This window comes from Lactuca serriola, chromosome 3 (genome assembly GCF_051521515.1).
Source record: "Lactuca serriola cultivar US96UC23 chromosome 3, Lser_US96UC23_V15, whole genome shotgun sequence".
In the NCBI taxonomy this organism is placed as follows: domain Eukaryota; kingdom Viridiplantae; phylum Streptophyta; class Magnoliopsida; order Asterales; family Asteraceae; genus Lactuca; species Lactuca serriola.
In genome coordinates, this window is record NC_136410.1 from 193,559,436 (window position 1) to 193,631,524 (window position 72,089).

Genomic DNA, 72,089 nt, shown 5'->3' on the forward strand with positions numbered 1-72,089 from the left:
TTTTTTTTCTTTGGTTGGAACTATTTTGTTAGGTCTTTTTACCTTTGTTGGAACTATTTTTTGTTATTTTGTTACTTGGAATACGGTTCATCTAATGTTTTTGTGCTACTTGAAATATGGGCAATGTAATGTTTATTTGCTACTTGAAATATGGTTTATGTAATGTCTTTTTGCTACTTGAAATATGATTAATTTAATGTTTATTTTCTACTTGAAATATGGTTTATGTAATGTTTTTTGCTACTTGAAATATAATTAATGTAATGTTTTTTAAAGTTACACTTTGTTGATTTTAGGTTCATAATGGATCACGATCAAAAGTTATTTCTTGTAATTCTTATGTACCTGTACATCCGTTATTTTTGGAAGAGGGGTGTGAAACGATTGCGGGATAATGATTCGGAAATGACGGGACATGAATACACATTGGAGTTATTACATCGTAACCATTTACAATGTGTTGAAGTACTACGCATGTCCTGTGACTCTTTTGTACGACTGTGTGCTCATTTAAGAGCAAATTACTCATTAAAGGACAGCAAACATGTATCGGTTGAGGAAAAGATGACTATGTTTTTTATGATGATCGGCCATAATCAACGTTATGTGATTATCAAGCGGAGATTTCAACACTCGAAGCAAACAATTCATAAATTTTTTTATGAAGTGTTGGAAAAAATGATGCTTTTCGCACAAGATGTTATAGTACCAACTTCTTTTAAGCCGAATCCAAACATTCCGGGACATAATAGGAGGCTACGACGGGTTTCCAAAGGGACGGTTGGTGCACTTGATGGCACTTTGATACATGCTGTTGTCCCTGCTAAGAAACAAGACTTATATAGAAGTAGGGGAAAGGGAGATTGCTACCAAAACGTATTGGCAATTTGTGACTTCAATATGATTTTTACATTTGTTGTGACCGGGTGGGAAGAGGTAGCGCATGACTCTAGAATATTATCAGAAGCAGTAGCCGATCCACAAGCATCATTCCCGTTTCCACCACCAGGTAATTTTTGTTTTTTTAAATATGTTTATATTTGTTTGAAAATTGATAGTGTTTTGCATTTTTACAGACAAATATTATCTTTGCGATGCCATGTATGCACACACTCGAGGATTTATGGCCCCTTATCGTAATGTGAGGTATTGGATTGGAGATTTTCTTCAAAGACGTGCATTGACAAATAAAGAAAAATTTAACCATGGACATGCAAAACTTCGGAATGTCATTGAGCGTGCCTGTGGTGTTTTGAAAGCACGCTTCCCTATATTGAAGAGGATGGCACCATTCCCGTTTGTTACACAAAGAAACATTATTATGGCATGTTTTGCGCTTCATAATTTTATAAGGAGAGTCATGACATGTTTTGCGCTTCATAATTTTATAAGGAGAGAATGACTGAGTGATGAGTATTTCGCACGATACGATGAACCCAATGTCTCGTTTCGAAATAACAATGTGGCCGTTGATGATGATGAAGACGGGATTCCAACACATGGTATTGCAGCAGACTGTGAATATATGACTCGGTTACGAGATGAAATTGCTGAGCAGTTGATGCACAATATAGATTGAATTGTTTTAAATGAAATTGTTATTGTAAAACCATTTTTTTATTGTATGACTAATTTAGTTGCATAAATTTTATTTTCATTGTTGTATGACTATTATTATTAAAATTTTGGTGTTGAAAAATCATTTGAAGTTTGTAAAATAATTTTATTTAAAATTCAGTTTATTTTAGCAGTCTGTAGATGTTAGAAAAACAAACAATCTTCTTATTGCAGACTGCAGACGTTTGGTCCACTTTTTTTGCTGCAGAGGCTTGCAGATGTGGTCCGCAGATTGCAGACATTTTGGTTTCAGAAAAACAAACAACACCTAAGTGCAAGAAGATATGCCTTGTGCAAATGAAATTGAATGGTAATAATCATGACAAAGAAGATATTTCAACGAATATATATATATATATATATATATATATATATATATATATATATATATATATATATATATATTTACTATATTATTAAACATATTGCCTATTTCTTAAAATTTAAGAGGTATAACTATTACAACATGGTGTACAATCTTTTTAAGCTTACAATGTAACTCATCGTATCTTTACTCTATCTTAACCCTAACATCCTCGACAAAACATCAGACGCCGTCAAACCCACATCTATTCTATCTCTCTTCTTACTTGCTTCAGTTTCCGGTGGACCTTCAGTACCACCACCCTCTCCACTCTCCTTCCGCCGCCGCTGCAAGCTGTAGAAGGTAACCGGAGATCCCTTCATCCATTAAGTGTTATGTGCTCAATCAAATGCTCATCCTTCTACACTGGATGATCGACACCCTACAACTCTACTTTTCTCTACCTTTGTTTCTCCTCTCAAAACCATAATCGCACATGTGTCTGCTCAAGAAAACAATAATGAACATCCAGCTTTTAAAACCCTAATATAGCCACCGTTATCGTCACCCCCTCTATCGCTCATATTCTACCTTCTTTCAAGACGAGAAACCCTAATCCTATCATGTTATCACCATCAACACCAACGAATATGTTTCTACCTTCTGTCTCAGGCTGCACACCAGTTGAAGCTTAGTCATCTGAGAAGTTAACGAGATTAAAGAGATGTTTTTTGTTCTGAGGATACTTTTAAATTATAGGTACGATCTTGTTTCCTGATTATTGAACTATTTTCAGTGCATTGTTGGCTATACTCAAATATTTTCTTATTAATTGGAATTTTATTTCATTTTGCACGCCATGTGTTCGATGAAATGTTCGATTCCAAAACTACAGGAAGCGATGCTTAAACTTGATGTAACAAAAAGGGTAGTTGAGGTATGACTTTAATTCCCTCTTCCTTGATCATCCAAAACAATATCTAAGGTTAACAGTTTTCCCCAATGCTAATACATTTTTTGCTAATTTCTATATTATATTTTTCTATTTAAAAGCTTGCTATATGTTTTTTTATTCATTTCAATAGGGCTTGATTGTTTGATAATGCCCTTTATGAGTGATCATCAAACCCAAGTGAGGCTGAAATATTTGCTTATTAATTTAATAAATTTTAAAATTAATCGTGATGGCTGGATGAATATTGATCAACTTATTCAAAAGTTGTAAGTGTTGTTCAGCTATTTGATATATTGTCACTTGTGTATGTTTTTTTAATTGATTCATCTTTTTTGCATCCTGGTGTTGATATTTTCCCTGTTCTTGCTGGAGTTGCTGATGGAAGGAACATTTGGGCTAATGACATTGCTGAATCTGTTGGGATTCTAGAGTCTCTTCAGGATGTCGTTGGTAAAAATTTATGGTTTTCTGTAGGAGTCTGGTTTCGTTGGTAAAAATTTATGGTTTTCTTTAGGAGTCTGGTTATAATGTTTTGACAAATAAATGATCGGTTTTGCATATTGTCATAAGTTCTTGATCTTGAAAACTATCATTTTTTTTACAAGTCACTCTTGAAAACTATGGTATATTTTTATCATACTTGCAAGAATAATGATTAATTTGTAAGGAAGTTCCAAAAGTGAAAGAATGATTTGTGCAGACAACATTGTGGTGTCAACCTCCTGCTCCCTCCTCCACACAGTTCTTAATCTTGTAAACGAAACCAAAAACAGATACCCTTTAACATTTTCAAGGTACTCATACTCTGATTTCTTCTCTATGTTTCTAAAAGTCTGAGCAATTTATAGTGTTATGTTTTGATGGCCCATGCATTATGTTTTAGTTAATAATTAGTAAATTTAGGTATTCCAATTGTCTATTTTGGGTTGCAGGAGTAGGTGCAAAAGAATTTAGTATGCTTGTTCAATGCCAACAATTTTTGATATGGCCATAGAGGCAGAATCATACATATCGCCCTTTGACACCACAAGAGGAAACACAATCTATATGCTCTTATTTGTTATTTGTTTTTAATTTTAATTAATATTTGTAATGGAATTATAACACTTTGGGTGTGCTGGTTGGCCAGTTCAGGGAGGCTTCTAATAAAAACAACATTGCTGAATTGAAATTGCTCTTGGAGATAGAGATTGGATAGGTAATATTATCTTTAAAACTTTATAAATATCCATTCTAGCTTTTATTAGATTTTTCTGAAAATATTTTTTTTTCTTCAGAATTTGAAGCCTCTCCCAGCACCTAAAAAAACAGAAGATGAGATACTTCTTTTCTTCAAGCTTTACAAGCCTGAGAAGGAACAACTTTGGTTAATCAATTAAGAAATTCAACAATTTGCTTATTCCCGCTTTAAAAGGTGTTGGCCCAATCTTCATAAAGGTTCGAGTTGTCTGTTTCTGGTTTGATTGAAAATAACAGTTTGTGTTCAGATTAAAAAAAAAACCCTTCTAAATGCCCTTAACTATACAAATCATGTATTTTGTTGCTATGTATCTGATTTGTGAAATACAATCTGGTCAAGTGTGTGTTGCTCCGTAGCACCAAGTAAATTATTGAGGTTATCTTCATCTGTTACGAAAAAAAAGCGACATTGAATATGCTCAGAACCCAAAAACCAAAAATCAGAGGTTCTAACTACTGATCAGTAGCTTATAACAGTCTATGATCATGCCACGATAAAAGATAAAGTTAAACAATATAAAGCTTACTAAATGATAAGTCAAAAATATAAATTTATTTTTGTATTAAGATATCATTGATCTTATAATGAATCCTAATTATTAATATTATAAAATCGTATAAACCCCGACTTTTTTTTTTTTTTTTTTTTTTTTTTTTTTTTTTATAAATTCTAATGTATCGTTCTTTTACCCAGTTTCCTTTTTCTTTTTCTTTTGCTAGATTTATATACAAGATTTGGCATTTACTTGCAACCTTTACATTTTTTGTTAACATTAGCATATATGGGGTTTATAATCTGATGCCAACTAAGAAGTATAATGCAATAACTTTTTCAGTGCAAATTGCAGTCCTAATTTCTTTGTTAATTGACCTCATCAATTGTTTTTATTGGACCAGATTTGGACTTGCAGTATCTATGTGTAAATAATGTTAGTATGTTTTTAAGTATTTTGTTTTTTTGGATTTTCTGCACATCATTAAAAAAATGGCAATGTACTTTTGTTGCATTTACTATTCCAATTATTACATTCTAATTTTTAAAACTTTACCTATTACATATTCAATATTGCAGTTGATTGAACACCTCTCGGTTATGCTCCACTTGCAGATATTAAGCTTTACCTAAAGAGGACATTACAAAGGAGCATGAAATTGGAGCCTACCATAACATTCAACATTTCATTAATTTGGTTACTTTTCTTGTATTAATTGTTACACTTCTTGATTCAAATTTAGCTTCTATAAAATATGATGCACACCTTAAAATATTAATCATTATAACATGATTTTGATCAAATATTATGTATTTACTCATAGGTGGATGTTACTTAGTATAATGTGTTATTATTTATATTGAGTTATTTGTTACTTTTGACTTAAAAGTAACTTATGGTTGGAATGGGATTAAGTATTACATCACCCACTTAAAGGGACGATGTGGCCTTAATACTACTCCAAGTAAGCTTAAGTCAAACATTAATATTACAAAGTCTAAACCTTAATTTTTGGTCAACATTTCTTAATATATTATAAGAAAACGGCTTATAAATTTTATTTGTGAAAATCAACCTATAATTCTCGATTTTAAGTAACGAAATATCTATCAATGTTCGCATTTTTAATGCCAACTCCATATTTAGACTTGTGAGAGTTTTGTTGTAATGTTAATTACTATTTCGTTCTTATAGCTTTGTAAACTTTGAGCGTGGTCTATATTTTACATTTTTAACATTAATTGTATATTATTTTTTTTTAGTAATTTATTTCATATTTGAACCATTTATGTTGTGATGTTTGGTATAGTGCGGTTTCTATGCTTTGTGTGCTCGGTGAACCTACATATTACAATCTTTTTAGTGTGATATTGTCAAAAAAAATTTCATTTTGTTGAAACAATACCTTTAGAAAAAAGAAACCTATTGGCCTCGAATTAAAAAGAATCTAATTGTCATAACAGAATTATTTGTTGAAAAAAAAAAATTCATTCATCGTCCTTAGTACCTCTTTAATGTATTATATAGGTGTTTTAAATTGGTGGGTACATCAACATATTTTATTTTTAGTCCAAATAGAAAGTACTACTGTTTTTATCTCAAAGATAGTAGATTTTTATTTTTATCCCAAAGTAGTAGTATATTTATATTTTTAAACCAAAAGAGCATACGTATATTTGTTACCCTCGTCCCAAATCATAATCATCGAAAAGAAACTACTCGCCAAAAATAAACAATTCACCGCTTTGGCAGCACGATGTCACATTGCAAATTAACAGCATACTTTTCTTTTTATCACGAAACAACATGCCAAAAGAAAACTAATCGCCAAATAAACAATTCGCCATAGGGCTGAAGCGAACTATCGAACAACAGAATATAACTAACTGACACATAAAAACTATTTGGTGCCACTGCCACATAAACAGTAATAGACGAAAATTACTATTTGTTGTCCGTTTAGAGACAATTGATCGCCAGAATGAAACGAATCGCCAGAATGAAACAAAGCGAAAGGAAAAAATTTGATGACCGCCAAAATACTACTAACTTTCGTTCGGAAACTAATCACCGGAATAGAAACAAATTGTCGCCGCCGCATCGCGCGGGCACGCTACTAGTATATATATATATATATATATATATATATATATATATATATATATATATATATATATATATATATATATATATATATATATATATGATCTTAGAAAATATAAGTTCTAATGAGTGAAGAAATGATATTGTGGTAATGAATTTATGAGATATTTGTTACCAATTTTGAGTTTTGAAGTTAGTGGCAACAAATTTACTTAATAATATTTAAAAAAAAAATTATGAACCTCACTTTGATTTTCGCACAAGGCCTCCGACATGTTAAGGTCGGGCCTGATCATTGTGTGTTAGCCTAATTGCATGTGTTGTATAGATTGGCCCAACACTTGTACTTCATGTATTTATGTATTTTGGGGTGCAATACGAACACTAAAGTTACGAGGGCCAAAACATGAACTTCAAAACAAAATTATATATGCAAATTTAATTCGGTTCAAGGTTCTAACATATAAAAGAAATATTAACAGACGAATTAAAATGAAATATTTTGACATCACTGAAACTTGACGAAATATCACGTGAAGTTTTGCACAATTGTCATTGTATTAATCTTTTTGGTAATCTCACTTTCAAAGTAAAAAACATAAGTCATTGAAATACTAATTTAATCATTTTTATGTTGATGCATTAATATAACGACTAACAGTTAGCAAACAACAAAATAATATAACAATTAACAGTTTTAGTTTATATTGACAAACAATTGATTCTTAAGATTTTACTAAACTTGTTTTATAAATTTTTTATTACATTTTATTATAGTTATCAAATAACAGAATTAAGTAATATAAAATAGATATACCTAATCAAAATTTCCTAAGACTTTAGTCAAATTCCTAAAACTTTTGTAACATTCTTTTGTTTAACAGAATGAAACATAGATTGGCAAACAATAAATAATAGTAAATCTGTTGCTCAAACAATTTATAAAAAAATCGGCAGACTAAATCATGTGCAACATGTTAGTACTTTTAACATAATAAGTTTTCATAAGTTTTAGTTTAGGGATAAGAAAAAGAAAGAAAAAAAGGGAGAAAAAGGGCTAACAAAGATAGGTCACCCGGTTTGAGAGGGGATAAATCACAAGAACTCACTAATATTTTGGCAGAGATGAAGCACCGGCCACAAAGGTCGCCGGTCAGAAAAGTATTTCTACAAACGTTTTAGAGGAGAGACAAAGGGCATACAAATGTCAACAATGGTAGGAAGAAGAGTGGGAGTGGTGGGCGTCGGCCACAAAGGTCGTCGTTTGAGTTGTGTAATTGTGTTTCCGAAATTAGTTGTTTTTCTGATGAACAAATCTTTTTCAGACAGATGTTAGTTTAGAGTTTTATATTTTCCGGAAACAGTGTTGAGCCACTTCATTTCTTGCACCATACTCTCTCAATCTCTCTTGAGATCTTAGTCTCTCGTGATCGATTTCTCGCTCTCAATTGAAACATTGAAGCGTTGGAAGGATATGCAAGAGAATGATCTAAGCGTCGAAGTTACACTTGCAGGCTTTGCGAGTTATTCGCCAATCGGCTAAGATATACTTATACTTAACTGATTTTGAGTATATATTCATCAAGCTTCTAAATGGGGTGAGGCGTGGGCTTGGCGGCAATGTCAAATATTGAATCCCAATATGAAATGACATGTACGGAAAATCATGAATCAACCTATGAATTACAAGTAATATGGTCAAAGTTCTTGTATATAATTATGTGAGAATGGAACATACAAATAACCTTGACCAGATTACTTATTCATAGTTCAATTAATAATTCTGATTACAATTTCGCATATGTCATTCATATTAGGATACAACTAGTGGTATCAGAGTAGAAAATCTTTGATTTTAATTCAAATCGTTGAATTTTCGTGTGTTTCTCGGGTTTTTCGTTTGTCGTCTTTGATTTTTCTAGATCTCTTCCGCATTTATAATTATTTGCAATTTGATCTAGAAATCCTTTTCGAAAACTCGTTTTGATTTGAATTTCGTACTAGGCTCATTGATTTGATCTACTCTTCCTTTTCATTGAAATCATAGCAAAATAAGACTCAAATTGCCTAAGCCATGACGAGCCTTGGCATTTTTCAAGGCATGAGAACTTTATATACATTAAAAAGATAAGCCATATAATTATATAATTGTATCAAATATATCAAATTTGTAGAAGTGTTATATTATCATTTAATATAAAAAAAAGTTACAAAAACTTAATTGTTTAAGGATCGATAAGAAAAAAATCCCTCACACCTTGAAAAAAACTTGTGCCATAATGCGATAAGTCGCGCTTTGGCACGTTATTTGGGCGTCACACTTAACAAACCCGCCTTGCAGATTTTCATAAGTTCTACACCACGCCTCGCACCATGGCGCGCCTTTTAGAACCATGATATTCATAGTTGTTGTTATGAACCCAATAGGTATGACATTAGTCATCAGATCTAGTTATTATATTGAGCGTGCTACTTATAAGATCGATGTCTAAGATGGACATGTTGATCTGGTTGTTGGATTTCAGAAAGACTATATGCCGAAATGGTCATGTCACCCAACTTTCTTGACTGACCAATCTTTATTTGATAGCCAATTGGTATAAATGGGATTTATGAAGGATCTAGATATTAAGATTCTAGATTTCGTAGTTGTTAATCAATAACAATATTATAGGTTATTATGTGATTGGTGTGCCAACTTGCCAATGCAACAAGTTAGTTGTTCCAGTATTTTTCAACATAGTTACATTAACTTACTTATTATGTTACCTATGCGTGCTTATGGGTTATTTGTTCTTTATGTGATCAAGTGTATATATTATGAAAGAAACTAATTGACAATAACCTTTTTTGAATTAATTAGTGGTAATAAGGTTAGAGACAACCTTCGGAGTTAACCAAGAAGTAACTAAGCTAGCCTTTCAGAGTTGACTAGGCAGTGACTAAGACAATCCTTTGTGTAATCAGTCATATAGTATAAATACCAACAATATATGTTAAGGATTCATGTTATACGTATTTATCTGTTATGTGAATAGGATATGTATATAGTTAATATAACGGGTGAACTTTGTGTAGGATCACTAAGCGTTCTACTTATCTGTTGTTATTAAATGTTTTTTAGAATCACCAGAGAAGAACTCAGCTTGACTTCAACAACACCTGCATCACATTTTGAAAACTTGTTTGAAAATCTAAAGTCTTCTGCTATGTACTCCCAGCAATATATGTTAAGGATTTATATTATATGTATTTATTTGTTATGTGAATAGGATGTGTGTATGATTAATATAATGGGTGATTGTTGTGTAGGCTCACTAAGCATTTTGCTTACCCATTGTTATTAAATGTTTTTTCAGAATCATCAGAGAAGAGCTCAACTTAACTGCAACAACATCTGAATCACATTTTGGAAGCTTGTTTAAAAATATAAAGTCTTCCGCTATGTACTCTTAGTAATAATATATTTTATGAAACACCAGAAAAATGATTTCTATAAGTAATGTTTTATTATCCACTTTTAATTGGGACCAAAGAAATGTCTTATTTTTTTTTTTTTTATAATAGAAACAAGATTTTACAAGTTTGTATTAGAGTCGTAGTTTAAGGGATTTAGATATACATCACTGTGTCTGAATTTAAACCAACGTTAAATTTTTTTAAAGTTTCTTAAGTTTTCAAAAGTTTTTAAGAATAAGTTTTGAAAGAAAAGCAGTTAGGTTAGGAACGTGGACTTAATCCCATTGCATGTTCTTGTTTGATTTTTTTCCTAGGATTAGGAACAATTGATCTATAACCTAGTTTTAATTTTTAAAAAGGAAACAAATATGATATGAGTAGACACCTAGAGTTCAACATGGTTAACTCCCAGTTATCTATATATCAACAATATTTTATGCCATTAATGTGTTTGTTAAAAGACTGCTATGGAATTATACAATAGCATTTATCTGAAAGACAATTGTAGAATGAGACAATAGCAATTATATATATATATATATATATATATATATATATATATATATATATATATATATATGTCTAAGATTGTTGTAGAAGGAGACTGTAAGAAAATAATATAATGATTATGTGCCTGCTAAATGTAAATACATGCCAAAACTACCTGAAAGGGGTAAGTGCTTTATGTCTCATATGTTTTTAATATGTCATTAAAATTAGGAGCTTGCCTGATATAATGGAAAAGTAAAATCGACGTTGAGATTTTAAAGAACAAATGCCTTAAAGTTGTATATAACTAGAAACATATAGGCTCGAAAACATTGATTTAGGCTTTCTATATGTTTTTGTTTGATTCTCTCTTTAGGGTAGATTCAATTATTCGAGGGCATATTTGATTTAATGTTATATATTGTCATATCGTTGTAATGCCTTTTCTCGTCAATGGTGGAATGAAACACATCTATATAGAGCTTTAGGGCACTCCCAGGTAGTCTAAGAGTAGCAACAGTATATGTAAGATACATAAAATGCTACTAGATGGGAAAGTTCCTTTTAGTGCGAATAAATGGAAGCATGTTGTCACGGACCGTATCTAGCATTTTCCGGAGTACTCGAGAAGTTAATGGAGTATGATGGATAAACTCGGAGAAGACTGGAATGTCCTAGAATTCTCTAGGACACCGAGACTTAGCTAGTTCTTTATGAAAGTGTGTAGGAACGTAGATATCTAGATAGATTGATCTAGAATAATATTGTATAAAGAAAGAAGTAGTAGCATCTAGAATATTCTGATGAGGAGGTGTAATGACCCTATAAATAGGGGTGTTGTCATTTGTTCCAAATCATCGAGAAGTTCTCTTGTAAGAAGTTGTGTTGTATACAAAGAAGCTTTCTTTCTTACTTTAGAAGTATTCCCTATCGTTTCTCTTGCTTCCTTGAGCCGTTAGTACATCTAGAGTATTGAATTTAGCCTGACTTAGTCAAGAAACACTAAGTAGAACACAGTGATTGATTCGTCCTATGACACATGGTATTAGAGACAAAAGTTCGTACAAGCAAGAGATCGTAGCAATGTAAGGAGGAAGTGATGTAGCTAACATTCCCCCTGTTGTGGAGGAGAAAGGAACGTCCTAGAATTCTCTAGGACACCGAAGACTTAGCTAGTTCTTTATGAAAGTGTGTAGGAACGTAGATATCTAGATAGATTAATCTAGAATAATATTGTATAAAGAAAGAAGTAGTAGCATCTAGAATATTCTGATGAGGAGGTGTAATGACCCTATAAATAGGGGTGTTGTCATTTGTTCCAAATCATCGAGAAGTTCTCTTGTAAGAAGTTGTGTTGTATACAAAGAAGCTTTCTTTCTTACTTTAAAAGTATTCCCTATCGTTTCTCTTGCTTCCTTGAGTCGTTAGTACATCTAGAGTATTGAATTTAGCCTAACTTAGTCAAGAATCACTAAGTAGAACACGGTGATTGATTCTTCCTATGACACATGGTATTAGAGCCAAAAGTTCGTACAAGCAAGAGATCGTAGCAATGTAAGGAGGAAGTGATGTAGCTAACATTCCCCCTGTTGTGGAGGAGAAAGGAAGGAAGTCCAAGAAAAGGGACAAATTAGTAGATACCTTGGCGAGCTTAAAAAACAAGCTTACCAATGTTGAGATTAGCATCGGTGATATCCTTGAGTGGAAGGATGTCGTCGATCAGTCCATCAATGACATAAGAGATATGGATGATGAAATGAAGGAGTCCATCAGTGTCATCACAGAAGAAGTCCTTAAACTTGATCAACACATTGCGAAATGAATATCATGAGAAGGTAGTTGCATTAGAAGTTGAAGTACATGTGTAAAGCAACGATAGTCAGAGGAGGTGTTGTGAAGACATCACCACACACATAGGCACCTAAACTGTTGAAATATGGAGGTAAGCATGATACTAAACTACTTGAATAATTTTTATGGTCCCTATAATGCTATTTCAATGCTATCCGAGTAAAGGAGGATAATTCCAAGATAGATACGACCAGATTATACTTTAGTGAAAATGCCACACTATAGTGGAGGCGGAAGAATGGCGACATTGAGAAAGGACTATATATCATAGACACTTGGATGAGTTTAAGAGACAACTTAAGTAGAAGTTCTGCCCCCATAATACTGAAGACGTGGCCATGAAGAAACTTCGAGGACTAAAATATGTCGGGTCAATTAAAGACTATGTGGTAGAATTCACCGCTTTGATGCTCGAACTACATGACCTTCAAAAGAAGGACAAATTATCTTACTTCCAAGATAGAATGGAATCTTGGGCTTATAAGGAGATCAAGAGAAGGAACATCCAAGACGTCGATGAAGCGATAGAAGTGGTAGAGGATCTCATGGACTTTCATAGAGATGCTCCAGCCAGAAGGCCTACCATGGGAGATAAACCTGCAACAAGGCCATAAAGGGAGGATATGATAGCTGCTAGACCGTCACCTTTGAAGGGAAAGGAAGTTGAAGGAATGCCCCAAAGAGAAATCAGTTGTTACTTGTGTGATGACCCACACTTAATTCGAGACTGTCCAAAGAAGAAGACTTTTAATGCCTTGGTCTTTGAAGAATAAAAAGAAGAAAACGAAGGGGCACATATTAGCTCAGTGCGTATCCTTAACTCAGTGCGTATCCTTAACTCAGTGGCCAAAGAAGAGACCAAGACGCAAATGAGAGGAGGTCTCATGTTCGTGTAGACTAAAGTAAATGGAGATACCACTAAATTTCTACTCGATACAGGTGTGTCTCACAACCTTTTTGCTGAAAACGAAGCCAAAAAAATGAATGTTCAATATACCAAAGAGATAGGCTGGTTGAAGGCAGTAAATTCTCCATCCAAACCCATCCTTGGAGTTGCCTACAATGTGCCTCTCGAGATAGGAGGTTGGACAGACACCATAGACCTATGGAAGATTATCGCATGGTGATAGGGATGGAATTCCTAGATGAATCCTGCCTTTTTTCGTTTAAAGATCAAACCATGAGCCTCACCAAGGGTTCTACGTTTCACATCTTACTCTTAGAAAGAATCAAGACAGATTCCCGAATTATATCGGCCATGCGACTTAGAAAAGGTCTTTGAAAAGGTGAGATGAAATTCCTAGCCACATTAAAAGAAGAAGTCGACCTGTCGGAGATGGAAGTATAGAAGGAAATCAAGGAAGTACTTGAAGATTTCAAAGAGATAATGCCACCAGAATTGCCCAAGAAATTACCCCTACGAAGAGGGGTGGATCATGAGATAGAATTGGAACCAGGGGCAAGACCACCAGCGTTAGGGGCTTACCGAATGGCACCTCTAGAATTAGAGGAGCTAAGGAAACAGTTGAAAGAGTTACTAGATGATGGATTCATCAGACCTTCCAAAGCTTCGTTTAGCGCCCCAGTGTTGTTCCAAAGGAAACATAACGGTCGCCTAAGAATGTGTATTGACTATCGAGCTTTGAATAAGGTATGTGAAAAACAAGAACCCCATCCCCTTAGTATCCAATCTCTTCGACCGACTCACAAATGCTCGTTGGTTCACAAAGTTGGATCTACGGTCGGGGTATTGGTAAGTTCGCATAGCAGCAGGAGATGAGCCGAATATGACATGTGTGACCGGGTATGGATCATTTGAATTCTTGGTCATGCCCTTTGGACTCACGAATGCATCCAACCACATTTTTCACCCTCATAAACAAAATATTCCACCCATTCTTGGGTGTGTTGGTAGTGGTGTATCTAGACAACATCGTAGTCTACTCAGAAACATTGGAAGAGCACATAGAACATCTAAGATTGGTTTTCCAATCATTAAAGGAAAACCAATTTTATATGAAGATGGATAAGTGTTCTTTTTCCTAACATGACGTAATGTGACAACCTGAAAAATTATTACTTTAAAGACCAGTCAATCAACTCAACTGAGTGTCAAACTCATTGGAAATGAGTTCTAGCCCGGTTAAAGGTCATTCTAAGGAGTTTTGAGCCTAATATACTTAAGGAATAAGTGTTAGAAAGTACCTGCTAGAACCACAGTGTAGCAAATTGAACCATAACCTCATCTAAATGAGTTCACGGCCACAAGACCATGAGTTTATGGCCGTAAACTCATGTGGCCGTAAACTTAAGAGCATATATAAGGCATTTGGTCATTTCTAGTCATTTCTCTCATTCCTTGGCCGATTTCTTCAAATCCTCTCAAGTATCATCAAGACTTCCTTCCTAGATCTTCAAAAGATGTAAGTATTCTTCCTAGATTTGTTGATACACCTCTTAATCTAGTATCCTTACATGATTTCATCCATCGAAATCACTCTTTTCTTAGATCTTCAAGTTTCACCAAGAACACCAAGAACACACACTAGTGTTATTGGCCAATATCAACCATTTCAAGCTCCTAGATAGTAAGTACTCTTCCCTATACTTCTTATCTAGTTAGTATCCATGCTTAGAGACTTGAAAACATCAAGAACACAAGGACAAAAGGAGTTTACGGCCAAGCCATCTCCCAACGCCGCAAACCCCTTTAAGGTTGCCATGTTGGCCATAAACCCTCTTAGATGCAAAGCTAGTGACCCAAGACCCTTCATGGATGAGATTAGGACCTTAAACTACTCTCATAAACATAAGTGGCCATGAGTTTACGGTTGTAAACTCCTTTGGGCCGTAAACTCACCAAAAGCCTCAATGAAGGTGGTCTTTCTCATCCTAGTGTAGAACAAAAGTCCCTAAAGCTTCCCTAGCCTTCAAACTAGCACTTATACATGAGTGACCATGAGTTTATGGCCGTAAACTGCCTTGGGCCGTAAACCCATGGTAGTAAGCTCATTTTAGTGCCATTTCACATTCCTTGTTGAATCACATGTGATTCCAACACTTGGTCAAAGTGTTTCCTAGTCCCGGAAGGTGTTTCCTTTCATATAGTTGTTTATAAACACTATATTCATGTCAATATGTGTCCTTATATGTCATTTAGGACTTATTATGTCTTGGGACTTCATTCTTGGAACTTCTCATCCTTACGCGCATACCCGTTTGAATCACCCACATCAGGTGAGTTTATACCCCGTAATGAATCTTTTAACTATTTTAAATGCTTTTAAGGGGGGAATACAAGTTGAACACAATGATAATTATGTAATTGATTGTTATAAATATCTTTCAAAATGTTGCTTATGTCATTTATAAGAAATCTAAACATTTTAAAAACTCTTTTAAAGTTATGTTGCTTTATAGTTTAACAAAACTCCGTTTTTAAAGTACAAGCATAACTTGGTAGTAAAAAGAGTCTTTTCAATACCAGTTCAAGTAGAATACTAGTAAACTATAATGGGTATATTTTACGGGTTCAGTTCATACTATAACGAGAAGATACTAACATACTATAACAAGAAGCGATACTAAGATACTATAATAGAACGAACATACTAAGATGCTATAGCATGGAACACTTACAGGATCTAACTATATCAATAATCACTAACGCATTGTTCTAAACAAAAGGTGATGACTTATTGGGTATACATGATCATATAACATTAATGTGAATTTACACGACCTAGCAATTTGTTTGCGGAAGTCGCGTTTGGTCCCCAAAATCTCTTGCAGGGAGAGCGTATAGTATGGGTATTATTCATCACATTATGACCTTAATAAAACATACATGTTTTAAGATAATCAGTATGTCAGGATGTCAATTCAAAAGACAACTGGGTACTTACATTTTCCCATTACTTTCATATTGTGACAGTTCCACTTGATGCTGAAAAAGACCTACTGGAAATAGAGAGACTGCTGGAAGAAGCTGATTATGATGAGTTAATGAAGACCACTGAGCATCCTACTCGCCGAGTCCATTTGAAGAATCCCAAGAAATCGTGAATTCTGCATAGGACTCGACGAGTCCCTTAACTGGACACGACGTGTTCAGCATGCAGAATGCAAAAACTGAGCTCCAGGCACTACCAGATCACTTGGAGTACGCATTCCTTGAAGATGGTCAACAAAAACATGTTACAATAGCTTCTGACCTCTCCAAATCTGAAAAAGAAGAATTAGTTTAATTCTTGAAGAAGAGGAAGAGTACCATTGCATGGAACATCACTGATATCAAGGGAATAAGCCCCTCTTATTGCTCTCACAAGATCAACCTAGAAGAAGAAGCAAGGCCGGTAGTGCAACACCAAAGAAGATTGAACCCGAACATGCAAGAAGTGGTCAAGAAGGAAGTAGTCAAGCTTTTGGATGCGGGGATCATTTATTCTATTTCCGATAGTCCATGGGTGAGTCATGTTCAAGTGGTGCCCAAGAATGGAGGGATAACGGTCGTAACAAACGAGAAGAACGAGCTTATTCCGACCCGAAAGGTAACCGGTTGGCGAGTGTGCACCGATTATCGAAAGCTAAACGATGCCACTCGTAAAGACCATTTTCCTTTACCTTTTATTGATCAAATGCTTGAAAGATTGTCCGGCCATAGTTACTATTGTTTCTTAGACGGATTTTCGGGTTATTTCCAAATACCCATAGACCCAATGGACCAAGAAAAGACCACTTTCACTTGCCCGAATGGGACTTTTGCCTATCGCCGCATGCCCTTTGGGCTATGCAATGCACCTGCAACATTTCAAAGGTGCATGACAGCCATATTCCACGACATGGTGGAAAAATTCATGGAAGTATTTATGGACGATTTTTCTATTTTTGGATCATCCTTTCATAATTGTCTTGCTAACCTTGATTTAATGCTTGAAAGGTGTGAAAAAACCGATCTAGTCCTTAATTGGGAAAAATATCACTTTATGGTTAAAGAGTGTATAGTTTTGGGCCCCAAGGTATCCAAATCAGGAATTAAGGTGGATCGGGCGAAAATAGATACAATTGCTAAATTACCTCCACCGACTAATGTAAAGGGCATTAGGAGTTTTTTTTAGGACACGCGGGTTTTTACCGCCATTTCATAAAAGATTTTTCTAAAATAGCTAGACCTCTAACACAATTGCTTTTAAAAGATGCACCATTTAATTTCACTAAAGAGTGTCTAGAGGCCTTTGAGTTTTTGAAAGAAAAACTAACTAATGCCCCAATCATTATTGCTCCGAATTGGAACTTACCTTTTGAAATAATGTGTGATGCAAGTGACTTTGCATTAGGAGCTGTCCTTGGTCAAAGGGTTGATAAGCACTTTCGACCCATTTATTATGCAAGTAAGACTTTGAATCCGACCCAAGAAAATTACACCACAACTGAAAAAGAATTACTAGCAGTGGTGTATGCTTTTGACAAATTCCGCCCTTATCTTGTTTTATTTAAAACCACTGTTTTTACTGACCACTCTGTTATTAAGTACTTGTTTGCCAAGCAGGATGCAAATCCAAGATTAATACGTTGGGTTCTACTTCTACAAGAATTTGATATCGAGATACGCGATAAGAAAGGAATGGAGAATGTAGTAGCCGGCCACTTATCAAGGCTAGAAAACCCGCATTTGGAAGCATTGGAAGAAGAAAAAATTGGAGATGACTTTCCGGACGAGTACATTTTGGTGACCACGGGGCAAGAGCCATGGTTTACCGATATAGCTAATTACTTAGCTACCCAGTACATTCCAAAAGACCTTACCCGCCAACAAAAGAAGAAATTCTTTTTAGAAATAAAATAATACTTTTGGGATAAGCCATATCTTTTCTGAAGCTGTGCGGATGGGATCATAAGGAGATGTGTATTCGGGAATGAAAGACGATAAATTTTGGAGCATTGCCATAGCGGGCCCACCGGTGGACATCATGGAGCACATTATACGGCCAAGAAGATATTTGATATTGGGTTTTATTGGCCCACAATTTTTAAAGATGCTACCCAATATGTCAAGGAGTGTGATGCATGCCAAATAGTGGGAAACATATCATCCCGAAACGAGATGCCACAACATAGTATTAAAGCGTGTGAAGTGTTTGACGTGTGGGGGATCGATTTCATGGGACCATTTCCAATGTCAAAAGGAAACATATATATTTTGGTGGCGGTCGATTATGTATCCAAGTGAGCGGAGGCACAAGCTTTACCAACAAATGATGCTCGGGTGGTGGTGCGCTTTCGAAAAAAGTTATTCTCAAGATTTGGAGTTCCTAAAGCCTTTAGTAGTGACCGAGGCACTCACTTGGCCAATGATCAATTAGAAAAGGTGTTAAGGAAATATAGGGTAACCGATAAATTCTCTATATTACCATCCACAAACTAATGGGCAAACTGAAGTGACGAATAGAGCATTAAAAAGAATTTTGGAGAGATCGGTGGGTAGTAATCGAAAGGAATGGTCGGATAGGTTAGATGATGAACTTTGGGCCTTCCGAACAACTTTCAAAACACCTATTGGTACTACACCATATAGGCTAGTTTATGGGTAGCAAAGTTATTTACTGGTGGAAATAGAGCATAAAGCTTTTTGGGTTTTAAAAATGTGCAACTTTGATATAGCTGAACTTAGAAACAACCGGTTGATGCAAATGAATGCTCTTGAAGAACTTAGGAATGAGGCTTATACTAGCTCCTTGATTTATAAAGAAAAAACCAAGAGCTGGCATGACAAAAGACTCAAGGGTAATAAAGACTTTCATGAAGGGCAAAAAGTGTTACTTTTTAATTCAAAGCTCAAACTCTTTCCGGGCAAACTAAAGTCAAGATAGGATGGTCCATTTCTAGTGAAGAAGCATTTCTGGAGCAATTTCACAAAGATCTTCTCGAGGAAGTTGTTGCCTCCGCTTGGTGGAATACTATTGCAAACCGGGTTTATATTCCATCTTCTGCTCAGGAAGGCCATATCCGCTCTCCAATCCATCGCCTTATTCACCGCCTCATTGCTAGCACCATCAACACGAGGAAGGATGATGACAAAGCTCCTACTCTTGACATTTTCTACTTGTGGAGAATAATCACCCCGGAAGTTTTTTGCAACTTGACTTATTGTTTGGCCAAATATCTTGCAGATGGAGCGGTGAAGGAAAGTATTACCTCCAAAATCAATGGGGGTATGTTTGTTACAAGACTCGCAAGATCATATGGGATTTTGGATATGCAAGAGGCAAGGGCATTAACCGTCATTTCTCCTCCTCCATTTAGCATTACATTATTCCAGAGGGCAAGGATTGTAGAAAAGTTTGCGGATTCATTTGCAATTCCACATGAAGATGAGGTGATTCCTCCCGAGGCGCCGGGAAGAATAGTTAGGAAAAGGAGCGAATGGGTCCAAGAAGATCCACCGGTTATCCCGGTGGAAGACGAGAATGAAGGGTGGAATAATGTGGAGTATAGGAGGTATTTGGATGATATTGGAAGAGGTGTTAACTATAATAATGCGTCATTCAACTATCTCCTTCAACAATTTAACATTGCTCCAAGGCCCGGGCCCGGATATCCACACATCATGAGTTGGGAGGAGCGTATGCAAGGAAGAAACAACCAAGCAGGAGGAAGTGGAGCAGGAGGGGCAGACATGGAAGATGAAGTTTGAATTTGATTTTATTTGGATGTTTTTATGTTTTTATTTTGTTTGATGTTAAACTTTGTTGTACCTGAATTTTTAATTAGGACCTTGGTTTGTTTGCTTTCACTTGTGGTTATATGTTTTTCAGGTTTGAAGATTAGGATGCATTTAGGAGTCTCATTGCTCAAGGCTAAAGTGAGGATTGGTTTAGATAAGAATGTGAAATGTTATATTTAAGGTCAAGTCCGTTAGGAATAAGAGTGACAAAATGTGTTATTACTGAAGGAAATAGAAGAAGAGTCACTGAAGTATCCTCTTTTAGCACCTCAGTCAAGAATGAACAGAAGAAAAACTAATTTTCGACTCAACGTCCTACTCGCCGAGTGCATCTATGGTACTCGCTGAGTGCATGTGCAAATCCTCGATTTTCTGCTGGGGGCCGGTCTACTCGCCGAGTTCACGCTTGAATCTTCGAGTCCATCAACATTTCACACTCAAAATTTGTTTTGGGCACATTCACTGCAGTTCTTATCCATATTTTTCGTGGAGATTCATTCCTGGAAGATTTCTGAAAGCTTTCTCTTAAACATTTGGAGCTATTTAGATGTTTACCACACGCGGCATGACATCCAAGGCATGGACGAGCTGTTTCCATGTCTAAAGTCATTCGAAGTAAGAGCTTAATTGAAGATGATCAGCCTCGCAACTGCTACCCCAGGGGAGTTTGTTCCAATTCCCTCTACATTTCATATTTTTTACTTTTCATGCATAACATGCAATGGGGACATTGCATGAATTAAGTGTGGGGTAGGGGGTTGGTTACATTTTAGTTAACTTAGAATCCTAATTTAGGATTCCATATTAGAATTATGTTGATAATTGCATGAAGACCCAAATATTTAGTTGAGCCTATATACGTTCTAGTTCATTTGTGGCCTCCTTATTCTAGTGAAATCATGGGACAAAAACACGAATTTGCTTAGTCCGAAGGAAGCAATATGTTTAGCATCGTGTACCAGAAATGTATCCAGGAAAATTATTATTTTTAACCAATAAAGGTTGAAATTGAGCGCCCCTGCTGAAGCATGTAGGGTTTTGAGTAAAAAAAAGAGAAAGAAAAAAGAAAGAGGAAAAAAGGGAATTACAAGAAAAAGTTTGAAGAATTTTTGGAGCATCAAAGTCAAAGTATGAAGATCAAAACTCTGAAGATTCAAAAAAATTGAAGATACCCGAAAATCAAAGATCAAATTGTCAAAGAAGCGAGGATCCCAGAGAGCTCCATAGTGGTATCATAAATTGTAAGTTTCTACATTATGTATTCTTGGGTTGCTCAATCAAAAATACCTTGAGGTTAGGAGGTTTTATGCGGATGGATTCGGAGGGATGCATGAAATGAGCATTGTTCGGGATAAGTGGGCGAATGTTTATGAGGATTGTAAGTATTTGGAATATTAGGGGGTCATTAGGAAAATTTTAGACACAAATGCATGCGTTGCGGTTTTGGCATATTGGTTGGGTTCAATTGGAGTTGTCTTATGTGATTCTAATGTACTAAAATTCAGTTTTGCTTGGGGGTAAGCAAAAGTCAAGTGTGGGGTATTTTAATATGTGCATAATTAGCCATATGTTTAGTATAGATTTTTACCAATTATTAGCTAATTATTTGCATAATATGGACAAAAGGTACTTAATAAGGTCTAAATTATATTTTCAGTCCAGAAGACATGCTTGGAAGCAAAAAGGAAGAAGGAGAAGCAATCAGAAGTTGGAGAATGAAGAAAGAAGAGAAAACCTGGAGCTACTCGGCGAGTCCACGAAGTTACTCGGCGAGTTCCAAAGAATGCTCGCGAAGTAATTTCCAGAATCCTTACCGCACACGAATTTCTCAAAGGTACTCAGCGAGTTGGAGATCTACTCGCCGAGTTGCCCCTGTTTTGAGATAAGTATAAATAAAGGGTCTTGTTCCGAATTGGGGACTTTTCTGGCTCTTTGGGAGGATAACCTGCGAATGATGAAACCTTTGGAGACCTAAAGAACCCTAATCTTTGATCTTTTGAAGACTCAAGCCGAATTAGGTTAAATAGTCCACTTAATATTAGAAGTGAATCATGTTTAGATTAACTAAATTCGTTTTTGAGCTTGTTCCTACTGTAATCATGAGCTGAATTTTCGTAGTTTCTGTTTAGGAAAAACCAAGTTACTCCTATGGTTTGATTTATACTTTTATTGATTGATTATTGGTGATTTTATTAAATTAAGTTTGTTAAAGAACCTTATGCATTAACCATAACTATTTTCTGTTAATTAGAAGGCAATTAGGCTGCATGAACATCTCTTAATTGTTAACCTCATATGATTTATGTGAACACTTCATTATATGCATAGGATTAGTGAATATGAAACTAGGATTAACTAGAGAATGGATAAATTAATGTGTGAGCTTGTTTGAGAAACCAACAAACAAGAGGTTAGTTGAATTACTAATTTGATTAACCAATTACAAATCTTATTTAATCCAAATAATTGAACTAGGGAGTTAATTAGTTTAAACAATTAGCCACTGCTTGAATTGATTAATTTTCTAAGGGTTAGTAATAGTGAATGCGAATCTAACCACCATAGTTGGTAACCAATAACAATTAATTTATCACTTTATCATAAAATTAACCATAGGAGTGAATTGGTTGGACCTAAACAGAAACCATTTATTAAATTTGGTGAATTTTTACTTGTTTTAGTTGATTGGTTAATTACTTGTTAGGTGGTGTGTTTAAGTTTCTAGTCTTGTAAAACTAGAGAAAAACCCTTTACTTTTATTATTTGTCTAGTTAAAATTAGTTATTAGTTTAATTTCCGTTCCCTGAGTTCGACACCCTACTTATCCAACTATACCACTAAAAGACAGGTTCACTGCCTTTGTGTGCTAAATCTATATTTTTAAAGTAGGAATAAAACTATTGCATTTTACACACATCAGGGATAATAGTAGAAATAACATGCTCAAATAAATAAAATACTTAGTAGAGGACTGTTATGTTCTACCATAATGAACTACTATCATGTTGAAAGCTTCATAATCCTCACTTGATGATTCAGTTTAATATAGTAAATGTTAGCCGAACATGAAGTTTCCTTATTCTCGACACTTCACTAATAGGCTAAGTTAGTAGAGTAAGGATCATATACATGGTTATATTTGTTTCCTTATTCTTAACACTTCACTTACATGCTAAGTTGGTAGAGTGAGGAAAATCTATATGGTTAGATTAGTGGTGGCACGATTACCTAACGCAATAACATCAAAGTGTACCCAAAAGGAGAAGCGTGAAAGAATAGTCATTAGAACTACCAATCAAGCAAGATGGTATAGTAACCGGAGAATGCAATGAAAGTAAAAGAAAGATATAAATACTTTCCTTGTATTGATATGAGTAAGTGAAACAGAACCAATCATGACATAAATAAGGTAGAATTTGTCTTTAACATCATATTTTTCTGATAGAGGAAAAGATGCGGTAAGCCATGAATCTTATATGTAGATATGTAGAGGATTGGTAAGGAATGATGACTAATACTTAAGTACAAGATTGAAGACAAGGAAAAGAACAAGTTCTTCCAAAAGCAGTAGATGACAACAAGTCAGAATATAGAAATTTGCTAAGAAGTTCTTATGCATGAAACAAGAGTAAATAAATCAGCCAATGAGATCATTGACTGAAGTTTTAGAATAGTCATGGTTTAGCCCAGAACATGTCATCTCCGAGAAGATAAACTTAGTAGTATATGCAAAGTGTGACATCCCCATTTTCACGTTAAAAAAACCTTTTTATTCATGCTTATTTTAAAAGCAAAGTATTTTTTATATTGCGTAATTTTTCCCATAAATGTATTTTCGAGGAAATGTTTTTTATTGATTTATTAAAACTTTGGGATGTCATAACTGATACAAGAAACATAAGCATAAACGTAATCATCTCTTACATCACCTAATAGTCTACATTTCCTTTAATCTCTCATCAATTCTGAACCTCGTTATCTTTGTAATGCGCCTTGTGATGCAAAGAAACTGAGTGGATCAGGTTGGGAAACCTGGTGAGTACATAGGGTTTTCAACCCACAATAATGTAGTTAATATGTTTAATTATCAAACAACTAACACAACTACCCATCCCTATTTTCTTATTTATTTTTCCCTAAGGATCTATCCTAAGGGTCATCATAGTCATCGTTGCTGACAATATTGTTTCAGGGATTTCTCTGCAATACATGTCAGTAGGTTTCTTTCGATTTTCATTCATAAGGATATGTCCTAAGGATTATCTTTAATCATCGTTGTTGATAGTATTGTTTCAGGGATTTCTCTACAATACGTATCAGTATGAACTAGAGTACATCAAATGGGCACAAAGTCCATCACATACATGTTATAAACATGAATGTGTTCCACCGGACTGTCTTGAATAGTCTAGTGGTCGTCACATATACTCTGTTAGATGACTACATCGTTAGTACAGTAGTACCATTCCAACATCGTTAGTACACCAATACCATTTCTACATGGTTATATACTAGTACTATTTCTACATCGTTAGTAGACTAGTACCATTAAAGTTGTAAAATCCTGTTGTCATTTTCATCATTCTCTGTACTAGAACATTTTATCAGTTTCATATCTCATCATACTATGGCATCTTAACTCTTATCATACTATGACATCTTATCATTCAAATATCTCATTACCCTTCATTACTCTATGTATTATATTCTTGAAAATACATATACGACATAAATCATATAAAATTTATGTTTATAATATTTCATCTAACATATAACATCTTTGTATATAAGCACATATAAGATTCAATTATCTAAATACTTCATATCAATGTGTAAGGTGAAAGTAACTATGCACTCACCTATTAAGGTGGATGATTGAAAAGTCGGGCAGTTCTTCGCTTTAGTACTTAGGTTTTCCTTCGATGTGACCTAGGCTCATATCACTAAGTCTTAATCTTATATTCTTGGTGACTGATGATAGTCTAGATTCCTCACTAAACCCAATGTCTACATCAAGATCTATCAAGTAAGGAGCACCATGTAGGATCATATCGGAGGTAGGGTCTATTTTGTATACAAAGTATACTATTTGGAAATCCCACTTTAAAGACCTAACTAAATCCAGCCTAGAAATCATCCCCGTAAGTAGATCAATCAGTATAATGACTTGGAACGACTAATAACTCTTATTTACAAGTTCATAATAACGACAATGAGTATAAGTATAAGTTATACTTGAAATAAAATAAGTGTACCTTAACTTATAGAGTTTCTTGAGAAAACCAAGAAATTGCAGGGCAAAATCTCAATCCAAAAGCTCTATATCTCAGATACTCTTGGGCCTCGCTAAAGTAGCATGAAACTAGAAAGTACTGGGACTAGAGGGTGGAAGGTATTCCAGAGGATTTTGGATGAAAGGAAGGGAGGAAATGACTGAAGTTCGAGTTCTATTTATAACTATGAATTTGGACTACATCTGGTCAGGGTGGATGATGTGGCTTCAGTCATTGCTTGACACATGGTGACTAACAGGTGGGGCTACATTAGTTTGTCCGTGCGCGACATGCATGCTGTCAGTGCGCGCAAAACTTTATTATTTTTCAAAAAAATTGTCTTCTTCATACGAATTCCGTTTTTAATGTTTTTTATATCCACGCTTAGCTATCGACAAGATCTACAACTTTCATTTAGACTTTGTCGCCTAAGTTTCACTTTGTTTTTAATGTTATACTTTTATAGGCTTATACTGTTAAAGTCCATTTAAAAATCATAACTCTCTCATACGATATATGTTATCGACTGTCTTTATATCGACAAATAGGTATTGATGAGATCTTCAACTCTCATTTTGATTGTTTTTCGTAATAATCGACAGTCCTAAATTTTGATACCAGTGTTGCACACTATTACGCTGAAACTTGGAAAAATCATAACTTACTCTTACGAAGTCAGATATTAGAGTTCTTTATATGTACAAAATGCTTGTCACATAGAATATAAGTTTGGTTAAGTTTATCTATCCTAAATAACCTTCTATCAAAATTGTCGTTTTATCACTTATTCTATTTAATTGACTAGCATGAATCTGCGGGTGTTACAATTATGCCCCTCTAAGGATGATTATGTCCCAGAATCATCAGCAAAAACAAGACTTGTATAATGACTCCGTAGGTTACCTCTCCATTATATGTAATAACCGTAACTCTTATGTTTTTTTTCAAACGAGTATCAAACCTATGGACTGATTCACTGTTGGCGGTGCTTGGCCTTGCACCTGCTCTTTATTCAATGTTGTACCTTCATTCCTAACCTTCAAATTATATATTAAACTTTAGTTGGAGACTCCTGCTCCTTCTTAAACATGCTTAGTTCATGATAAGGTCTTTACTTTGACTTTCGTAACAGACCGATGGGTCATGCTTTAATGACCTTTCATCGTATGATGCCATGGCTAGACTTATCTCTCTTTGAGTTAGACTCTAGCATGGAAGATACTTTTCTTAATGTTGTAATGTAATATAACCATACTATAGTAGGTAGCATTTCTAACTATTGGCTGCTTAGTCTTAAGTGACGACCGCGATACTTCTATTAATCGCTTCAATTATCTTTTCCTTCAATCTTTTAAAAAAGTTGGATGCAACATCGAGCATGGTTCTCAAAACCGAGTAACTTACTTCATAGTTTTTATCTTAGTTGGACTCAATTCGTAATGACCACTAGAGTCAGAATAACATTTATCTTTGTAGTTATTACCGAAACAAAGGTAATGATAGAAATGAACAATATAGCTCAACTACTAGTGTCTTAGTAACCTTGTGACTCTTCTTGATCCAAGTGTGGGTCTTGTGCTTCAGGTAATATAGGCCTCTACTACCTTTCACACATACTCATACTCATCCCAAGAATTGTCTCGTAGTTCTCCAAGTCACCATATAGAAAATCACATAGAAACTTAACACAGTCGAATAGTAAAATGTAATAGGGATTATATTACCTCTTGAAAACTGTCACACCCCCGAACCAGACGGCGGAAACGTCTGAGGGCTGTTGTGACTCAATTGAATACCATCACAATGAATATACATGAATCATAACATCATTCGTCACCATGCATTGAAATATTACAACCATCAGTGTTTACGTTCAGTACATTGTTTTTACACATTACAATTCCAAAACATAAAGTGTTCGATATTAATTAAACAAAACATCATGATATCACTGGGTACATTTTCTTCGATTTACCTGTTACCTGAGAATACAAGTATTTTGGAAAAACGTCAACATATGAAATGTTGGTGAGTTCATAAGTAATGTTTGAAAAGTAATGATGTGTATTATTTTGAAAACCACCAGAAAATCCGATATTTTCTTAAAAGATTACTGTAAGTAAGAAAAAGTGTGAAGATCCGTAAGTATGCTTGTTTATTTCTATAAGTGTGAATAATTGTTAGACTTGGTATGCATCACATAGGTGTAAGTGTTGAAATCCCTAGGAAAACCCGATGTTTTCCTAATACTTTAAATTACGCATTTTATATATTGTTATGTCGTTGCGACGTGTGTATTCGATAATTCCAGGTGACATTGGATTAATTATGGGTCGTGAGTTGTTATAATCACGCATTAATGAAAAGGACTAGGTTACAACTATACAAACGATCCCTTAGGCGTCGTCCGTACTACCCACTTAATCCAACCACCCTGACTTCTCATAGCCCCACAACCTAGGAGAAAGGAGGGTGCGAAGCCCCCCGTTATTTCCATGAGTCGTTCAAGGCTATCGTGAATGCGAAAGGCCCTTGGCCCGACTCGCATTTGACTTCACTAGCAGTACCAAAGGACCCTTGGGGCCCAATAGCACAAAAGCTATTGAAAGTCCTTTTACACGGAGTTAGGTCGTAAAAGACCCAACAACATGTAAGCGCGTTTCCTTCGGGCCTAAAGATCATGTCATTGGGCTAGCTAGGCCCAACAAGCACGATTTGAAACTTTCGGGCCCAAAGATGGTGTATCGACGTCTGGTGAATTCCCACGTGTGTATTGACTTTCCGTAAATTTCCGCGTGTGTATTGAAGTATCATCGTTTATTGATTTTTGATTCGTTATTGATTCGAGACCGAATCAATTCGTTTGGTAACGATTTTTGGTGTTGAAGGTGTATTACGTTTCGCCGGTAGTCGTAGTACTCGTATTTTATCTTAAAGGATTTATTGTTTTAAACATTAAAATTTTTCTTTTTGAAGCCCCTTCTTGGATAAATTTACACTTTTAACCCTTCATATAAAAGAATTTCCATTTTAGTCCTTAAACCATTTTTCTTGACACTTTAGTATCAAAACTTGTTGAAAAGATATTTTTCAGCCCAAATTTACTTGAAAAACAGTTTTAGTCCCTCAAAATGAAATTTTCTCGTTTGAAACCTCTATTTTCGCAATTTTTACAGTTTTGACCCAAAAAAGAAAATTTTTGCATCTTTGGTCCCTTTTAAATTTGAAAGGCATTTTTAACCCTTGAAATGAACTTGGTACACTAGTAGTCCCCTGTTTTACAGAAATGTGCAGTTTCAGCCCCTCCAAATTAAAAATCTCGCAATTTGGGCTTTATTGGGCCGAAAAGTTCATTTTTGGCCCATTATGTTTAAAAATTCACATTTTAACCCTTCAAAAGAGTAAATTTTCAGAAATACATTTTAGAAACTGTTTTGACTCATCTCAACCTTCAGAATTTGTATTTTGTCGTTTTGGGCCCTTTAGTTTCGTATTTTTAGCATTTTGAGCCCAAAAATGGGTTTTAAGCGCAAAGATGTTCATATTAACCAACTTGGTTATTTTTCTAGAATTGATTTGTGTGAAATAATATAAGTTATACTTATTTCATTCAACATATTGTAAATCTCGGTTTCTAAGTTCTTTTTGACTAGTACCAACACCACAATCACATAAAAACATATATATAAGCATAGAAATCACACAAAGCATACATATACTCATAGATCTACAAATTTGCTTGTATTCTCCCCCACAAAACTTATAAAAACCGAAAAATAGGGGGTACGAAGCTCACCTTGAGTTGTGGTTTTGATTTGAAGAAGAAAAGGAAGAAAGTGAGGTGATTTTCGGCCCTAGCAACACCTTGATGAAGATCTCGAATTTGAGGTGATTCTAAGATGCAAGATCATGATTTCATATGAGTTAAGAATAGATTTTTGTATAGGACAAGGAGTCTAGAGTGTGGATTCAAGCATCAACTTACCTAGATGATGATTTTTGTGAAGAATCCTCCTTGTAAAGTCCTTGAATCTCGAAAATATGGAGGAGGTATGGGAGAGTTTTCTTGAGAGAAAAGTGAGTGAAATGTGTGTGTGTGTGTGTGCTTGAACTCGGCCGAGAGCAAGAGAGAGAGGGAGAAAAGGAAGTGCTTGCATGGGAAGATGAGATTGCATGGATGTTTGAAGTGCAAAAGCCTAGATATCCTTCATACAATAATGAGGTGGCAAGCAAAGTCAACCCCCTTTCCTCTTGGGTTTATGGTTTGGGCCGAGAGATAGGGAAGAGAGATGGGGTTTTGGGCCTTTTATGTTTAAGTCCATAATATGGAGTCCAAGTTAATGGTTTTTGTCCCATTGGCCCTTTTAGAGAAGTTTACGGCCCAAATAAATATGAATATGATTCTTATGGCCATTTAGGGCTAATTAGGTTAGTTATGCCCCACTGAGGTCCATTAAGGTGTCTTATTTCATTCTTGGCCCAATATGGCCCAAAATGTTAAAATGAATGAGAGTGGGTCCAATTAGAGCCCATTTAAGAGTTCTAAGCCCAAGGTAGCCAAATTGGAAGCTTATTGGTCCTTTGGGCCCAATAAAGAAGTCCTAGTCCAAAATGGACTTAAACAAGAACTCCTAGGGTTTCCAATTGTTTAACGACTATTTGTAGTGCTTGTATGGTGTATTTGATTGAAATTTTGTTGTCATAAAGTAAGCATCATACATGCTCTTATGTTTTTGGATTCATAATTTGACTTAAGTGTTGTAGTTACAAGGCACAAAAATTCCTGATTGTGACATCATCCCCCCGTTAGCGGGAATTTCGTCCCGAAATTCTTTTGAAAGCTAGATTTGAGAATGCTAGAATAGGTGAGGGTACTTTTGCTTCATTTGATCTTCGTGTTCCCATGTGAATTCTGGCCCATGCTTCGCGTTCCACCGTACTTTCACGATCGGGATGCGACTTTGTTTAGTACACTTCACCTCCCTGTCCATAATTTCAACTGGTTCTTCAACGAACTGGAGATTCTCGTTGATTTCAATCTCGTCATGGGGAATAACGAGTGTTTCATCTGATAGGCACTTATTTAGGTTAGAGACATGGAACACGGGGTGTACACTGTTTAGCTCCGCGTGTAGTTGCAGTTTGTACGCCACTGGACGTATTCGGGCGACGATCTCGAAAGGTCCAATGTATCGTGGGTTCAGTTTTCCCCGTTTTCCGAAACGCATAACTCCTTTCCAAGGTGAAACTTTTAATAGCACTCGATCCCCGACCTGAAACTCTAAGGGCTTTCGCCGTTTATCGGCGTAGCTCTTTTATCGGTCGCGCGATGCTTGTAATCGAGCTCTGATTTGAACTATCTTTTCCGTGGTTTCACGAATGATTTCTGGTCCTGTTAACGCCTTGTCCGATGCAAGTGCTTTTTCTAGCTGGGTGTCGCGCACCTCAGCCCAACATAACGGTGATCTACACTTACGCCCGTATAGTGCTTCGAAAGGAGCGACCTTGATGCTCGAATGGTAACTGTTGTTATACGAGAATTCGAATAAAGGTAAGTGGGTATCCCAAGACTTCCCAAAGTCTATCACACATGCGCGAAGCATGTCTTCGAGCGTCTGGATGGTTCGTTCGCTTTGACCGTTCGTTTGTGGGTGATAAGCGGTGCTCATGTAGAGATGGGTTCCAAGTGCTTTCTGGAGTGATTGCCAAAAACGTGAAGTGAAACTACTGTCTCTATCCGAGATAATAGACACTGGTACTCCATGGAGTCTCACAATTTCTCGAATGTATAATCGTGTTAGTCTTTCCATCTTGTAGGATTCTTTTATTGGCAGGAAATGAGCAGATTTCGTCAGTCGGTCGACTATTACCCATATGGTGTCTAGTCCATCTGGCGTCTTAGGTAGTTTGGTCACAAAATCCATAGAAATCCCTTCCCATTTCCACTCAGGAATTACCGGTTGCTGTAATAACCCCGAGAGCTTCTGGTACTCCACCTTTACTTTGGCACAAGTAAGGCATTTGCTGACATAGGTGGCATTTTCTGTCTTCATGTTAGGCCACCAATATTGTCGTTTGATATCCAATTAAATCTTGTCCGAACCGGGATGGATGGAGTATCGCATTTTGTGAGCTTCTTTCATGACTACTTCCCTAAATCCTCCGAGTTTAGGGACCTAAATACGGTTCATGAAATATTATACTCCGTCCTCTTTTACCTCTAGATTCTTCTCCATTCCGCGTAATGCTTCGCTTGCTCTGTTTTCCGTCTTCATGGCCTCTAACTGGGCTTCCCCAATCTGAGTGGTTAGGTGAGATTGGATGGTTATGGAGAGAGTTTTCGCACGACGATTAAAGTACTCTTTCCGGCTCAAAGCATCAGCTACCACGTTGGCCTTGCCCGGGTGGTACTTTATTTCACACTCGTAATCGTTTAATAATTCAACCCATCTTCGTTGCCTCATATTCAGCTCTTTCTGATTCAAGATGTGCTGAAAATTTTGTGGTCCGTGAAGATGGTGCACTTCGTACCATAAAGGTAATGCCTCCAAATCTTCAGAGCAAAGACCACTGCTCCCAATTCCAGATCATGGGTTGTATAATTTACTTCGTGTGCCTTTAGTTGGCGGGATGCATAAGCTATCACCCTTCCACACTGCATGAGAACGCAACCTAAGCCCTGATTTGACGCGTCACAGTAGACTACAAAATCTTCCGTTCCCTCCGGTAGAGATAGTACCGGGGCACTACAGAGGGGCTGCTTTAGGGTTCGGAATGCAACTTCTTGTTTGTCCATCCATTTGAATGGTATGCCCTTTTGTGTAAGTGAGGTAAGTGGCTTGGCGATCTTAGAGAAGTTTTGAATGAACCTCATATAGTAGCCTGCTAGGCCTAAGATTTGACGAATTTTCGTGGGTGTTGTCGGGACTGCCCATCCTTCGACGGCTTTGATCTTGGAAGGATCCACATGAATTCCTTCTTGACTAACAACATGACCTAGGAAGTTCACACTACGGAGCCAGAACTCACACTTAGAGAGTTTTGCGTACAGCTTTTCTGATCGCAGAGTTTCTAGAATTTGTCGGAGATGTTGGCCATGCTCTTCCTCGCTTCGGGAATAGACGAGAATGTCGTCAATGAAGACGATGACAAAGTTGTCGAGGAATGGTCGACAGATTCGGTTCATCAGATCCATAAATGCGGCAGGGGCATTTGTTAGTCCAAAGTGCATTATGACGCATTCGTAATGTCCGTAACGAGTTCGGAAAGCTGTTTTGGGAATATCTTCCTCTCAAACCTTAAGCTGATGGTACCCGGACCGTAGATCTATTTTAGAAAAGTAACTAGCCCCTTGGAGCTGGTCAAATAAATCATCGATTCATGGGAGTGGATAGCGATTTTTGACGGTGAGTTTGTTTAACTCTCTGTAATCGATGCACATCCTAAAAAGATCCGTCCTTCTTTTTGACAAAGAGGACGGGAGCTCCCCATGGCGAGTAACTAGGTCAGATGAATCCCTTGCCCAGGAGTTCGCTGAGTTGACTGGACAATTCCTTCATTTCAGCAGGAGCTAGCCGGTAGGGCGATTTAGCGAGAGGGGTTGCTCCTGGAACGAGGTCAATTCGGAACTCAACTTGTCTCTCTGGGGGTACTCCAGGAAGATCTTCAGGAAATACGTCTGGAAATTCACGTGCTACTAGGATATCTTGAATGTTAGTCACTTCCTTGGTTTTATCCACTATGTGAGCTAGAAATGTCAAATCTCTCTTTCGTAGATGTTTCTGTGCTTTGACGCACGAGATAAGACGAAGGTTCGTGCTCGGTTTGTCTCCATAAATAACTAGGGTTTCATGATTAGGAAGGCAAAGACGAACGGCCTTCTCGTGACACATAATTTCAGCATGGTAGAGGCTTAACTAGTCCATGCCAATAATCACATCGAAACTCCTAATGGACACAGGAATTAAGTGTATTCGAAAGACGTGTTGGTTCAGGGTTAGGGTACATCCGATGTAGATTTCCCCCATGGATTCGGTTTTCCCATTGGCCATTTCCACCGTAAAGGTTTCATTGAGCTTCTGGGGTCGTTGTTCTAGATAGTGTTTAAACTTATTGCTCACAAAGCTTCGCTCCGCTTCGGTATCAAATAGGATGCATGCATAAGTGTGGTTTAGGGGAAACGTACCGGTAACAACAGCGGGATCCTGAATTGCCTCCCCCTGACCCATGGCCAGCACCCTTCTCGTTCCTCCATTTCCGGGATTATTGTTGTTAGGGCAATCGCGACGAAAATGCCCAGTCCTTCCGCACCCGAAGTAGGTGGGGCTAGGTCCGGCATTGTTGCCGCCAGCATTGATGTTGTTGTTGTTTCTTCCCTGTTGTTGATTCTGAGGAGGGTAAGTCCTGCAGTACCTTGCCGTGTGCCCCTTCCTATTGCAACTGGTGCACTGCAACTCCTTGCATTCTCCATTGTGATGGAAACCATATTTTTTGCACTTGGGAAGATTACCGGAATAAGGTCTGGAAGCATTTGGAGCAGCTGAGGCTGGAGCATGTGGTGTAGCTGGAACTTGCGCGGTGGCAACATTAACCGCCACTGTCTGCTGCTTCTTGGAAGTCTCGGAGCCTTGACGCCCCTTCCTTTTGTTGTTCTTCCCTTTCTTGCCATCACTTTCCTTCTTGGCCTCAGTCTCCGTTGGCTTCTCACCATTCTTGTTGTTGTGGTCATACAGCTTCTTCGCCAATCTCTTAGCACTGTCGAAAGTTTCGGGATTTGCAGCTACCACGTTTCCTTGGATCGGAGAGGTTAGTCCCCAGATGAATCGCTCGATCTTCTTTCCTTCCGAGGTGATCATGCTCGGACATAACAGAGATAGTTCACTAAATCTTGATATGTAGGCATCGATATCCGCATTCCGCACAGTGAGGTTCCACAGCTTTTGCTCCATTTTCTGAATCTCACCTCGTGGGCAGTATTCAGCCATCAACATTTCTTTCATTTCTGCCCACGGCATGGAGTTGGCTACAGGGAGTGTCATGGATTCCACGTGTCCGTTCCACCAAGTGAGCGCTTGATCAACAAAAGTGCATGCTGCAAACTTCACCTTCATTTCCTCAGGACAGTCGCATATCTCGAATACCGATTCCACCTTCTCGATCAATCGCTTCAGAGTGATCACCCCTCCGGTGCTGTTAAAGGTTCATGGTTTGGCGTTTGTGAAGTCCTTGTAGTTACATGTTTTGGTGGGTCCTTGATTCATTCCGTTGTTCGAACTCCCGTCCCTTTGCCCATTGACTCCTCCATTATTCCCTTGATGAATTTGTGCCATTGCTGCGGTGACCGCAGCAGATACCGCTGCTTGGAATGCGGCTGAGTCAACCTCGGGTGGGGTTGGTCCAGGGTTTTCGCGAGTAAGTCGGTGAAGCATCTTTCTGTCATGAAACGGAAAGATGTTGAGTGTACGTGGTTTCCGTGAGGTTGTGATCCTACAGACTAGGTGTATGGTACAAACTTAAGTACTTCTACCATTTAGCATACAATCATAGATTCGCAACACATAGCAATTTGTAATGTCATAAAAAAACACGTAAAAGTTTACTAATATTATCCGCATTTGATACATGAAAATTTTGCTCGTGAGAGCATACATGAGTGATACTAGTTCGACAGCATAACGACTCTATGAGTAGTGTAGTCACTTAAACATAGAGTCGGGGTACATAGCATAGTTCCTAATGACCTAGTAAGATAAGTCTATCTCTAACACTCCGTGGTGCGTCCCATATAGTGGCGGGGTCATATGCCGAAGTGTTGAGCCAACAACTGAGCCATCTCAGTCATGTCTCCAATAACCTCATCCCTCTCATGCTCAGCTTGCACTGCACGTGCTTCCATGGCGTACAGCTGTTGCCGCAGGGCGGCGATCTCAGCTTCGGGAGAGCGGTTCTCCCTTGGGGGGTTCATTGGTGGGGCGGGGTGGTCTGGTTGCGCCTCGTCCACAAACGACGTGGCGTGATCTTTGCCCAGGTCTTGTCCTCCCTCGATGTCATCGTCGGTCTCCTCGAACTCGTAGTCGGTGTCAGTGTATTCGTCAGGTCCGACGTCGTGTGCTCCCTCTAGATTCCCTTCTGGTTCATCTTCAAGCATCCCATGAGCCACTAGGACTTGATGAAACTGAATTCCCCGCTGCTCTCCTTCCATGAAGACTGGGAAAAGGTATACGAATAAACTATCGTTATCCTATGACCTACCACTATTGCATAGACTAAACAAATGTTCTCTTTTTGGTGCTAAAGGGGGTATCTTTTTAGGTTTCCTAGCTATCACGATCTCATCAGAACATGTTTTAGTTATACCTTGGAGGGAATGTAGTTGATCAGGCTACATCCACTCCTTGATACCACTAAGAACAATCCTAAATTAACTGGGATACTAGCATTATCTTGTTTGGTTCGGCGTTATGTTCTTATTCCTAATGCAAGCAAGGGTGTTTTAGTGTTGTGTTTTATTTGTTTTGTTCAGAGTTGTGTTAGTCCATCTTTTGGTTTATAGTTGCATATCAATGTGTGGCAAGATATGCTAGTTCACTATAAACAGAGCTCTGATACCAACCTGTCACACCCTCGAACCAGACGGCGGAAACGTCTGAGGGCTGTTGTGACTCAATTGAATATTATCACAATGAATATACAGGAATCATAACATCATTCGTCACCATGCATTGAAATATTACAACCATCAGTGTTTACGTTCAGTACATTGTTTTTACACATTACAATTCCAAAACATAAAGTGTTCGATATTAATTAAACAAAACATCATGATATCACTGGGTACATTTTCTTCGATTTACCTGTTACCTGAGAATACAAGTATTTTGGAAAAACGTCAACATATGAAATTTTAGTGAGTTCATAAGTAATGTTTGAAAAGTAATGATGTGTATCATTTTGAAAACCACCAGAAAATCCGATATTTTCTTAAAAGATTACTGTAAGTAAGAAAAAGTGTGAAGATCCGTAAGTATGCTTGTTTATTTCTATAAGTGTGAATAATTGTTAGACTTGGTATGCATCACATAGGTGTAAGTGTTGAAATCCCTAGGAAAACCCGATGTTTTCCTAATACTTTAAATTACGCGTTTTATATATTGTTATGCTGTTGCGACGTGTGTACTCGATAATTCCAGGTGACATTGGATTAATTATGGGTCGTGAGTTGTTATAATCACGCATTAATGAAAATGACTAGGTTACAACTATACAAACGATCCCTTAGGCGTCGTCCGTACTACCCACTTAATCCAACCACCCTGACTTCTCATAACCCCACAACCTAGGAGAAAGGAGGGTGCGAAGCCCCCCGTTATTTCCATGAGTCGTTCAAGGCTATCGTGAATGCGAAAGGCCCTTGGCCCGACTCGCATTTGACTTCACTAGCAGTACCAAAGGATCCTTGGGGCCCAATAGCACAAAAGCTATTGAAAGTCCTTTTACACGGAGTTAGGTCGTATAAGACCCAACAACATGTAAGCGCGTTTCCTTCGGGCCTAAAGATCATGTCATTGGGCTAGCTAGGCCCAACAAGCACGATTTGAAACTTTCCGGCCCAAAGATGGTGTATCGACGTCTGGTGAATTCCCACGTGTGTATTGACTTTCCGTAAATTTCCGCGTGTGTATTGAAGTATCATCGTTTATTGATTTTTGATTCGTTATTGATTCGAGACCGAATCAATTCGTTTGGTAACGATTTTTGGTGTTGAAGGTGTATTACGTTTCGCCGGTAGTCGTAGTACTCGTATTTTATCTTAAAGGATTCATTGTTTTAAACATTAAAATTTTTCTTTTTGAAGCCCCTTCTTGGATAAATTTACACTTTTAACCCTTCATATAAAAGAATTTCCATTTTAGTCCTTAAACCATTTTTCTTGACACTTTAGTATCAAAACTTGTTGAAAAGATATTTTTCAGCCCAAATTTACTTGACAAACAGTTTTAGTCCCTCAAAATGAAATTTTCTCGTTTGAAACCTCTATTTTCGCAATTTTTACAGTTTTGACCCAAAATAGAAATTTTTTGCATCTTTGGTCCCTTTTAAATTTGAAAGGCATTTTTAACCCTTGAAATGAACTAGGTACACTAGTAGTCCCCTGTTTTACAGAAATGTGCAGTTTCAGCCCCTCCAAATTAAAAATCTCGCAATTTGGGCTTTATTGGGCCGAAAAGTTCATTTTTGGCCCATTATGTTTAAAAATTCACATTTTAACCCTTCAAAAGAGTAAATTTTCAGAAATACATTTTAGAAACTGTTTTGACTCATCTCAACCTTCAGAATTTGTATTTTGTCGTTTTGGGCCCTTTAGTTTCGTATTTTTAGCATTTTGAGGCCAAAAATGGGTTTTAAGCGCAAAGATATTCATATTAACCAACTTGGTTATTTTTCTAGAATTGATTTGTGTGAAATAATATAAGTTATACTTATTTCATTCAACATATTGTAGATCTCGGTTTCTAAGTTCTTTTTGACTAGTACCAACACCACAATCACATAAAAACATATATATAAGCATAGAAATCACACAAAGCATACATATACTCATAGATCTACAAATTTTCTTGTATTCTCCCCCACAAAACTTATAAAAACCGAAAAATAGGGGGTACGAAGCTCACCTTGAGTTGTGGTTTTGATTTGAAGAAGAAAAGGAAGAAAGTGAGGTGATTTTCGGCCCTAGCAACACCTTGATGAAGATCTCGAATTTGAGGTGATTCTAAGATGCAAGATCATGATTTCATATGAGTTAAGAATAGATTTTTGTATAGGACAAGGAGTCTAGAGTGTGGATTCAAGCATCAACTTACCTAGATGATGCTTTTTGTGAAGAATCCTCCTTGCAAAGTCCTTGAATCTCGAAAATATGGAGGAGGTATGGGAGAGTTTTCTTGAGAGAAAAGTGAGTGAAATGTGTGTGTGTGTGTGCTTGAACTCGGCCGAGAGCAAGAGAGAGAGGGAGAAAAGGAAGTGCTTGCATGGGAAGATGAGATTGCATGGATGTTTGAAGTGCAAAAGCCTAGATATCCTTCATACAATAATGAGGTGGCAAGCAAAGTCAACCCCCTTTCCTCTTGGGTTTATGGTTTGGGCCGAGAGATAGGGAAGAGAGATGGGGTTTTGGGCCTTTTATGTTTAAGTCCATAATATGGAGTCCAAGTTAATGGTTTTTGTCCCATTGGCCCTTTTATAGAAGTTTACGGCCCAAATAAATATGAATATGATTCTTATGGCCCTTTAGGGCTAATTAGGTTAGTTATGCCCCAATGAGGTCCATTAAGGTGTCTTATTTCATTCTAGGCCCAATATGGCCCAAAATGTTAAAATGAATGAGAGTGGGTCCAATTAGAGCCCATTTAAGAGTTCTAAGCCCAAGGTAGCCAAATTGGAAGCTTATTGGTCCTTTGGGCCCAATAAAGAAGTCCTAGTCCAAAATGGACTTAAACAAGAACTCCTAGGGTTTCCAATTGTTTAACGACTATTTGTAGTGCTTGTATGGTGTATTTGATTGAAATTTTGTTGTCATAAAGTAAGCATCATACATGCTCTTATGTTTTGGATTCATAATTTGACTTAAGTGTTGTAGTTACAAGGCACAAAAATTCCTGATTGTGATAAAAACAATTACAAAAATTATTCATATGTCATGCCTGTTACATTAAGATAATCACTTCATATCTTGAATTTCAAATAAGTAGCTCTTTATTCTCGACTATTGTAGCTTCATCAAGGGTCACACATTATGCTCTTTCATTTGCCTTTAGTGGAACATTCAACCTTGTTGCTTCATATTTTTGGGAATCCTTCGAAATATTCCATTCTTCTCCACATACGTAGCATACCCTATAATTGAACATACAATCTTTGGAATGGTGACCGGTTCTTCCACACTTATAATAAGTCACTTCTTCGTCACATCTTCCAAAAGTGGTTCTTATTGCACTTCTCACACCATTTGGTTTCATCGTTACCCGATAACTTTTACCGTTGGGGTCAAATATATAGAATCTACTTTTCTTATCGAATCTTGAAGATCCTTCAAACATCCTTTGCTCTCCAGTCTCAACTTTCTCCAGTCCCTTTTTCCTTATCAATGTATCCACATTCATTACTATACAAATGGCTGCGTTTAGAGTAATTGCTAGCTTGACCGTTGGTAGTCCACTAGCAAGTTCAATTAACTTGGAAATTTTGGTACGAACTAAGTAAGGGACCAAATTCCTATTTTCAGTGAAAGTTATAGCATACTCGTTGACACTCATCTTTCCCTTCTTCGGATTCTGAAATTCATTGTTGATCTCCAGAAGGTCTTGCTTAGAATAGTACTCTCTTTTCTGGTGCACAAGGAAGTCTTCCTTGGACCTCTTACTAGATTCTCCTTTGGGCATGGTATCAGTTAATAACTTCCACCAACTTAATACCCCAATCTTTAGCTACCGGACTCAAAGGACAGTCCTCCGTCTATTTTGCTGAAGTTGCGACTCTCAAATACCATCTCCATCTCAGAGATCCAGTCCATGATTTCTACTAGTGTTTGGGTTCCAGAAAGACTTGGTGGTTTGGTATGCATGAAATCATTATAGTTACATCCATTTCTTTCAAACCTATCATTCAGATTGTTCTTCCTTGCTACTTGGGGATCAGCCCGGATAACATTTTGGCTGTAATTTCCTTCATCTGATTGTTTCTCTTCCAACTCATGTTGCATGACGGTTGTCGTAGGTTCATCCATATTCCCTCGAAGTAAACACCTTGTCTCTTCCATATGAAGATATCATGTTGCTTGTATCATTGCCATCATTATTGGTTCGGGTGCAAGTACTGCCTTTAGTGCACACTCGACTATACGAGGATCAGGTTGTCGGTTTTCATTACCGTTTCCTAATCTGCTTTGTGTTCTTACCATGATAATCTTTACACTAGAATAATCTTTCAGGGTACCGAAACCGCGGGTATATTATGATAAAGAAGCTTTTAGTTATGTTTAGATGTGTAATCCTCCTTATCACTCTGAAAGTTATATGTCAGTTCTAATACAGTAATTAAACGTCTAGAAGCTTGAACACATGAAGTTCTTTTTTTTTCAAGTTATGGTCTACAACAGAACTTAGATCTATTCAATTTAGGCAACCTAAAGCATGTTATAAATCACTTAGCACCTAACAGTGAACTAGGCATCTTATCCTAAGTAAGCTAGTGCTTGTATCGATGCAGGTATGCAACCTAAAATGAAATAAACACACATCTCACGATCATTTCTTAGAATTCTGTTGAGTTTAATTGTGTTGCATCATGGGCTTTATATTTTGTATCCGGATTGGGCCTGTCCATCCGTGATTATCTAGTAGGTTTATACTATAAGTATGCATTATACGCTGTCGATTGTTACGTTTATTGTTTTGTAACCCTAAACACCTCTACAGTCGAAGTTCTTAATCGAGCTCTTCTGAGGTGTTGAAGTATTAATCATATGACAAATTCAAAGCTATACTCGTGTTCATATTTACGTTCATAATTGTTTGCTTGCATAGAATCTAACGATCCTAATTGAACTTAGTTCTATCAATTGGTATCAGAGCAGGAGACTGTGTGATCAATACACATTCCTTATGTATTCAGAATTCTTTAGGTTTTCCGCTTTTATCGTATAAATAAAAGCCATCTTCTTTGTATCAACAACTCTGTTTCAAATAAAACCCTAATCTCAAGTTTACATTGTGGATCTTTCTTTTTGTTGGTTTTCCTTTCGAAATTTAAAGGCTCAGATTGATGATTTAGTTACAAAATCCAATCCGGCATTAACTTCATTTCTCTAGCTCTTTGCTAGATGTTTGTTTTTTTTTAATATATTTGATGCTCTTGTCTTAAAAGAATGAATTGAAATTGAAACGAATTTTAATTTGATGAAACTTTTCAACGTCATAAAACTAAACTATTTAATTTTAATATTGAAAAATTCTTTTAAGTTAAAAAATCATTTTATTTAAGTTTTAGTTAATGTTAACAACATATATACGTTAAAAAACAAACAGTGTTCTTTTTATATAACGTAGACGTTTGATAAATATTTTTTTATTGTAGATGTCTGTAGGTATAGTCTAGACTGCATTTTAACTCTAAAAAAATAAACAATACGTTAGATTATATGACAACCTTAACACAAATTAAGAAGTAAACAAATAAAAAGGTAATAAGATTCAAACAAATGATTAAAAAAAAAATAATAATAATAATAATAATAAAAAAAGACACTTAAATGGGCTACCTACTCTAGCCGCATTTTATTTAACAAAAGAGGCCTACAATGGGCTGCCTACTCTCACCAAATGCTTTTTAACAAAAGAGGCCTACAATGGGGTACCTTCGATTTCATTTAAAACTTGTTAAATAATATTTATAACAATTAGCAAAAACACTTCATCTTGTCAGATTAATATTGAAAATTATATGGGGTATATAGTTCAATGTTCCTACTTTCACTTTAACAATTTGGAGAATTTAGAATAAGTCCATGTTGAAAAAACCTTTGTTCAATATATGTAATTTTTTTTAAATTTATTTATCATGGACCACTTTAAAAAAAGTTTTGGAACTTTGAGTGATATATCCCATAATGACGCTCTGACTGTTATTTTGCTGTATTTGGAATCAGACCCCACCCCAACTGCTATCAACCAAACTTTGTATGCTCATTAATAGGAGTAAAGCTTATCTTCATTAAAATACGTGCATGTAAATTTCACGACTAAAAATATCATAGCGACTATTCACCTTCCCTTCAACAACAAAACAACCTCTTTCTAAATTCTAACTCCATCTTCATGGACTTCTCTTCAACGCAAGACCTCAAATCTCAACCTTTATGGCTCCTTCTTCCACTCGTTCTTGCTTTTCTTTCTCTACTAAAATCATCCCTTCAAATCTTGAATTGGGTGTTCGTTAATTTCCTCAGACCCGCTAAAAACCTCAAGAAATACGGGTTATGGGCATTGGTTACGGGTCCTACAGATGGTATTGGTAAAGCCTTTGCCTTCCAACTGGCCAGTAAAGGACTAAATTTGGTTCTTGTGGGTCGGAATCTTGATAAACTAAACGATGTTTCAGATTCAATCCGTGCTAAATTCAAACAAACCCAAATAAAGATTGTTGTGGTTGATTTTAGTTGTGATTTAGATCATGGGATTGAGAGGATTAAGGAAACAGTTGATGGTATAGATGTTGGGGTTTTGATAAATAACGTTGGGGTTTGTTATCCTTATGCTAGATTTTTTCATGAAGTCGATGATAAGTTGATGTCTGATTTAATTAAGGTTAATGTTGAAGGGACTACTAAAGTTACAAATGTCGTCTTGACTGGAATGATCAAGAGAAAGAAAGGAGCTATTGTTAATATTGGGTCGGGTGTTGCAGTTGTTATGCCTTCTAGTCCTCTTTATGCACTTTATGCTGCTACTAAAGCGTAAGGTCCTTCGTAATTATCTTAGTCGTACAGAGGTGATAATCTATAAATGTTGTTTCAGGTTGAAGTACGAACATTAGTTTTCTTGCTCTTAACATATCGAAATCTACCCTGTTACCATTCTTATAAAAGAAGAGATTTTTTGATAATTGAATAATATACTTTAAATAGAGGACAAATATTCTTGGAACATGCGACATGCCTCTTCAAAAATATTTGTTTTATACTATTTGTAGAGGATGGTGAACCCATGTTTTCGTTTCTATTTTAGGGATGCATAATCATTACATTTTTTTTTCTTCATATAACAACATTATAGTAAATTTTAATCATTTTCTCTTTACATTACAAAACACTTAGCAAAATCATTTTTAGCATGCCCGGTTTACAAGCTAGGCATGTCCTTATCTTTATATGCTTAGGGGAAGTGTTTTGCATAATGTATATGTGGTTATGTATTTCTGAAAAGAAGTCAACATACGAATTTTGGGTCTTGAATTGGAATAGAGATGCTCAAGAATCAAACTTTTAAAGGGACTAATTCTATTAGTTGGAATGACTCATTGGTTTTTTTTATAATTTTTTTTTAGATACATCAATCAATTTTCAAGGTGCCTCTATGTGGAATACAAGAATAGTGGTATCAATGTGCAGTGTCAGGTATGCTAATCTTTTGAAACTAAGATTTAATTTTCTTTACCATTATTTTAGTCGACATAATGTTTGAGGACCTGAACGGATTTGGGTGAGGTTGGATCACTCACGAGTCTAATTGGCACTCGATGACTTGTTGATTTGGTAACAAGTGGGTTAGATCCCTTATTGATTGTGTGCACAAAATGTTTAATAGGTACCCTTGTATGTGGCAACAAAGATGTCTTCCCGTAGAAGGGCATCCTTGTTTGTTGCATCAACAGATGCTTATGCTCAAGCTGCCATACGTTTTATTGGTTATGAACCACAATGCATGCCTTATTGGCAACATTCGATCTTGTGGGCTTTTGCAAGATTGTTACCACAGTACATTATTGAAGCTTGGTGGATGGGTATGTGTCTAGGATTTCGGAAAAGAGGACAACTCAAAGACTCTGGGAAGAAAAATGTACACAATTGATATATGATGTTTGTTGCATATCTAATTCTTGTTCTATAGATTATATTTGTAGTGCGTAGATATATGAATGACGACTTTTTACTAGAGTTTATTTGTATGGTATGATATATGAATAATTGATTGTTTACTTCGTTCAATAATTCATGATTTGAAATGATGATCTAGGGGTTTTAAGGCTTTATCGAATGGAATGAATCAACATAATGAAGATTGAGGAGACCGTCGAGCATTTTTGACGACGTGAATCAATTATGATCGAATAGAAAGTAAAATTTCCTTACCACCTCTCTGTCCTTACTTTAATCCCAAAGTTTCATTTAATTCAAAAATGTCACCTGCTATTTGCGGTTTAATCTAATTTAATCCTAACTTTTGATTGTTTAAGATGAATAGTCAAGATTTGGTCCCCTAGTGGCCTAGTCTCACAAAATATCATTCTCGCGAACATATATATATATATATATATATATACTTAGAAGCTTTTGAAAATTTTATTTGCATACACTTACACAATACACCTATGTTTTGAAAACCGGACTGGACCGGCTGGTTCGACCGGTTCAACCGGGAACCGGTCCCGGATCCGGTTCTTAAAGGCCAAAAAACCGGTAATCGTTTGAACCGGTGAAAACCAGTAAAAACCGGTCAAAACAGGAAATTTTAAAAAATATTTATTTTTTCATTTTCTGTATTTTTTATATAATTAAATATAATTATGACATCATCCGGTTTTTCCGGTTTTTGAGACCGGTTCGGCCGGTTGGACCACCTGAACCATCGAACCATTAAGACGACCGGTTCGGTCTCCGGTCCGGTTTTCAAAACCTTGCAATACACTTGTAACACACAAAAACCTAAAAACCCTAAACATCAATATATGTTTGAGTATATGTATGATTCGAAAAAGGGAGACAAAACGATTTTATAAGGAATATATATATATATATATATATATATATATATATATATATATATATATATATATATATATATATATATATATATATTCCTTATAAAATCGTTTTGTCTCCCTTTTTCGAATCATACATATACTCAAACATATATTGATGTTTAGGGTTTTTAGGTTTTTGTGTGTTAAAGGAATCGGCTAAAATGGAGTTCATATGAGAAATATATTCACATTTGAAGTTGAGGATTGAACTAGGCTTAGGTTAATCAAAGTATACAGCCTAAATTTGCATTTTAAGGCAAAAGCATAGCTGCGTAATGCAAAGCACGAACGTGTTTTGGAGTCGAAGTGAAATAAAAGGTTATGAAATGGATTTAAATAAATTACATTCTATTTTATGCATGTTTGGCTAGAACACAACCGTGTTTTGGAAAACATGGCATGTGTTTTGCAGTTGAATTCTTAAATGCGTGGATAAAGTGGGTTAGTCGGTTCCTAGTTCCTTATATGCATTCCCAACATCTTCTAGGTGCCCTCTAATCAAAGAAAACCGTTTATGAAGGTCCCTATATACCAACTTGAACATAATTGAAGAGGAAATCAAGGAGAATACATGAAGTTGTTCATCTATACTCAAATCAAGATAACATTGTTTATCCTCTTTATGATTCTTACTTTCATTGTTGAATTGAGGAAAGGGATTTGAACGTTAAGTTCTATATGTTCTTATAAAATGAAGTGATTGATGTATTAGAACAAGTAGAGTATTGAATACTTGTTATTATCTTAAAATTCCAAGTATAAGATTAGAATTCTTATTATATCGAAACTGGGGATAATGGGTTAAACCCTATCTTAAAGTAAGTTTTTAGTTACATGGAATCATGCATGTATACTCATGGATGGACTTAAATGTAAGTTGTAATGAGAAAAGAGTTAAGGAATGAACTAGTAAATTCATATCCAAGTTATGTAAGAATAATGGATGTTACAAGTTAATTATGGAATCTCTTGGAGATATACATGTGTTAAGAAGTTTATTATGTATGATTTTTTATACTCAAACTATGATGCATTTTTATTATTTTTGGAGGCTAAATTTTATAAGGAACTCTAAGGATCGGGAACTCAACTATATATAATATCAAAAGGTCAGTAACTAGGTGTTTCCCCATATTGGGAATTGGTAAATTAGACATGCCTTATGGTTTTTGTTTAATTGTGAGAAAGACATTAATAAGATGGGGATAATGAAATATAGTAGCCTTAAAGGTCATAAAACCATGGTATATAATGTTCAATTACAATGGTGGTATTGGTGGCCGTAATAAAATGGGTGGACGTTATTAAATCACAGTGGAAGCCTTTGTGGCCACAATACCATGGGTCGATATTTATTAAATGATGATGGTGGCTTTCGTGGTTGTAATACCATTATTGGAAATTGATAAATTAATGGTAGCCTTTGTGTTCATAATACCATAATGACTTTAAAGTGAATGTATTGGTTGAAAGGCTTTGTGTGATTTATTATTTGTTGTTGATGATTTAATTTCACAATTTATCCATGTGAACATTACTGTATACAATGATAGGGCTACTCAGTAAGCGTTTGTAGCTTACATAGTGTTTTTTGGTGTGCCTTTTAGGAACCAATACCTCGATAAGGGTAAGACTGTAGCTAAGTAGAGCTGGCAATGAGACGAACTGGATTGGGTTCGGGTTCAACCCATTTATTAATTGGCTTGAAGATTTCAACATAACCCAACCTTTTTATTTAAATTGGTAGATATTCCCAACCTAACCCAACCTTTCAGATAAATGAGTTGTTATCAGGTTAACCCGTTTATATAATTCTCAACTAAACCTATTAAATAAATGGGTTAAACTTGGGTTAACCCTTTTAAAATAAAAAGTAAATAAATAAACTGAAGATTACACCACTTAACTTAGTTTCAAACTTAAATAAACTTTTACAATATAATAAAATCACAATCCTAATTCACAAATACAAAGAAATTGTTCACATAACATTAAAAATATGTAATTTCGAAATGATTTTGAAGAGTGGCTAGTGTTGTCGACACAAAGAAAAAAGTTAGGAATTAGGATTGCATTTTTTAAAACATAAATAATAATACACCATTGTAATTTATAAATTAATACTTAGATGAATACATGGTAATATTTAAATAATTATCAAATAATATATATATTAAAGTTAAATAGGTTGGTGAGTTGAAAAAAGGTTGACAACATTTACCTAACCCAACCTATTTAATTAAATGGGTTAGGAGGGTTGACTCATTTATCCTAAATAGGTTGAAAATCTCTACCCAACCTGCTAACTTTGGGTTGAGTTCAGGTTGGGTTGGTGGGTTGGGTCGATTTTTGCCAGCTTTATTGCTAAGAGATATATGATCTCTTGCTCCATGTGTACTTTTGTGTTTTGCTGTAAAATAATTGTAATACATGACTTGATCTTTGGATACTAATTAGTGTAAATGATATTTTGGTAACTACTTGTAAGTGCAAAATTAATATAAATGTAAATCTACTCGTTTTTATTCCCTTTTTAAAAAACATTAGGTATATATTGTATTATTTTACAGGTGTTTACATTGCTTATGCTTTTTTATTTAAGTCAGATGTATAGTCTGCATTTTTCTTTAGAATGATTGTAATACTCGGCTTGATCGATGTTTTCTTGTATACATGATCTTATTACAACTGCTTGTATATCACCATGTTAATATAAATGTACACCTACTTGTTATGTAATTTGAAAAAAATGACTTTTTTTAGATGTACTTTGTATTAATTTGTATGGTGCTACAACATTGTTGCAAATTGGATTACCATTTCAAAGCAACCTCACTACCATTTTAGGAAACTTTATTTCCATTTCAAAACAAGTTCATTACTATTACACTTTAAATCCATAATATAGTGGAACCTAAGGAAAATTACATCTTAATAACTACTAATACAACTATTAATAAAAAAAACCACAAACAACCCTACAACAATCTGCAATAATGCCATCATTTTCCATCATCACATGCACTTGGAAGATCAACTTTTTTAAAGAAATCATAGTAAGCTGCTAGATCCTACCAAATAAGCCATGTTATATCACAGTTAAGGAATGTAGTAGAAATTACATCATTGTTACCGAAAAATTAGAGAAACCCCAAAAACTTCATCCTTGATTTGCTCGATATTCTTGAAATCAAAATTGGACAAATGTCACCACATCGTCATCTGATGATGTCACAACTAGCCTTTTTGGCTAGGAAATTTCATCCTCAAGTAAGCAAGGACTATTGTGAGACTTGTGCTAACACACCTAAGTGTTCAATATAAGTTCCTAAGGAGCCATATAGTGTTAGAATGCAAATCTCTCCAAGTACAGTGAATCTCTCCCAAATCTCTCCAAGTATAGTGAATCTCTCCAAGTATGTGAAATCTCTCCCAAATCTCCCTAAGTATGTGAAATCTCTCCAAGTATAGTGAATCTCTCCCAAATCTCTCTACGTATGTGAAATCTCTCCAAGTATAGTGAATCTCTCCCAAATCTCTCCAAGTATGTGAAATGTAACACCTAAAAATCAGGAAGGCCAAGAAAGGAAAGGAAACCCTAAGTTAAAGGGCCGACTCGTCGAGTCCAAGGAGGAACTCGACGAGTCCGAGCGAGATCCGGGTCGAGGAGTAAGTGACCGACTCGGCGAGTCGGCTAAGGGGACTCGGCGAGTCTGGTCTGAACGAGGAAAACCCTAATCCCGGGAGTTGTATCCTATATAAAGGGTGTTATGTCCCTCCCTCAGCCTCCATATCATCCTAGAGAACCTGTAAACCCTAGATTTCGTGTGAGCTTCCATCATTTGAGAGAAATAGCTTTGGAGGAAGGAAACTTTGGAAAGGAACTTGAAGATCAAGAAGGTTGCTTTAAAGGAGAGGTGTAGATCCGAGATCTACTTCAGTTTGTGTTCATCTTGGAGGTAATAAGCTGCTATTTTCCCTCCTTTGCATCTATATCTATTTTTGTTATGAGATTTGGGGGTTTTATGGTTGTTTGAGACCCAATTCGAGTTTGGGGCTTAGATATGTTGTTGCCACTTCAGATCTAGTGTTGGGATGGTCCAATATGTGGTAAATTACCAGAAGATGAGTAGTTGGTGAAGCCCTTTTGTCCTTAAACCTAGCCCTAGAGTGTTTTGACCCTAGATCTCTTTAGTTATATGTAAAGTTTGCAACTTTACGTGAGGATTGAGCTTTGGAAGTATGGATCTATGATTTGGAGCCTCTGCATGGCTCGAAAAGCCACTGTATGGATTAAGAACTGGAGAAACTCGGCGAGTTGGATGAAGTTGGGCAGGAACTCGGCGAGCTGGAAGAACAACTCGGCGAGTCTGTTGAAGATTGCCTTGGACTCGGCGAGTCTGTTCTTGGACTCGGCAAGTCAAGTCGCGAAACCCCAAACCCTTCGAGTTGAGACTCGAATCAGTGAGTCGAGTGGAGACTCGGTGAGTTGGACAGGTCAGGACTCAGAAATCGGTAGACTCGGTGAGTCGAGTCGCGAATGGAAGGACTTTGAGCATATGAACTCGGCGAGTCAGTAGGCAGACTCGGCAAGTAGGGTTGACCTGGAAGGTTGAATTTGACCAGAGTTGACGTAGTTGACTTTCGGGGGACAGTTAGACTAAGTGTTGCATTGATATTGGTAGCTCGGGGAGCTAGTGGAGCAAGAGTTCAGAGAGTTGCCGGGAAACAACTAAAGGGGCTATCAGCAAGTTCAGCAAGCACATGTGAGTTTCCCTTTGTGTGAATGGGTCTAAGGCCACAATATCGGGCCATGTAGTTATAAGTAGAAGACCTTGGGGTTAGCCCTAGGCACAGTATGCTAGTATGATATTCAGGACGAGGTCCAATGATAACGGGCGGGTGCCCAAGGAATGGTTTATATGATAGTTTATACTTGTTGTCTGTGTGATACTTGTATGTGCCTGGTAGGGAGGTGAGTGTGGGCGAGGTCCCGTATCTCACTAATAGCAGAGTGTGGATGGTGTTCCACATCTCATTAGCAGCAGATCAGGGGCGAGGCCCAAGTTAGGGAAAGAGTGAGTATGGGTTGGGCCCGTATCTCACTATCAGTAGGAGCACGGACGGGGTTCCATGACTCATCAGTAGTAGGACAAGGGCGAGGCCCAGGATAGGCGAGGCCTTAGGACAGGATCCATTAGTATATGTTTAGCTTATGTGATGTGATATGTTTATGTGCTATTATATGTTAGCGGGCGAGTCCCAGTGACAGGCGAGGCCTAAGGGAAACAGATATGTATCCGAGCGGGGCTCGAAGCCAGGCGAGGCCCAGAATAGCGGGTGTGGCCCAGTATGTGCAGTATGTGGTTATGTATGGTATGTGGTAGGGTGGGGAACTCACTAAGCTTCGTGCTTACGGTTTTCAGTTTTGGTTTCAGGTACTTCTGGTAGCGGAGGGAAGAGCTCGGGGTGATCGCATGGCACACACCATAGATTAGACAGCCTGGGAATGTTTTACTTTGATAACGAACATGTGTTTTTGGAAATTAATACTCTGATTATGTTTTGTATTGATGATTTTGCTTTAAGTAATGTTTTATTAAAAGAAATTTTTAATCTTGAATTTTGGGATGTTACATGAAATGTCTCCCAAATCTCTCTAAGTATGCGAAATCTCTCCAAGTATAGTGAATCTCTCCAAGTATAGTGAATCTCTCCCAAATCTCTCAAAGTATCTCAAATCTCCCTAAGCACCATCCTCAGTCGAAAACAACTCAAAACCAGAAGAGGAAACCCCAAAAGGACCCTCTTGGTCCGTAACCTCTTGGTCCGGAACCCTCTTGGTCCTGAACCTCTTGGTTCGGACTTTGGGATTTAGGAAGACATTATCCTAAATCAAGAAAAGGACAAGGAAGTTTGACTTTGTGATTTGATGAAATTCCTCATTTCCCATGCAAATCCCAAATAAACACACATTAACCTTAGGAAATAAGCTTTACCCACTAGTCCTCCAAGCAAATGTCAAGTCACTCCTTATCCCTCCACTTAGAATACGTGAACTCCTCTCCTTCCACTTTCACACTTCTCATTTTCATCTCCAGTAAACTTCTAAGAGTGATCTCAACTCCTTCAAGCTTCAAGTTTCATCCCTTCAAGAAAAATCCCTAGATTTTTGGTAAGTATTCACCTTCTGTGAATAATAATTTTTCACATTATTCTAAGATTTCATTATATTTACACAAAAATTATTCTTAGGATATTTCTAAGCTCAAAAGAACCCCCAAGTGTTGGAACTTGAAAACTGCTCCTCATCTCTTCAAATCACCCAGCAAGTAACTAAGGTGAGCTTCATACCCCACCTTTTTCAATGTTTTAATGTTTTTGGGGGAGAGTACAAGTCAAATCTTGCCTAAATTCTTAAATGATTGCATATACACGTATATTTGTATGTGTGTGAGAAATATTATTAAATTAATATTTTAGTAATATACTCATGAACGTAGGATTTATCAATTTCATAAAGAACAGAGGATACTTTGTACAAAAGAGTCTCCCAACTATTGGGTGTGTCCAACTTAACCCCTTTATCTATGCTTTCATGTCTAGAGATAAAAGTTATAAAAAAGGATCCTGATATGTGGACACCAATTCTAGAAATTTTCAAAAATGGGACTATGTGACTAATTGCAAACTATTAGGGGGTATTTTACAAATATTCGATATAAAAGTTTGCGTCAAGAAAATATACCAATTGATCCTTTATGACAGAAATATTTGCATGTCATAAGCTGTTGTCATAAAACCTCCAAGAACATAAGTAATGTTCTATATGTCATCAAACAGAAAATGTATGCCATAACCGATAGTTGTAAATTTATATAAACTATAACTTGACGCTTTTTCTCTTGACTAAAATGACTCATTTTTCAATAAACGAAAAGGAGCGAACATGAGCACCCAGTTAACGAGCACAATAAACGATATGGAACGAGAACGATATTTCTATTCAAAGAGTACGAATTTCATTATTTATCTAGCAAATAATGGATCTCTAACGATTCCTCAAAAGGTTGTTAATATTCTAGTCAGACAAATCTCAAAAGTACTTAAATATGAAAATATTAGTGTACGTCTAAGTCATGTAAGGAGTTATAGCCAGAGTCTCCTGGAGGGAGAGCGGGAATTTGTATATAGATCTATACGGGGTTGACACCCCGCACCTTCTTTGTTCGTTACAGCTAGACAAGTCAGTCTAGGGTGACAAATGTCTTTTCCAAACCGAGGGCGCCTGAGAAACGCCAAAATAGGCACTCCGTCAGATTAGTATGGTTATAACGACTCACTAGAATATGTTTTATTAACTAGAAATTTATTTAAGGAAAACCTCATAAATAAATCTTGGCACGTTGTGTTGACTGTCCTATACGTGATAGGTGATGGTCCGCATTTGTTGTGTTGACTGTCCTTTTTCATTGCATAGAATGTCCATAATTGCCATGTTGACTCTTTCTCCTAACAAGTATAGAGTCGTAATACTGCTATTTTACAAATTAAAAAGCGTAGGAATCTGTCGAAAAAGATTTTTCTACGATTTCGATAACGATAAACTAGAATGCACACTCAATTTTACTCGATAAGGGGAACAAGATTTTCAACCATATTTCCTTTTTGAAAATAAGGGATTTTTCTTGAAACGGTTGACTATTACTATTCAAAAGAACTATTCTCGGACACAACTCTTTTTCACAAATTACAATACTTTTCAAAGATCACTCCTTATAAGGATGAACAAAAGTAATGAAATGCACACATATACCCAAGATTTTTAAGGCAAGACTTCAAACGATTTCATAGAAAATATCGGATTTTTTGAAAGTACAATGAGAACGATTCTAAACAAGTGTAAATGATTTTATACAAAAATGCTTATGAACTCACAAACTTTTTAGTTGACGCTTTTCAAAACAACTTGTATTCTCAGGGTTCTAGTAAGCAAGTAACAAGGGATGCTGATGCAAGACCATTTAGCTGTAGTTTGAAGTTTTCTACTTATGTATCTTTTGTGTAACTCGAAGAACAAATATAATATATAAACAATGTAAGTTTGTTATCTCAATGTATGTTGTTTGGATTGCTCGGTTTCATGTATATTCAATTGTTATGAAACTACACAATGAAGTCACCTGCCTTTGGACGTTTCCGCCGTCTGGTCCGGGGGTGTGACAAATTGGTATCAGAGCATTGTTTATAGTGAACTGGTATATCTAGCCATACTAGATATACAACTATAAATACAATGGGACTAAAACAAACTCTGCCTAAAAGTATACTTTAAGAAGATAAGTATTTTCTATAAGTATACATAATTACTAACCCAGTATCATAACGAGAAGAGACCAAAAGTAACTAAAGGTTGAACACTACAGTCAAACGTGGGTAGTTATGTAATCATATCTAGGTTCAATATAGCCTGAGCAACTATATTTATTCGAGATATGACCAACATGTGCTTGGGAGTGATGGTGGTGTTGCAACAAACCTAAGATCTACCAACTATGTGCACAAGAGAATACTTTTAAAATACTATAGGAGTATTTTAGGATACTATAAACCCCCTCACACCTAAACTATCCCCGTATACCTCGTGTCGTGACTCTTTCACAAACAACGTAGTTAAAATTCCTCGCCAAGACTTCTACTACCCTATCACGGTGATTTGCGGATGGGGCAAGGAGAGACCAAAAGAAGTTTAATAGGAAAATCCAGAAGGGGACCCTAAGGGGTACCCAGAGATGAATTATGAAAGGGAGAATTTCGACTAAGAACCCAGCAAGGATAAAAGCACCAGGGAAACCCTTGACTAGCTTTACCCAACTGAGAATAGACCCAAGACCCTTTCACCTTTCTCTTCCCAGATACATAAACACCCCATATAGGTACTCTTGGAATGAACATACCTAGAAACAAAACGATACCTACGCAAAAACAATTTGAGCAATTGACTCGTACCCGGTTCAAGACGCATCTCCACAAAAGACAATCCGATCCACAATCGACGCCCACCGAACTTCGATAGCCGACACCCTCACGAATCAGACATCCGTTTGGGTCACGAGTAACCCGAATTGACTCCCGGTTTCCAACCCTCCATCATGGAGTAATGGAGACCACAAACAAAGCCTAGTGTACAACAGTGGAAATTCGATCCCCCACGAGTAACAAGAACACCATTCCAAATGCCTTACGAAACCCACCAGTAGGACCAGAGAACTATGTAGACCATATACACTCCTTAAAAGAGGAAATGGTCATTTGGAGACCACAAATCATAGCAATCAAGGTTAGGACAGCCTTAGCTACGTAAGGGACACAAAAGGGCACTCATAGTGTAACACCCAGAATCAGAAAGACCAAGAAAAGAAAGGAATAGCTATAAGTCAAGGAGTCAACTCGTCGAGTCCAGGGAAGAACTCGACGAGTCGGAGCGGGATTCGGGTTACATATTAAGTGACCGACTCGGCGAGTGGACTAGGCGAGTCTGGTCTGGATGAGAAAAGCCCTAATCTTAGGGTTTGCACCCTATTTAAAGGACCTTATGTCCTCTCCTTAGTCCCCCTTGTTGGCCAGAAGCTGCTATACACGATTCCAAACCCTAAGTTGAGTGAGAGAAGGAAGAAAGTGAGTTTGGGGCTTTTGCAAGAGGAAGATTTGGAGGACTTGACCACTAAGGAGCTGGAGGATCCAACCCTTTTGTTGTGAGCATCAGTTTGAAGGTAACAATCTGTCACCTTGCCTTTGTTGCTTCTAGATCTTCTCATGGATGATGTTTTGGCGCCATTTTGGTATGATAAGGAGCCTTTTTGAGTTAGAAGTCCAGATCTGAGGTTGCTACTTCAGATCTAGGCTTGTCTTGGTCCAAAAACCCGTAAAGTATCAGCCCTTGGTGTGTTGGTGAAGCATGTTTGTCATAAACCCTAGCCCTAGAGTGTTTTAAGCTTATAGCTCCTTGGTTTCACGTAAAGTTTGCAACTTTACGTGAGGAATAGACTTTGGAAGAGTGGATCTATGAGTTGGAACCCCTGCATGGCTCGAAAAGCCATTGTATGGATTAAGAACTGAAGCTACTTGGCGAGTCACATGGGTGGACTCGGCGAGTTGGATGAAGATAGGCAAGAACTCGACGAGTTGGAAGAACAACTCGGCGAGTTTGTTGAAGATTGATGTGGACTCGGCGAGTATGTTCTTGGACTCGACGAGTTGGATCGCCGAACCCCAACCTTTTCTGGTTAAGACCTAAAACATTGAGTTGAGTGGTGACTCAGTGAGTTGGACAGGATGGGACTCAAAGATCGTTGAACTCGACGAGTCGGCAGGGTGACTCGGCGAGTTGAGGTGTATTATGAGAGTTTCAGAGCATAAGGACTCGGCGATTGGAGTCAGTCAAGCAGTTTGACTTTGACCAGGACTTTGACTTTGACAAGAGTGGACTTAGTTGGCTTCTAGAGTTCTGTTTGGATATAAGTGTTATGTATATTGATATTGGTAGCTTAGGGAGCTAGTGGAGCAGCGGTTCAGAGAATTGTTGGTCAACAGTCAGAGGGTTATCAGCAAGAGTTTAGCAGTACAGGTGAGTTTCCCTTTGTGTGAATGGGTCTACGGCCACAATGCCAGCCCATGTAGTTATGAGTAGGAAGACCCGGGGGTTAGCCCTAGGCATTGTTTTCTTGTATGATATTCAGGACCAAGGTCCAATGTCGGGCGAGTGCCCAAGGAATGATTTGCATGATAGAGTATACTTGCTGTCTGTGTGATGCATGTATGTGACTGGTAGGGAGGTGAGTGTGGGCGAGGTCCCGTATCTCACAAATAACAGAGTATGGACGGTGTTCCATATCTCATTAGTAGTAGAGCAGGGGCAAGGCCCAAGATAGGTATGGAGTGAGGGTGGGCGGGGGCCCGTATCTCACTTACAGGAGGAGCTTGGACGGGGTTCCATGACTCGCTAGTAACAGGATAGGGGCGAGGCCCAAGACAGGCGAGGCCTTAGGATAGGAATACAGTAGGGTATGTTCAGTTATGTGTTATATGCTATTTTGTATTATGTGGTTAGCGGGCGGGGCCCAGATTCAGGCGGGGCCTAAAAGAAACAGATATGTACCCGAGCAAGGCTCGAAGCCAGGCGGGGCCATTGTAGCGGGCGAGGCCCAAAGTAGCGGGCGAGGCCCATAATAGCGGGTGTGGCCTAGTATGTGCAATATGTGATTATGTAGGGTATGTGGTAGGTTGGGGGAACTCACTAAACTTCATGCTTACAGTTTTTAGTTTTGGGTTCAGGTACTTCTGGTAGCGGAGGGAAGAGCTTGGGGTGATCGCATGGCACACACCATTGATTAGTCAGCCTGTGATGTTTTACTCTGATAATGAAATAAGTTTTGGAATTTACACTCTGAATTTATGTTATGACGTATGATATGTTTTTATGAATATAGCTTTGGCAATGATTTCAAGAGAAATTTTTGTTACGAATTTTGGGATGTTACACATAGTATAAGTGGAATGGCCAAGCACTTTGTGTTCCAAAAGAGGATTACCACACTACTTGCCTTAGGTCCATAATGCCCTTAATCACAACAAGTAATAGTAAACCAAGAGGAGTACGTCCTCCCAGAATCCATACAACTTAATCTGTTAACCATATTGCTAGCTATGTGCTATTTTGACGGACTTTACGTCAGACAATACATGTTTCCACTCTCTGCCATAACTGCATCATGGGGATGTAGGTTGACCCGGTTAACACTAGTACGTTAATATTATGCAAGTAAAATAACTTGGAACTAACTATGAGTACTCACAAGCTCACTTTTCGTGTGCAACAGAGTCATGTCTTCTCATGAAGGTAACCAGTACCCCGACCATGCGCCGATCCTACGAATAGACTCTGTCACTTTCCAAGCCACTGTAACAGCGGCCGTGACAGCCGTCATGGAATACTTCAATGTCAATGACACAAACGAAGTTGGAAGCAGTGTCGGTAACTTCAACCATAAAAATAACCAAGGAAACCAACGAAGGACAACTCACCCATGCACTCAAAAACCTAAACCTAAGAACAAGAAACAAAAGTTAGGAAACGAAAAAGGAGGTAGTTTGACTCAGAGTTTTACAAAAAGGCAACAAGTGGGACCAGTCCCTACCCCTACTAACCCTACTCCTTCCACATCAACACAATCATACCTTGGGAACAATCCACCCTGCAACAAGTTCAAATACCATCATTGGGGAGCATGCCAGACATTTCGTTGTAAAAGGTGCAACAAGATGGGACACACCTCCCGTTATTGTAAGGCCCTGGCCCCATGCGTCTCTCCGACCCTCAACTCAGAAGTAAGTCCAGTTTGTCACAAGTGCGGTGCAACAGGACATTTCAAGAGAAATTGTCCAACAGAGATGACTGACGAGGGAGTGACAACTAGACAAGGAGAGACGACAAGAAACCCTACCGAGATTCTTGGTACGTTTCGAACAATAAACTTTATGTAACGAATGTTCACAAAAAGGTCTTGCAAATTGAAAACATAATCAAAAAATATTTCCCAATTCGAGCAAATTCGTAAATCACGGAGAAGCTAGCAAATCCTTACGAATGGACCATGATGGTTCCATATGAAAGTTAGTATCATATATAGTCAAGATTCCATAAACTAAAAATGTGCGATCCCGCATCATTTTTCCTATCCCTGGTCCGAATAGGACATAACCCCACAGTCAAGTACCTTTTAAAATCCTAAGTATGTGCGGTCGCGTCACATCCATCTATAGTGGAAAAACCTAGCAGAAGTCAGATTACGAATTCCCTTGACTTATAGCAACACCTTTGTGTCGCTAAAACACCTAACAAGCAGAAATGAGATAGACCCAATGGTGACAATGAAAACGAAACTAGTAACGATAAGAACACGAACACTAGAACACCTAACAAGCAGAAACGAGATAGAACCAATGGTGACAACGAAAACGAAACTAGCAACGATAAGAACACGAACACTAGAACACCTAACAAGCAGAAACGAGATAGATCCAATGGTAAAAACGAAAACGAAACTAGCAACGATAAGAACACGAACACTAGAACACCTAACAAGCAGAAACAAGATAGACCCAACGGTAACAACGAAAACGAAACTAGCAACGATAAGAACACGAATACTAGAACACCTAACAAGCATAAACGAGATAGACCCAATGGTAACAATGAAAATGAAACTAGCAACAATAAGAACACGAACACTAGAACACCAAACAAGTAGAAACGAGATAGACCCAATGGTAACAACGAAAACAAAACTAGTAATGATAGGAACATGAATATAAAACACCCTGTCATTCCTAACAACCAATACTCCTCAAATCGATGTAACAAAAAAGAGTCCAATGTCATCAGTTGACACGGATATGATTGATTCTCACCTTACAAACCTCGAGCTCTACAAATAGACTTTCGTTCTACTCAACCGAATAACAAAACTTGTTCAGTCGATAACGACGAAATCCCTATCAACCAAACGCCTAAGTTCTGGCGTAAGGAATACCACGCCCTTCCCTAGCCCTAGCAAAGATTGAAAATCAAGGCGTAGAGGGCATAAAAAGGAATCCAAAAGGCTTCCAACATTCCTCCAAAGATTCCCAAAATCTCTTAAAAACCTCAACCATGTGCTAAGCAGAGATAGAATCACCTCGATTCCTGTAACCACCTCAATGACCAAACACCCGACACCACTTAGCACGGTCGCAAGAACAAATAGTGTCTGATCATAAGATCGGCATATTATGGAAAGGACACATCAGACCCAGTCCCTAAACACAGGAAGCACTTGTGTAACTCATAAGGGGAGAAAGACGAAATTGCCATAGGCACCACCGGCTACGATTAAGCCAAACAAAACCCATCCTCAAGGATCAATGCTCCCTACCCCGAATTGGAGACATGATCAACCAACAACAAGGAATTGGCAAAGTCCGACCTACCTTTAGCTTGGAAAGACCCTAGGGAGAAAACTCCCCAAATTATCGAAGACACATGAGGTCAACCACATCACACACAAACTCAACCTTGGTGACCATAGTACCAACTCTTAAGGCCCAGAAAACTCTACTTTTAAGGCACCAGGATCTCGATCCCTAGAAGACCATTCAAAAGGCCTCGCCGAGAAAGATCCGATGACCCATAGTCTCCGAGTAACCTAAGAGCTCAGTTTAGACATTTTACATCCCATGTATTCGACACTCATAAGAGCCAGACCACCAAATTCCTAGAAATCCCACTTGACAAGAACGAGGTAAACAAGAATCTACACTCCGAAGGGAAACATGTGTAATGGACATTGAAACAGTTGGGATACCCACCTACCTCTACTCGAGTACTCATATACCAACAACTGCCACCCGAGCATGGGAGTTGTACCCTTCGAGGCCCCGCATGACCGGAAATGCAGATCATCCTCTATTGGGCTGAGGTGAGAGACACCCAACTGACAAGAGGACAAACACTCAATAGCACACTCCCTAAGCCCAAGATTATTCGAGAAACCACAAAAAGGATAGTCAAAACCCGAACACGACCCCAAACATTGTATAAGTCAGCAATAAAACTACATAGGTAGCAGGTTAAAGCCTCAGAATCCCAAGTAAGGGATCAGGGTATTCATAAAGATCTTCCCTCAGGGAAGGATGTCTCGATTTGAAAGGAAATATAAACTAACTCCCCGATGCACCAGACCATTCGAGATCCTCGCACGAATCGGTCTGGTAGCTTACGAACTCCAACTACCCTCCAATCTTAGTGACGTACATCCTGCGTTCCATGTGTCGAACCTAGAAAGGGTATGTTAGACAAAACCTTTCCAGTCCCACTAGACAAGGTTAGTAGACTAGAACCTCCTAAAAATTTATCAACCTATCAAGACTATGGATACAAAAGTTAAGCATACAAAACAAAGCCACATCCCGATAGTGAAGGTTCAAGGGAACGCTAGGCGTGAGCCGATAATCACTTAGGAACACGAAAACCAAATAACTCAAAAGTACTCTAACCTATTTCCACTTTCATGACCCTATCTTTAGAAAGAATTTCGAGACGAAATTCCCTCTAACAGGGGGATGATGTCACAACTAGCCATTTTGGCTAGGAAATTTCATCCTCAAGTAAGCAAGGACTATTGTGAGACTTGTGCTAACACACCTAAATGTTCAATATGAGTTCCTAAGGAGCCATATAGTGTTAGAATGCAAATCTTTCCAAGTATAGTGAATCTCTCCCAAATCTCTCCAAGTATAGTGAATCTCTCCTAAATCTCTCCAAGTATGTGAAATCTCTCCCAAATCTCCCTAAGTATGAGAAATCTCTCCAATTATAGTGAATCTCTCCCAAATCTCTCTAAGTATGCAAAATCTCTCCAACTATAGTGAATCTCTCTCAAATCTCTCCAAGTAAGTGAAATCTCTCCCAAATCTCTCTAAGTATGTGAAATCTCTCCAAGTATAGTGAATCTCTCCCAAATCTCTCCAAGTATATTGAATATCTCCCAAATCTCTCCACGTATCTCAAATTTCTCTCAAATCTCCCTAAGTAACTTCCTTAGTCGAAAACAGCTCAAAACCAGAAGAGGAAACCCCAAAAGTACCCTCTTAGTCCGGAACCTCTTGGTCCAGAACCCTCTTGGTCCGGACTCCTCTTAATCTTGAACCTATTGGTCCGGACTCCTCTTGGTCCGGAACCCTCTTAGTCTGGATACCTTCTGAGAAACCAAGAAGCTTCTCACTTCGGAACTCACCCATCAGTTTCGGAAATGACCCAAATGACTTAGGAACATTGAGAAATGCTCCGGAAATTAGAAGCTGACTCTGGAACTTCTCCTACACCCTTTGGGCCCTCGCATGAACCAATCCCCACTCCGGATTTTGGTAATTTTCGGTCCTTTTCATCATTTTTGGTCATTTTGACGCCGGAAATCACAACAAACTCGTATTTTTCCTAACCTAAACCCCTTAAACCCCCATTTTATGCTAAAATTAATTATTTTAAGAATATTTACATAAAAACAAATGTTTGGGATTTAGGAAGACATTATCCTAAATCAAGAAAAGGACAAGGAAGTTTGACTTTGTGATTTGATGAAATTCCTCATTTCCCATGCAAATCCCAAATAAACACACATTAACCTTAGGAAATAAGCTTTACCCACTAGTCCTCCAATCAAATGTCAAGTCACTCCTTATCCCTCCACTTAGAATACATGAACTCCTCTCCTTCCACTTTCACACTTCTCATTTTCATCTCCAGCAAACTTCTAAGAGTGCTCTCAACTCCTTCAAGCTTCAAGTTTCATCCCTTCAATAAAAATTCACAGATTTTTGGTAAGTATTCTCCTTCTGTGAATAATAATTCTTCACATTATTCTAAGATTTCATTATATTTACACAAAAAATATTCTTAGGATATTTATAAGCTCAAAAGAACCCCCAAGTGTTGGAAAATGGAAAATCCTCCTCATCTCTTCAAATCACCCAACAATTAACTAAGGTGAGCTTCACACCCCACCTTTTTCAATGTTTTAATGTTTTTGGGGGAGAGTACAAGTCAAATCTTGCCTAAATTCTTAAATGATTGCATATATACGTATGTTTATATGTGTGTGTGAAATATTATTAAATTAATGTTTTACTAATATACTCATTAAAGTATGATTTCTCAATTTCATAAAGAACAGAGAATACTTTGTACAAAAGAGTCTCCCAACTATTGGGTGTGTCCAACTTAACCCCTTTATCTATGCTTTCATGTCTAGAGATAAAAGTTATAAAAAGGGATCTTGAAATGTGGACACCAATTCTAGAAATTTTCAAAAATGGAACTTTGTGACTAATTGCAAAGTATCACGGGGTATTTTATAAATATTCGATATAAAAGTTTGCATCAAGAAAATATACCAATAGAGCCTTTATGACAGAAATATTTGCATGTCATAAGCTGCTGTTATAAAACCTCCAAGAACATAAGTAATGTTCTATATGTCATAAAACAGAAAATGCGTGTCATAACCGGCAGTTATAAATTTATATAAATTATAACTTGACACTTTTTATCTCGACTAAAATGACTCATTTTTCAATAAACAAAAAGGAGCGAACACGAGCACCCAGTTAACGAGCACAATCAACGATATGGAACGAGAACGATATTTCTATTCAAAGAGTACGAATTTCATTATTTATTTAACAAATAATGGATCTCTAACGATTGCTCAAAAGGTTGTTAATATTCTAGTCAGAAAAATCTCAAAATTACCTAAATATGAAAATATTAGTGTACGTCTAAGTCCTGTAAGGAGTTATAGCCAGAGTCTCCTGGAGGGAGAGTGGAAATTTGTGTATAGATCTATACAGGGTTGACACCCCGCACCTTCGCTGTTCGCTACAACTAGACAGGCCAGTCTAGGGTGACAAATGTCTTTTCCAAACTGAGGACTCCTGAGAAACGCCAAAACAAGCACTCCGTCAGATTAGTATGGTTATAACGACTCACTAGAATATGTTTAATTAACTAGAAAATTATGTAAGGAAAACCTCATCAATAAATTTTGGCACGTTGTGTTGACTGTCCTATACGTGATAGGTGATGGTCCGCTAATGAGAATTGTTATCGAGATTTGAGAAAGCAAAGTTTGATTTGAGTGATTGAAGATTTAGAACACTGAGAGTAAATATTATTCAGATCTCATATTGATAAAGACTGATTACAAAATAAGCAGAAAAGAGATATTTGTTACGAAAAGTCTCTCTCTACTTCTAACCTCAGTCCCTATTTATAGGGAACATGAGTGTACAAAAAATATACTAATTCTAGACATTTCGCTTCGCACAAAGATGACTTAGTAAAATAACATAAAATGCGAAACTATACAAAACACAAAATTCGACTTTTACAATTTTACATCTACAATCTCCCCCTTTGTAAACAGTCGAAGCTATTCATCCCATAAGCTTTTGAATAGCTGAGTGGATTGTCTTTCGCACTTCTCCATACCAGGAGATCACCTTCTTGAGTTCTTTCTTGTCTCCTTCATTGTTCTTCTTGCAATTGTTCATACGAACAATAAAGTGCGTATATTGCGAAGAATTATATCTTTCCACCTCTGAGACTTTAAACAAGAACTTCTTAGGTTTCCCTTTTGTATCTCTTCCAGAAAACACCATGCCGAACGGTTTCAGACACATTTCTCCAACAACATATTTCGATAATGCTGATTGAGATAAAGTTTCTTCCCAAGGAACGTTTACTTCTCTTCCCAACACATTAGCCAGTTCTTCATCTGTAAGGGCCAAACAATCGAAGTAATTATCAATGTATGTCTTTACATGTGCGAAACCTATCTTGAACACTTCAGTCTCAGAGCCTTTGAGATTATTTTCTTCCATATGCTTCAAAATCAGAGCCACTTGAATTAAATCATTGCAGTTCATCAGATGAAAATCTGCTACAGTGAAGTCATACTGCTTGTTGTCTGCTCGGATAACAAAATAACGAAAATTTTGAAGCATGTCTTCAAACAATATGTCTTTCTTGATTGTCAGCACCTTTTTGATCTTCATTAAAGACCAAACTTCATCTGGATTCTTCCCCAAAACAGCATGAAATCTGATTTTCATGTGTATATAATCATCAGGATTATCAAACTTCTCACTAATCTTGTACTGAGCAGTGATGTATAGCATTTCATTTATTGGAAAATCTAGCTGACAATTATCTGAATTCGCAATATCATAACTTCTCTTTGGCTTCTTCTCGAATTCGTACATTTCCCTCCCTACAACTTTTGACTCTATAGTTTCGTAAGAGTAAAGCTTCGCAGGATCTCCTTTGTTCATCGTGGGAGGATCACTTGCCCTCTGCCTCATGATGCTTTGTACTTGCCTCATCCTTTCCAACTCTGCTTCAGCCTCAACTTTCTTCTCCTCCTTTGATTTTTCATATAAAATCCCTTTTCCTTTTCCCACCATATCTGTTTGAGGTTTTGAACTTGAACCTCCTTCTTTTTCTCCAATAACGATTCCTTTGGCAATCGTTTTTGTGGTTACTGTGGTTGAGGAAATTGGCTTCGTAAGTATGGGAAGAGTAGTTATAAGCTGAGTAGATATAACTTTTCCAACTGTCTTCGCATCCTTTTCTTTACTTAAACTTTTCTCTCCCCTTGCACCCCTGTGAAAGCAGGTGGGGCACCCTTTGGTAGTAAAGAAGTAAAATTGGCGAGTGGAGCAAGAGCTTTATGAATTGCTTGTTCTAAAGTATTAATCTTTAGAGACAAGAACTCAGGAGTGAGAATTTGTGTAGTGGAAGATTGCGAAACCACCATTTTAAGCTCATACACCAACTTGGTTAGCTGATCAAGCTTCTCCTTTGTTTCTTCATTATGGGCTTCAAGAATAGGAACATCAACAAACTTTTGTACTCTTGAAGAAACCTCCGCAATCTGTTTTTGAACTTCAGCATTTTAAGTATGAATATCCTGAAGCTCCTTCGCAAGTTCAGATTTCAACTCTTGAATCTTATAGTTGACATCCTCCCGAACTTTCTTCACATGCTGTACAAAAAGAACATGACGTTCTTTTGCAGCAGCTTTCAAATCCTTGACCACTGAAGAAAAATTGCTCCCTTGTGCTTGAATGCGAAGCTCATTATTATTGTTAGGTTGATCAACCTTCTCCATAATACGCTTCTCAGCACCTTTGATCATTACATCAATCATCTTGAGTACACAGCCTATCAAGTTTCCCGTTATAGAATCTGAACTGTTAAAACCCTTCGCATGGAGTCAAGGCTCTTTCACTTTTGGGATATAAAGTGAAGTCATATGCCAGATTTGCGAAATCATCAGTCTGAGTTGGTTTTACTCAGAACCTCAAGGATTTCGTGTGTGCATTGTGTCAACAGAATAAGATGAGAAACAAAAAATTTGGAATTTTGTGATGTCAAAAATTTAATTTGACATGAATGCAGTGAAACCCCAGGCAAAGGTTGCTTCGTTAATCATCAAGAGAGATAATCAACAGCTTGTGTAGTTTCCCGTGAATTACAATCGAATACTTGTAGAGAAGTATCGAAGGGCTTCTTTTAAAAGACATTTTGGATTGGTTTTAAATTTCATTACATATCAGCCTTAACATAAGGTGAGAAATTGTAAATGAAATTACTTGTTTGACCAGTGTAGTCAGTGACAAGTTGGCTTGTGAAAATATTTATCATGACTAGGATTTGCGAATGAAACTTACACAGAAATCATATTCAAAAGAAAATTTGTTCTGGATCTTGTTGGGTAACAAACATTGTTGGTTGTGAATATTTGATCAAGACCACACATGCGAATTGAATATGATTTGAAGTTTCGAAATTTTTGATACTGAAACAAAGGTTTCGTAAAAATCTGGAACAAAGTTCCCCGTCAATTCCTTAAGGTTTATGATTTTTGGGTTTCACTTCCATCACGGACTCATGATGTTAGATCATAAACACAGACTTGTGATTTGTCTAGGTTTTGATTGGTTTGATCAAAGACCTCAAGGACAAATCTCTTCAAAAATTTGGAGTGTAAGAATTGTTTGGTATAAAAAGATTGGATAAGAATCGAAGTGTACCTCTGTTATAATGGACAAAACAGAAAACTCTTAACTCATTTGAGAAGAGTAAGGTAGCTCTTTTGACTTATGCGAATATAAGCCTTTTTGGGAAGAAATTTTCATGTGATAATTTCATTAAGGTTTTCTTTTCACACATAGAGTCTTGTTGAGGCTTTTGGTCTACATACAGCAACATGCTTCTAGGGACATCCTAACTAGTTTTTAAAAGAAATTTAATACCTTCCCGTAGAAACACATAAGTATGACATCTTCGCATTTTAGCCTTGTATTAAATTCTCAGCACACAAAGTTTAAAGAACAAAGAAAACAAAAATATTTTTGTGATTTTTGAATTTTTGAAAATTAAAAACATAACAAAATAAAATCTTTTTGGATTTCTAATTTTTCAAAATTAAAAACATAAATAAAATCTTTTTGGATTTTTTATTTTTTAAATGTTATAAAAAAAAAATTAGTCGTAAACCTTACCTTAGTTGTTATGATCTCAGATGCGAAAAGATGTGGATGCGAAGCCATGCGAAGCCTCTGAATGAACAGTAACCTCTGAACAAATTTGACTCATAACTGCTGAACCATACTTTTAGGCATGAGTTTTTGAAATTGAATTCGCATTAATCATCCCCAAACCTGCTAAAATTCTAACAAATGATTTTTCATCAAGAGGTTTTGTAAAAATATCAGCAAGTTGTTCAGTTGTTTTAACAAAATGAATTTCAATATTCCCATCTTCCACATGATCTTTGATAAAATGATATCGAAGAGCAATGTGTTTTGTCTTTGAATGTTGTACTGGATTATGACAAATGCGAATTGCACTTTGCGAATCACAATACAAAGGAATATTTTTCATGTTTATTGCATAGTCACGAAGTTGACTCTGAATCCAAATAATTTGCGAAGTGCAAGCAGCAGCAGCAGCAATGTATTCTGCCTCAGCGGTTGATATAGCCACGCAAGTTTGTTTCTTTGATTGCCAACTCACCAACTTCCCATCCAATAGTTGACATCCACCACTCGTACTTTTCCTATTCAAAGTACATCCTCCTAGATCAGAATCTGAAAAAACTTGAATGAAAAACCCCGTTTTCGTAGGATACCAAGTCCTAAAGAAACTGTTCCCTTAAGATAGCGAAAAATATTTTTCACTGCAGTCAAATGAGGTTCTCTGGGATTAGCTTGATATCTAGCACAATTGCAAACCGAAAACATAATATCAGGTCTACTTGCAGTTAAGTACAATAAAGACCCTATCATGCTTCGATAAAGTGTTAAATCAACAGCAGGAGCATCTAACGAAGGAGTTAGTCTTGTTCCTACTGCCATTGGTACTCTGAGTTTCGTGCTATTAGACATTCCAAACTTTTCAAGCAAATTCTTCGTATATTTTTCTTGATTGATTAAGATTCCATCCCTGTTCTGTCTTATATTTAAGCCAAGAAAGTTATTAATTTTTCCCATCATGCTCATTTCAAACTGACTTTTCATTAGATTTTCAAATTCAATTGACAATGCTGGATCAGTTGAGCCAAAGATAATATCATCAACATAAATTTGAACAAGCATTAGATGACACCCAACTTTCTTGTGAAATAATGTGGGGTCAACTGATCCTTGTTTAAATTTAGATTGTTTCAAGAAATTTGTAAGTGTTGCGTACCAGGCTCTTGGTGCTTGTTTTAATCCATATACAACCTTATCTAGGATGTAAACATGATTAGGATGTTCATTGCTTATAAATCCTGGTGGTTGTTCAACATACACTGTTTCTTCTAGTTCTCCATTTAAGAATGCACATTTAACATCCATTTGATAAACATCAAAGTCTTTGTGAGCTGCATAGGCTAAAAATATGTGAACTGCTTCAAGTCTTGAAACAGGTGCAAATGTTTCTTCATAGTCTATCCCTTCTTGTTGCGAATAACCTTTAACCACTAGTCTAGCTTTATTTCGAATAATATTGCCATCTTTGTCGGTTTTGTTTTTAAAAATCCATTTTAATCCGACAATTGAAACATCAGAAGGTTTAGAAACTAATCTCCAAACCTTGTTTCGTTCAAATTCAGCCAGTTCAGATTGCATAGCAACAACCCAATCTGAGTGTTCCATAGCATCCTTTACTGTCTTTGGCTCTATTTTCAAAATAAAGACATTAAACATACATAGTTCTTGGTTCGCATTTAGTACCTCATTTTTTCGCACGAATTTGAGCTCTTGTCAACACACCATCTTGTGGATTACCAATTACCTATTCTTTTGGATGATTTCTTGTCCATTTCTCAAGTGGTGGAAAATTAGGATCAAATTCTAATGGTGCATCTTCATACATATCTTCATTTTCAGATCCTGCAACAGAAATATTATCATTTAGTTCATGAAACTCATCATTTTCATCAAGATTAATTGTCTCTGTTTCATCATGCTCCCCCTCAACATGATCTTCATCCTGATGCTCCCCCTCAAAATGATGTTCCTGTTGATTCTGCGAATGCTCCCCCTCAACTTGATGTTCCTGTTGATTCTGTGAATGCTCCCCCTCAACTTGATGTTCCTGTTGATTTTGCGAATGCTCCCCCTCGAAAGTTGGCTGACTATCTTCATGAATACTCGTATGCTCCTCCTCCATACGAATATCAGGCGTACTTTCACAAGTTATCGATGTTGTATTTATTGTTGAATCATCAGTATGTTTTGAGGATTCTGATGTTTGATTATCAGGAGCTTTATTTTATGCTTCAATTGCCCTGTCAGGAATTCCAAAAATTATGTCATAATCATAATCATTGATTTCAGAATTATCAATTTGAGTATTTGAATCCACAAGTATTGATTTATTTTCAAATTTACTATCCATTTGTTTAAGATAGTAATCATCAAACGTTAAATTGAAAGTTTCTTCAACTTTTCTAGTTCTTTTATTAAGCACTCTGTATACAACTGAATTCTGTGAATATCCTAAGAATATGCCTTCATCAGCTTTAGCTTGGAACTTGGACAAATTATCTTTGAGATTCATGATAAAGCACCTGCAACCAAAAACATGAAAGAATTTTACATTAGGTTTCCGATTATTGATTATTTCATATGGAGTAACATTGAATCTTCGATGAATGAATGATCGATTTTGAGTAAAACATGCAGTGGACACTGCTTCTGCCCAAAGATATTGAGGTAGATTCCCATATGTTAACATGGTCCTGGCTGCTTCGCATAGAGATCCATTTCTTCTTTCAACAACACCATTTTGTTGTGGAGTATATGGTGATGAGAAATTATGCGAAATGCCTTTGCTTGTGAGAAAAATATCAAGAGTTTGACTTTTAAACTCAGAACCATTATCACTTTTAATTTTTCGAACATTCTTCTTCAGACTAAGTTCAATCTTTTTGATAAAATCAATCATCGTCTGAGCAACTTCAAATTTCAACCTGAGAAAAAACACCCATGTGAATCGAGAGAAATCATCTACAACAACTAAAATATACCGCTTTTTATTGATTGTAGCAACAGTCGACGGTCCACATAAGTCAATGTGAAGAAGTTCCAATGGTTCTATGATTTTTGAATCTATCACAATCGGATGACCTTTTCTATGTTGTTTTCCTTGTTCGCAAGCTGCACACAAAGAATCGTTGTCAAATTTTAGTACTGGTAACCCTCGAACTAAATCTTCAGTGACAAGTTTATTAATATTTCGAAAGTTCAAGTGTGACAATCTTCTATGCCAAAGCCAGCTGAGATCATTAGATGCTTTTGATAGTAAACACATAACAGGTTTTCCCACAATTGGTTTGACGTCCAGTGTAAACATATCACCATATCTTTTGGATTTGAGAAGTATTTCATTTGACTTCGCATTTGAAATGATACTTCCTTCTTCATTAAATACAACTTGATTTCCAGTACCAACAACAAGTTGTGACACGCTTATCAAATTATGTTGAAGTCCTTCAACATAAGCAACTCTGTTCACAGTGAATTTTCCATTTGTGACTTTCCCATAGCCTTTCACTTGACACTTGTGATTATTTCCAAATTTGACTACTCCTGCATTTTCCAAGCTTCTATAATCTCGCAAGTTTTCCTTTCTTCCAGTCATATGACGAGAGCAACCACTATCAATATACCATTTAGAATCATATTGCTCCTCACACATCACCTGCATTTATTGAAAGAATTTAGGAACCCAAGACTTGTTGGGTCCTTCATTAGTAGAATGAAACAAATTCTTGGAATTTAAAAACCATGTTTTCACTTTGTTTGTGACAAAATCCATTATATCAACATCATCAGATCTAGATATTGAGATATAGTCATTCAATAGTTTTGGATTTCCATTGATTGTAATCTTATCCTTCACAACATTCGCATTTTTGATAACTGGTTTCCATTTTTGAACCGGAACTTGCGAATTATGAGATGTTGAACTAGCAGTGGAAGAGTTATTTGCGAACTTATCAAATGCATTCTTGATTTGTTGCTCTGAAAACATCCCACTTTGATATTTTCTTCCTTTCCCTTCAAACCAACGATTGATCGTACTTACATCAGATTTTCCTTTTGTATATGAAACTTTGGTCGGTTTGGAAACTGAAGGATTTGGAAAATTTGGTTGTTTTGGTGAAAATTTCACTTTTGCTTGAGTTGAATTTTTCAAACTTGATGAAGTATTCGTGAATTTGCCAACATTTTGAAACTTTTGATTATTTGCAAATTTTTGCGAATTCTCAAATTTTCGATTGTTGTCATATTTGCGAACATATGGAATTTTGACAACAGAATTTATTGGTTTATGAAAATTTGAATCTGTTTGTTTATTTTTGCTTTGAAATTTTGATGATGTTTTTGAAATTTGTTCTTTTTCAGCTCTTGATTTGTCCTTAGACACAACTTGCCAGAAAATTACTTTTCTTGCTTTTCTTTTTGAAACATTATTTTCTGTTGAATAATTTCCAACTATCAATTTGAATTCATGAGAATTTAATTTCATTTCAGCCTTTGATTTTTCAACTTTTTCAAAAATTTTGTTTGGTTTTTCACCTTTAACCACCCATTTTTGTAATGATTTTTGTTTTTGAAACACATAAGAATTTTGAGTTAAATTGTTTGCTTCTGTGTTTTGATTTGCGAAAAAACCTTCTGTGGTTGACTTTAGATTATCTTTTTCAATCATTTTGTTGAATTCAGGATGAACTTTCTCAGCATTTCCAGTAGTGACAAAAACTTGATTTGGAAAAATAGTTTTATCAGTGCATACAAAATTTGGATATACCACAGTGTTGGTTTCCAAATAATGTGCGCCTTTGTCATTTAAAATTTTGTCAAATTCTTTTGTATTCTCAAACACTTGATCAACCACAACTCATTGAGGTGTTTCATTTGAATCTTTCTTTTCTTCTTTGTTCTCATCAGTATCATCAGATTTCCAGCTTTCAACTTCCACATTATCAAACTTACAATGTTGCGAAGTTGAAGGTTTATCAATTTCATCCTCTACTATCGAATCAACTATTATTTCTTTACCTTTGATCTTAGATGTGATATTAATGATTGACAATTAAGAACAATCAACCTCTTCTTCCTCTTCTATCTCACTGATTTCACTCACGTTATCTGAATTTTCATCAATATCAGCATAATTGAATTGTGAGGCAAGAGTTGAATTTTCTGTTTTCTTTAAGATTTTCACTTGTTCACTCTTTGTCAAACTTTCATTGACAATGTTAACCAACTCATCAGCATTCAGAAATTCATCAATTTTGACAATACCGTATGGATATCTATCATCAGGTATTTTGTCAAATTGAGCAATTGTACTTTCGCAATCATAAGAAACAACATCAAATTTTTCACGTTCATACTCAAGAAAAGGTAAAATTTTCCTATGTTGTTCTTTGCTAATGTCAGAAGAATGATGTAAAGCAGTTAATTTTGCATACAATCGTTTGGCAGAATTACAATATATGTTCCTTTGTGCTAGCAACAACCTAACATCATTTGTAAGATTATTCCTATCACAATCTACATTTTTTATATGCATTTCAAGTTTTTCTACTATGCTCCTCTTTATTTCTAATTCTCTCTGTGTCTCACCTAGTTGCAAATTTAATTTTTGACCTTCAGTACTAGCAGACACAATAACAAAATCAAAATAAGCCACAGTATCATCAAATGAAACAATTTCAGCATCATAAGCAGATAAAGGAATATTAAAAGATTCAAGTATTGCACGTACCTTGGTTGTCATGGGTGATTTGTCTGTGGATTTAGATACGAAGCACCTTCCTGAAATTTCCTCTTCGCAATCTTCAAA

The 72,089-nt window shown here is 36.7% G+C and overlaps 2 protein-coding genes and 1 long non-coding RNA gene across 13 annotated transcripts; all 3 read left to right on the top strand.

The window, feature by feature from the left end:
- Positions 1–405: 405 nt before the first annotated feature.
- On the top strand, positions 406–1,402 carry LOC145095952 (uncharacterized). The gene is made up of 2 exons (XM_079033756.1): positions 406–1,009; positions 1,059–1,402. The coding sequence occupies exons 1-2, from the start codon at positions 406–408 to the stop codon at positions 1,400–1,402; spliced, it is 948 nt and encodes a 315-aa protein (XP_078889882.1).
- A 661-nt stretch (positions 1,403–2,063) lies between these two features.
- LOC145093473 (uncharacterized) lies at positions 2,064–5,429 on the top strand. 11 transcript variants are annotated; one of them, XR_013702890.1, is made up of 7 exons: positions 2,064–2,680; positions 2,817–2,906; positions 3,007–3,142; positions 3,249–3,326; positions 3,577–4,074; positions 4,154–4,313; positions 5,224–5,429. It is a non-coding gene; the product is annotated as an uncharacterized LOC145093473 (long non-coding RNA). The 11 variants fall into 11 exon arrangements; XR_013702886.1 differs by adding an exon at positions 5,013–5,044 and having other exon boundaries at positions 3,007–4,074; positions 5,188–5,429; XR_013702888.1 differs by having other exon boundaries at positions 3,007–3,670; positions 3,809–4,074.
- Positions 5,430–42,294: 36,865 nt separating this feature from the next.
- On the top strand, positions 42,295–44,273 carry LOC145093474 (very-long-chain 3-oxoacyl-CoA reductase 1-like). Its single transcript, XM_079031608.1, has 3 exons — positions 42,295–43,019; positions 43,610–43,679; positions 43,870–44,273. The coding sequence occupies exons 1-3, from the start codon at positions 42,382–42,384 to the stop codon at positions 44,131–44,133; spliced, it is 972 nt and encodes a 323-aa protein (XP_078887734.1). The 5' UTR covers positions 42,295–42,381; the 3' UTR covers positions 44,134–44,273.
- The last annotated feature ends 27,816 nt before the right edge of the window (positions 44,274–72,089 follow it).

Excerpts from the sequence above, each read along its gene's own strand:
- LOC145095952 (XM_079033756.1), top strand. The coding sequence starts at position 406 with ATGACGGGACATGAATACACATTGGAGTTATTACATCGTAACCATTTA. Across the intron at positions 1,010-1,058 it reads ATTCCCGTTTCCACCACCAG|TGTTTTGCATTTTTACAGAC; the intron begins GTAATTTTTGTT and ends GAAAATTGATAG.
- LOC145093474 (XM_079031608.1), top strand. The coding sequence starts at position 42,382 with ATGGACTTCTCTTCAACGCAAGACCTCAAATCTCAACCTTTATGGCTC. Across the intron at positions 43,020-43,609 it reads CTTTATGCTGCTACTAAAGC|ATACATCAATCAATTTTCAA; the intron begins GTAAGGTCCTTC and ends ATTTTTTTTTAG. Across the intron at positions 43,680-43,869 it reads GTATCAATGTGCAGTGTCAG|GTACCCTTGTATGTGGCAAC; the intron begins GTATGCTAATCT and ends AATGTTTAATAG.